This window comes from Helianthus annuus, chromosome 6, assembly GCF_002127325.2.
Source record: "Helianthus annuus cultivar XRQ/B chromosome 6, HanXRQr2.0-SUNRISE, whole genome shotgun sequence".
NCBI lineage: Eukaryota > Viridiplantae > Streptophyta > Magnoliopsida > Asterales > Asteraceae > Helianthus > Helianthus annuus.
In genome coordinates this window covers 35,289,101-35,361,189 of record NC_035438.2, presented here as the reverse complement: position 1 = coordinate 35,361,189, position 72,089 = coordinate 35,289,101, and the positions used below count along the sequence as shown (strand labels likewise).

At 36.7% G+C, this 72,089-nt stretch overlaps 2 protein-coding genes and 1 long non-coding RNA gene across 3 annotated transcripts; 1 reads left to right on the top strand and 2 right to left on the bottom strand.

The window, feature by feature from the left end:
* Positions 1-15,492: 15,492 nt before the first annotated feature.
* LOC110873935 (tetrahydrocannabinolic acid synthase) lies at positions 15,493-15,942 on the bottom strand. The gene has a single exon (XM_022122968.1). The coding sequence runs from the start codon at positions 15,940-15,942 to the stop codon at positions 15,493-15,495; it is 450 nt and encodes a 149-aa protein (XP_021978660.1).
* Positions 15,943-18,270: 2,328 nt separating this feature from the next.
* On the bottom strand, positions 18,271-19,987 carry LOC110871734 (berberine bridge enzyme-like 4). Its single transcript, XM_022120458.2, has one exon. The coding sequence runs from the start codon at positions 19,985-19,987 to the stop codon at positions 18,377-18,379; it is 1,611 nt and encodes a 536-aa protein (XP_021976150.1). The 3' UTR covers positions 18,271-18,376.
* Positions 19,988-42,234: 22,247 nt separating this feature from the next.
* LOC110870733 lies at positions 42,235-42,819 on the top strand. The gene is made up of 2 exons (XR_002553208.1): positions 42,235-42,288; positions 42,514-42,819. It is a non-coding gene; the product is annotated as an uncharacterized LOC110870733 (long non-coding RNA).
* Positions 42,820-72,089: the final 29,270 nt, after the last annotated feature.

Genomic DNA, 72,089 nt, shown 5'->3' with positions numbered 1-72,089 from the left:
GTTGATGAACTGCTTATACAAGATTGCAGTGGGTTCCGAGTGGGGTGGGGCTTTCTTTGCTCTGTGTTGTGGTTGTTTTATGAGTGTAGATGAGGGTAAAGTGTAGGGAAGGTGTGAGTCTTGAAGGGTTAGGGTTTACACAAAGAAGATGGGGAAGATGAGGGAGCAGGGAGGTGAAAGATTTAGTTGTTTGTGTGTGATGACTGCACATATACACTAGAGAGAATTAGGGTTCTCACATTTCATTTTTAGGAAAAAAAAAATAAGAGAACTATATAGTCCCTAATCTTTGAAAGATTTAAATTAATTAGTTGGATTAACTGGGTTTAAGTTATATCACAGGGTTGACCAAACTAACTAGGTTAACTTGTATTTTCTAACTTTAAAATTCTAACGAGACTAGTTAGGTTATTAAAAATGGAACCTTTAAATTGTAAAAAAAAATAATCAATTAATTTAATTAACTAAATAATGGTTAAATAACCATATTTATAACGGATCGAATTAAGGATAAAAGATTTCTCGACGATTAACCATTTCGAAAGGGACAAGTTTCCAAAAAAAGGATTTCCAAGACTCGTTTTCTAAATTAGGAAGGTTGTGAAAAAGCGGAGCGTTACAGAACAAATGTTGAAGGCTCTTGTGATCGGAATAGATCACGCACTTGGTTCCATACAAATAATGCCTCCATAGTTTTAGGGCAAATACAACGACACCCAACTCCAAGTCATGGGTGGTGTAGTTCTTCTCGTGTACCTTTAACTGTCGAGAAGCATAGGCAATAACTTTGCCTTTCTGCATAAGCACACATCCCATACCGGTGTGTGATGCATCACAATATACCACAAATTCTTCGATTCCATCAGGCAATGTCAATACAGGAGCATTGCTCAACTTCTGCTTGAGAATATCAAAAGATTCTTGCTGCTTAGGACCCCAGTCAAACTTGCTATTCTTGCGAGTTAGTAAAGTCAGGGGTGCTGCAATTCTTGAGAAGTTTTCAATAAATCGCCTATAGTATCCTGCTAGGCCTAGAAAGCTGTGAATCTCCGTGGGCGTCTTTGGCTCTTGCCAACTCATGATGGCTTCAATTTTAGCGGGATCCACTTGAATACCACGCTCACTAACAACATATCCAAGAAATTGGACTTCACGAAGCCAGAATTCACATTTCGAAAACTTAGCATAGAGCTTTTCCCGTTGAAGTAATTTAAGAATGCAACGGAGATGCTTGTCATGGTCAGCTTGACTCTTTGAGTAAATGAGAATGTCATTGATGAAGACGATGACAAATTTATCTAGGTAGGGCTTGCAGATGCGGTTCATGAGATCCATGAACGCTACAGGTGCATTAGTGAGCCCAAAAGGCATCACTAAGAACTCGTAATGACCATAACAAGTCCTAAATGTAGTCTTGTGTACATCTTCATCTTTAACCTTCAGTTGATGATAGCCTGACCTCAAATCGATCTTAGAAAAGTAACTTGCCCCTTGCAATTGATCGAACAAATTGTCGATCCTGGGTAATGGATACCTATTCTTGATAGTGACTTTGTTAAGCTCGCGATAATCGATGCATAGACGCATCTATCCATTCTTCTTCTTTACTAACAGGATTGGTGCTCCCCAAGGAGACGAACTAGGTCTAATAAAACCTTTGGCCAATAAATCATCTAGTTGGGTCCTCAATTCTTTCATTTCTGTTGGTGCCAACCTGTAAGGCGCTCTTGCGACAGGCGCTGCTCCAGGGATGATGTCAATTCTGAATTCTACTTGCCTATCTGGTGGTAAACCAGGTAGTTCTTCAGGGAAAACTTCTGGGTACTCAGAAATGACAGGGATATCTTCAATCTTGGGCTTCTGTTCATCAATAGTTACCTGTGCCATATAAATGACACAACCCTTCTTCAAACACCTAGATGCCTTAAGCATAGACACTTGTTCAGGCAGTCCATACTGGGTATCACCTTGTATGGTAAGTGGTTCACCAGACGGAGTCTTGATCACCACTTGCTTCTTGTTGCAAACGATCTGGGCTTGGTTATGAGATAACCAGTCCATTCCTATAACTATGTCGAAACCGACTAACTTTAAAGGAAGCAAGGATAACGGGAAGGAGTGGTTCCTAATGGATATAAAGCATCCATCTAACACAGTTGAGGCTGTCTCTAAAGTACCATCAGCCAATTCTACCTCATATTTCACGCTTAGGGTTTTAACAGGTAAATTCAACAACTTACAAAACTTATTATCTACGAATGACTTATCAGCACCTGAATCAAATAACACCCTTGCGTAAATATCATTTATAAGGAAGGTACCTGTTATTACATTATCGTCCTGAACAGCTTCTCGTGCATCCATTCGGAAGACCCTTGCATTGGTCTTCTTGACCTCCTCAGGCTTGTTAGCATACTTAGGGCAGTTCGACTTGATGTACCCCTTCTTGTTGCAGTTATAGCAGGTCGCATCCTTTATGTTTTTGCAGTCTATTGTCTTGTGCTCAGAAGACTTACAAATCCCACAAGCCCTCGGCTGTGATTGGGATTTCGATTCGTATCTGCACCTCCTAAATGGCGCTTCTTACAAACTTTACACTTGGGCTTTTCACCCGATTGCTGATCATCCTTCCTAAATCCGGAACTCTTTTTGTGCTCGGAGTTCCCCTTGTGCTTCTTATCTGAGAGTCGTGAGTCCTCGTCCTCACGCTTCCTCTTCCCTTCATCTGAATTCTTGAGCGATCTTAGCCTGACCGCGTCCAAGGTAAGAGACAGAGATAGATCAGCTGCTGACCTAAAAGTAGCAGGTCTAGATGCCTTGACACTGGCCTTGATCTCTGGGGCTAAACCACCAATGAAACGAGCAATTCGTTTGGGTTCCGGTGTTACCAGATACGGAACCAGTCGAGACAGGGTATTGAAACTGGTGAGGTAAGCTTGACAATCTAAGTTTTTCATCACCAACGATAAAAAGTCTGACTCAATCCTCTCAACCTCATGTTGAGGGCAATAATTCTCTTTAATAAGAGCAACAAACTGATCCCATGTCAGATTGTAGAGTGGGACCTTTCCAGCAGCTTGAATGAGAGACTTCCACCATGCTAGTGCCTCTCCTTTGAAGGATTGAGATACGTACTTTACCACATCCCTATCAGCACAACCGCTGATATCAACCACTGTATCCATTTCATCCAACCATGTCATACTGTCAATCGCTCCTTTCTCCCCAGTGAAATCCCGGGGTTTGCAGGAGATAAAATATTTATATGTACAGGACTTGGTACGTGGTTCATTATCAAATACTATCCTTTTGGATGGAACACTGTGTTGATTCGAGGAATGTTGAACATCCTCTTTCTTGGGCTTATGTTGTGTAGAGGGTGGCTTGCTATGAGCCTCAGATTGTGTCTTAGGGTGAGATCTAGAGTGGGGTACTGATGAGGTCTTATTGTGCGTCCCACTAGATTACCTGAATTGCCTATCCACAGCTTTAGATACAGCTGTGTCAATCAGTGTTCGGAGCTCTTCCATGGTGATAATAATCCTAGTATTCTCTTGATTTTCCAAGGGATGGCTGTTAACTTCTTCTGACCCAGCCATGTAGCTTAATTGCTGCATAAAATAATGACAAGGTTTATTTAGAAGTTTATATCAGTACTATCGTTCTTGACGATTTATTAACCATGGTTCTTAATAACCATTTTGGTTAATTTGTTAGGTGTATTTATTCAGGATCTTTATCATAATAATCCTTTAATTATAATTAAATAATAGCACACAAGGCCAAGTCACAGGGACAGAGTTAATTTATAAGCCAGGATTTTATAGAATCGAGGCATTAAGTCTTGAAACAAAGTTTATTACCTTTTCTTGACAGGGAGTCGTAGACCACCACTGTCTTTAGTCTCAAAGGACATTAATTATGGCCCGTAGGCACTTCATCCCTAATGGATGATTATATAAATAAGAAGGGAATTGGAATAACCTAATTTAAGGATGACTTATGTGATTTTATCGAATCACATTTTGCCAAGAGTGTTAACATGTTTTCAGATGTTAACAAGGATTTGAATCTTTTGAATAGGTTTTACCATCTTGGCCATGTCTGAAATGACATATAGGCTAGGTTTTACCTTTAAGATTCTTTTTAATATTTAACGCAGAACAATCCTAAATTGAGATATTTTAGGACATATTATATATATGTTTATGCTTAGTGCCAAATAAAATTAAAAGGAACTTCTCATGAAAGTCAAAAAATTACAATAATGCCCTAGACGGGTCTTTAAAGAAACAGCATTGTCCACGCAGGGACTACAAGATAAATTTCTCCATATAAGGACTATTAGGGAAAAGAAATATAACAAAAGAAGTTTCTTCTTCATCTTAGTCCTGAAAGTCTCCTCCTTGGTCACTGGGTGCGGTATAGTACTGAAGGTTTTGGCGGTTAGTCGATATCTTCCACGCTAGGAACCTTAACAGAAGTGGTATCCAAGGATTCTATGGTTAGCAAATAATATGGATCAAGGATAGGGTCAGGACAAGTATAATCCAAGTTTAGGATTCCAAGACTTGGAGGTAAGAAATATGGATCACTCGGGTCTGTCACACCCCCAAATTCCACTAGCGGAGTATCACCGCAGGAGGCGTGACATGACCAGGATCAAGCCACCAATCATATTGAACAATATATAATAATAAAGATAAAACCCACCACAATATAATTGGTGTCCAAAACAATTTAACCGAATTCAAGTTATCAGCGGAAGCATAAAGTGTAAAACCAAATCATAAGTTTAAAAGTTCAAATGTTTAACATGGAACTCAACAGTCCATGTCCCACAACGACCTCTCCTTCTCGTGCAAGCTCCAGCTAAGCACCTAACGACCTGCAAGGCATGTAGCAACGAATCAACAACAAAGTTGAGCGAGTTCACAGTTGGTTATCCATTTTAAAGTTGTTCCAAAACCATAAGTTCATTTGTAATCCATGAGTTAACAAATTTCCTTGTTTTCCCAAACCTTAACCAGTGGGGGCTTCCCCATGTTAACCACTAGACCCGTTACCATATCGACAACTGACTGAGAAAGTTGTGCCCTACGTCAATGTCCATCATCATTGACTAAGTGCCTAGATCCATTAGTACACGCCCGTCCTACCGGCACGGTGTGAGGCTTGTCAACCCTAATAGCGCTATTAACTAATGACCCGCTTGCCATTGGCCCGGAGATTAAGTCGATATAAAAATGAGGGACTTCATGATAGAGTTTTGGTCTAGCATGTTAAATGTTGTCGTCCTTCCTATGGAGGACGGAGGTACGTAATCTACCCAAGGAGAATACGCAGGTTTAATGTTGTCATCCTTCCCATGGAGGATGGAGGTACATATTCTACCCAAGGAGAATATGCAGGTTCCGTTTAGTTTCTTAACCAATTCCCAAACCACCGGGAATCTCATGCCTTATAGAAAGTGTGAACTCACCTTCGGTTAGCTCGGCAGATACACGAAAAGGTCACTTGAGCTATATGTGGTCAACCACGTCCTAACATGGTTACCATACGATTCAGGTCTAAGTTCAAGTAGTGCACATAAGTTTTACACATAAACTAACAGGTTATAACACGTAATGATCATGGCAAACATACTCTACACATTAACAGTCAAGTACATAACGTATCCTAACTTGTGCGACTCAAATGATTGGGCTCGCACAAGTCTATGGCCCAACAGCCTTGTGCGGTTCACTAATTGAAGCCCAATAGTGTCCGGCCCAACCTGTTGTGCGTCCAGCACAACTTGTGCGACTCACAACGGGTTGTGCGACTGAAACAACCCGACCCAATAACATAACAACCCAACATGTACCCGACCCAAACGAATAACAGAAATCATCTTGTGCGGTCCATATAATCTTGTGCGACTGGGTTTGGGCTTTAAGGCCCAACAACATAGTGAAGTCCAAACAGTGTGTGTGGCCCAAGACTTGTGCGATCAGCACTGCCTTGTGCGATCCACACGTCTTGTTCGATCATGCAGTTCTGAGTTGTACCGTGGGCTTTAAACAGTTGCACCACGCTTGTGCGACCGCCTTGTGCGACCAGTCCCTTGTGCGATCCGATTGGGTCTTGTGCGATCAAGGGTGGCCTTGTGCGATTAGTTGTCTAATCCCCTAATTTCATGCAATCGGTTTCAATCACCCAACAGTTTCCTATTTCTTATCCATTCGATCAATCAACACTAACAGTTTCCAAACATGCAATAATCGATCAAACAAGGGTTTTAACATCAAATTCCTATGAACCCTAATCATAATCAAAACATAAACAACATCCATATCATTTAGACGTATTAATACGGCTCGTGCTCTTGCTTCCTAACATGCATCCTAACATAACAACACATCAAATCATCCGAACATAAACATATCACATCCGATTAACATGCATTCGGTTCCTGATTAATATCAACATCATTCCATCATCAACTCCTAAAATACTACATATATGAGCCGATTATATGAACATAAAACCATAACAATTTTATTATAATCAACCATATTCCATTTGTAAATCATTATGTAGAAACATATAAGTCACAGTATCATCTAACAAAACAATTATCATGAAACACTAACCGGTTAGAAGATAGGACAACGATGATCCGAGTACAAGAAAGTCTTCGAGAAAGAGGGGTGTGGCCGTCGGCTTCGAGAGGAGAGGAAGAGAGAGTAGGATTTGTGTGTGTTGTGTGATTTGCAAATAATGAGGAGTATACACCTTCCTCATGGGTTATGCGTGTAAAGGGAGTGGGTTGAACCCATCATGGGCTGCCCTTTTGGTTTCAAGTACAAGAAGTGTAGGCCGAGAAGGGTGCGAGGCCAAAGCCCAAAGGCTTGTGCGATCGAATTCGTGTTATGCGACTACATTATATACATGCATTACATTACACATATAATCATATAACAAACATTCCATTAAAATCACGTATCACGTAAGCACATATTGTTCAAACAAGTTACATCAATGTACAATGAAAGGTTTGAAATACGAGTTGTCACAGGGTCCATAGGTATCATCTTCGGGATGGGAGCCTCAGGGACTGCTAGTATGGGCTCCTCTGACGTCGGCTTCTCAATTGAAGTTTCAAAAGTCTCAGGTAAGGAGTTTGGAACCTGGTTAATGGTTTCAATTGGTTTGTTTTTGGGAATGGGTCCAAAAATATCCTTCCTCCATACTGGGCGTACGCTTATTCGAGTTGTGGTACGAAGCTTACCACTCTTAAACTTCTGGTTTGGCGAACTTCCACAAATGGCAGCTTTACTTGGCGATATGTTCCTGAAATGTACAAATATTGAAAACAACGCATACTTATTAAGGATGAGATTATTCATAATTCAAGTCTAGACTCGGAAGTTGAGGAATGTGCAACTGTGTAACTGAGATTAAACACAAAAGGCTAGTGTTTAATTCACTCAGTGTTGGCTCTGATACCAACCTGTCACACCCCGATATTTCCACGTATTACCGGTGGGCCCGGTGGGGAGTATCGTGATGTAGTTGATATCATCATAGTCAAACAACACAATTTAAATGCACAGCGGAAGCAAAAAGATGAATCACATTAAAAACCGAATAAAAAGTAATATCAAATATCACAGCGGACTGTAATGGATCCACAGGCGGATCGAAAGATAAAAAGGAAAATTGTTCAACAGACTTTAACATCTAAAGCTTGCAACACTTGATTAATGATGCCAGGAGTAGCCAGCCTATTTGGTCTAGTACCTGCACTTAGCCTCTTTGGAAAATACGCCAGTTTACACTGGTAAATACAATTAACCGACTCATTTTGAAAAGAGTTTAAGAAAATTGATTTGAATGCACATGGCACAAAAGTTCTTTTATAACTTGGGATAATTATTTATATATAAACTTGTAAAAGAATTACATGTTCGTTATGCGTTCAGTAGTCCGGGCTGAATACTGGGTTAAAGATTAATAGACACACCAAATGATATAGTCCCGCGGCGAGTTATTCTCGAATCCGGCGGTTATACCTTTTTATATACACATGCACTGGCAGGTGTATGCCTACACCCCGTGCTTAAGACGTGGCCATTTTATTATAATGATGCCAAGGATATCCGGGACATGGTCATTAACTCCCCAAAGCCTTTAAGCAAACAAAACAGATTAAACGGGTCATCTCAATGAATAAACCTTCATACGATTAACAATTCAATGCCCGACCAAGTGGTATTTTATATACCGTAGCCCAAGCCCGTATAAGGGAAAATAAGTTAAAGTATTTACCTGAGCAAGTATAAATCACAAACAGCAAGTGCAAGTAGCTTTTACCAGGCTCCTAATCTGGAATGAAGGTTTTTAATAACCTATTAGATTCCTAACGGGTCTTTAATTAAGCCTAGACTTAGACCGGTTAGTTTTAAGAGAAGATACGGTTCAAAACGCAAGATTAAGTGAAGACCGGATTAGAATGTGGTTTAGACCCGACAAGCTTGTATACTTGTTTAATATGGGTAAGCTAAACACATTCTGGATTTTGAGATAAAAATGATAAGGTTTGACCCGTTTCGGCTAATTTATGCAAACTAGTTACATAAACCATACCGAACGCGAAAAGTGCGTAACGGGTAACCAAATGAATCATGAACAGCTTTCCTAAGTTAATATGCCTTAAATATGTTGTGATATCAGTAGGATACCTTCCATTATGCCCAAAATGAATTTAAACTCAAATTATGCCCTGTAGGGGTATTTTGGTCATTTTAAAGCTTTAAAAGAGTTTAAATATAAATCTGAGTTTCAGGTCTGATATAATCAGTAAAAATACTTACTTTAATAAATTGTATCAGTATGGTATTGCATATATGTGAAATTTATTAATCATAACCAAACTATGCACCGAAGGGGCATTTTGGTAATTTAACACAAGCTTTAAAGGTCAAAATTAGAATTCTGAGTTAAAAACTTTTGCCTACTGTTTAATTATGAAAATTTACTTAAATATCAGTAGGTATCAAACCTTATATGTTAAAAATAGTTTTAACTTATACTATGCGTTAAAAACGCGTAAAAAGACGATTTTAAGCGATTTCCGGGCTTTATAAGAAAAGCTGATATTTTTATCATTCCAGAAAGCTTAAAATGTTTTATTTATCATATATAATCAGTAGCAAAAGGTTTGGTATCAAAATGTTATGTAAAACTCATTTTATAGGCCAAAAGGGCAAAACCGACAATTACCGAATTAAAGCTATAACCCTATGTTATGCTCAGCCTAAAAATAAATAAAAATCTTCAAAAATCCCATAATATTATTTTACATTAGTAGGTAAAAAGTTTGATATCAAAAATTGGGTTTAGATAGGCTTTATGCTAATTAGGCCGTTTATTTAATAAAAAGCTTTCTAATTACGCTATTGAGCATAACTCCTAATCTAGGCCTCAAACTGATGTGAAAATTTTTGGGACATGTTTATATTTGAGTAATAAAGGTTTCTATTCTTTAACATTTTCAAAAATATCACTTTAAGGTCAAAAGGGCATATTAGTCAACATTTAGGCATATAACGGAAACATGTATATGAATCGGATAACTAAGGAACCAAGTTGTATAATCACAGAGGGTTATACTAACATGTAATCTGGTCGTAATAAAGCTCTAAGGTATTTCTAAACTATGCTCTAATGGGTCAAAACTGAAAGTCAAAGCAAAAGTCTACTTTTGCGACTTTCGGTTCCGAACCGAGCATAAACTGAAAATTGTCGGGTTGAACATGTTTAGACATGTTCTTACATTAATTACCAAGTTATATGAATGATAAAAAAGGTTACATGGCTTCTACATTGTTAATTATGTGTTTATTTGCAAAATTGTTTTCTGTTGACTTTTTATAATCAAGTTTGACCCGATAATTGACCTACTTAGAGTGGGAATCAGAGAGTACCCTTTTAAGGGTTTATTACCCACATAATTACCAACTTATAGGTACTTTCAATTCGAGAATTGACTGGGCCATTAGTGATTAATCACTTAGTCAAACCTTAATTACGACGGTTTGACTTTTTGGTTTATAATCTAATTAAAAGGACTAAACAGAGATTAAAGCTCTTACTTAAGGTCCTTGCTATCTTTTCTACACTTCTCAATCTTCTCCCAAGGCCAGCTACTTCCAGAAATGAGTGCTTGAGTTGTTACAAGTGAATGAGCACTTGAACAATTTAACTCATGGCCTTTATATAGGATTTCTAGAGCTCTAAGATCATTCCAAATGTACCTAGGAGGTGATTCAGATGATCCCAAGTGTCCCTAGGCCAACATAAACCATCAAACAAGCCCCTAGAATCAAAAACCAGGCTTTAAAGTCGGTGGAACTGGCTGGAACAGGCAGCTGTGCTTATTTTCTGCACCTGCAGATCTCACGCGGCCCGCGTAAGACATAAGGAAGTCTTACACGGCCGGTATGTCTCTCCCATCATGTTACCAAGTTTGACAGAATTGCAATTTAGGTCCCTGGTCCTTCCAAACTTGATTTTAACATGATTTTATTACATTTTAACCCCCAAACTTGACGTTTAAGGACCCTAAGTTATAAACCAACTTCATTAAGTCCCCGGTTATTCATATGATCACCGAAAAGTCTTAAATTTCAACGTTGATGCTTTTAACCCTTCAAATACGAATGATAGCATAACTTTCTCATACGTTATCAAAACCTTGTGAAATTTTTATCACTTATTCTAGTGAGCATAATTAATCGTTACAAAGCTTCGAGTTTGCTATAAGGTCACTCAGAGGTATAATTTAAACATGCTGACACATTTAACCCCTGTAGTTTGTAATCCCTCACTTTCTTTCACAATTGGCTTCGTATGATTCATAATTCATTCGTTTAAGGGTATAATCCAAGGTTGGCAAGATCTAATATGCATGGGGATTGTCGGAATTATGCGACTATTGGGAGTCAGAAAAAACCCGGGTTAGTATGCTGATTTATTTACAAATCATAATTTATATTCACTAATTATGTTCTTATTTATTCGGGTTCTGACATGTATGTTGAGTTTTAATTTTGTAGAAATATAGTGATCAAATGGAACTTAACAGAAGAAAACAAGTAAATATAAGCGGGGGGGCTCTCGGTCGATAGCCAATCATGCATTGAAAATTGTAAGTTTACGCTTTTCGACCCGTAATTTAATAAGTTATTGTTATGTAGTAGTAGAATGCTATAGAAAATTTCACTTGTTTGAATAAGCAACTAGTAGGTTTATATATGTTATAAAAAGATTGATTTCACTCTTTTTAGAATATATTTATTCTTCATTATATAAGTTTTATGATGGCAGAGAAATCCCGAGACTCAGTTGCCACCTAGCCCATTAGAAGTTTACTACAAGCTACACTATAATGACAAGAAAAACGGATGGCTAAATGAAGATTCACGTATTATATATGTAAGCATCTCCCTATTAAAAGCTTTTGAATTAGATTTTTTTGTCAAATATTTATTTGGGTCTCAAAAAGTTTTAAATTTATTCTTCTACCTTCTATTATGTTAGGATAATATTTGTAAACATAAAGAGGCGGCCATGGCTAGATTGAATACCGAAGGAACCATCGTTACTACTGCTATGGAACACGACGTGGAGAGAAAAGCCATCAAAAGTGTATGTGGCAGGGCTAAAACAATACAATCAGCATGGGAGGTAGGTGTTGGTCCTGTGTTAAGGAAAAAAGATAAATGGATGAAATCGGCAGTTGAATCTTCTCAACGAGATTCCACTGAGAACGAAGATTTGAGAAATGAGATTACTGAACTCAAGGAGGAATTGAAACAGAGTAACGAAAAATACGAAAGAGTGACAGAGTTCTTGAGCCGAAAATATCCAGATTTCGAGAGCACGATATCTACAAATGATGCTGGTGAAGATGATGGTTTGAATGGACTACACAACGAAAGTGACAACACTATCTAGGCAGTTAGTTAAGACGTTTATTACTTTTTATTCTCTAATACTCTTCTAAATTTCAGAATTGTTGAAGTGGTGTTATTTTGATTTTCATTGGCTATTGTTATGACATTAATGCTTGAGTTTATTGTGAATTTAAGAAAGCTAGAATTATTTTGACGAATAATATTAATGTTGTGTGAATGAGAATGGTTTAATATATAAAACTATAAATTCTACCGGGGACTACTTTTTAGTCCTAGAATATAGTTGTTAGGAATTGTAAATACATGTTAGGGACTCAACTAAAATTGTATTTGCAACTATTTTTCAGTATGTAAAAATCCATATTTAAAGTGACACATAGTATTAGAGACTAAAAGATAGTCACTAAAAAAGATATTTGGGACTAACTTAAGCGACTAATTTTCAGACCCTAAATAAACATATTAGAGACTAAAAATATTTGTTATCTTAAACTGATTATCAGTCCCTAAAAGTACATATTAAGTATTAAAATAACATAGTATGTGAGACTAATTTTTAGTACTTAATAGAAGCATATTAAGGACCGAAATCATGTGGTACTTGACACTAATTTTTAGTCTCTAAAACATCTTATTGGATACTGATTTGACATGGAATCACGAACTTAACAAAACTTATTAGGGACAATACAGACATGTTTATAGGACCGATTTTCAGTCCTTAAAGAAATACGCCTGGGACTAAACTATCGTAGTATCCGAGACTAATTTTTTAGTCATCGAAGAAATGCATCGGGGACTGAAATGACATGGTACCGGGAGGTAAGTTTAGGACTGAATTTTTATGTATCTGAGACCGACTATTAGTCCTGTTTAGTGTTGTACAATAGGGACTGATTCTTAGTTGTTAAAACTAGTATCTTGTACTAGGTATCCAGGACTGGCTGGGGACTGGCAAATCAGTCCCTGATAACCATTAGGGACTGATTCTAACGCATCAGATACTGATTTTTCAGTCCCCAAAAGTCATTTTTTTGTAGTGTCCATTGTTGACACTTTGAATCCTTTTACGCACGTAGATTCTTTGTTTGTCAACTTTAGTCCCTCATAAGTAATCTTTTACACGTTTAAAGTCCATGACACGTGTCGATATAATATTGGACATGAATTTTCGAGGTGTTACATTGTACTTGGGCATTGGGTGTTTACAATTGAGGTTAATGGGTGATAGGTTGTTGAACGTCTTAGCTTTTCAAGTTTAGATTTGCTAATTTATTTAAATTTGAGTTCTTTAATGCACTACTTTGATACGGTTTGTGTTTTGCAGGCTTTGATAGGTTTGAGTTGCAATTTGGAAGCTTAACAGGGTTTTGAAATGGAGCTAAGGGGACCTGAATCGAAGAAATGGAGAAATGGACATTTGAGGATGTTATCTGTGTTGGCGACGTGCCTCGATGAGGTTACCGACGACTTGTGAGCACGTAGCTGGGCTGTAGACATCACACAAGGCCATCGGCCAGCTTAAGCCATCTCCGACAGGCCATAACCCCCGTCGGCGACGACGTTATCTGTTATACACTTCTGAATTTGGGTGGGATATTCAATGAACAAGTTGAACAAGCTGAACTTGATCTACTAGTGATTTGTGTGGGCTATTGAAGGGTGCGTGTCAGAGCGTTCACTGGTATATTACTCTATTGAATGGCAGGTTAATATATTACCTTAAAAATATTGGGATTAACAAGTATTTACTTCCGGTTTTTCGGGTTATCCGAATAGACCCCTCGGGTTATCCGTTTATTATGATTCGGGTTTGGGTATGGGTTATTTCGGGTACGAGTCCTTCGTGTTAGCTCTAGTTTGGGTTCGGATATAGGTTATTTCAGGTTGGGTTTCGGTTTTTGGTTGAAAAGCATAGCCCTATTTATAAATAGCTAACACTCAATTTTTAAAAATAAGTTCGAAAAACACATTATGTGTACAAGCCAATTTCCGGATCTCACATTTTATTTTGGAGTTAATTACACAAATGGGTCCTATGGTTTATATATAATTTCGCCTTTGGGTACTAACTTCTTTTTTTAACAGGTTTAGGTTCTATGGTTTCAATTTTGTAACACCTTTGGGTACTAACACCAAAATTAGTTAATTAATGACTAAAATACCCTTGCATTTTTTTAAGTTTATCAATGTAACACATTTGGGTACTAACACCTAATTTTATTTAAGTTTAAATCAATTTTACAAAATCTATTTATTTTTTTATTTTCATTATTTTATTTTATTTTATTTTATCTCTTAATTAACATAAACTCTATTTATTTTTTTATTTACATATTTTTATTAAATTTATTATTTAACATAAAATCTACTTGTTACACCAGTATTTTTTTAAATAGATTTTTTTAAATAAAATCTACTAGCTATATAGTTTTATGTAAATTAAATTTTCGTTTTCAATTTTGGATTGAAATGATTGATAATACTAAATATCTTTTATGTAAAAAAAAATTAAGCCTTTTTTTAATTCGTTTTTTGTTCATTTACATTTTACTATTTTAGAAAGATATTTAATTTACATAAAACTATATAGCTATGTATTTTAGATAAAACTAAATAGCTAGGTATTTTAGATAAAACTAAAAAAATTTAAGCCTTTTTTTAACTCGTTTTTTTTTTTTTTTTGTAAAATAGATATTTAATTTACATAAAACTATATAGCTAGTAGATTTTACTGGTGCAACTAGTAGATTTTATGTAAATTAAATATCTTTCTAAAATAGTAAAATGTAAATGAACAAAAAACAAGTTAAAAATGGCTTAATTTTTTTTTACGTGAAAGATATTTATTATTATTATTATTATTATTATTATTATTATTATTATTATTATTATTATTATTATTATCAATCATATATATCCAAAATTCAAAACGAGTAAAGTTTACATTATTTAAAACTAGTAAGAAATTTAATTTACATAAAACTATATAGCTAGTAGATTTTATTTAAAAAAATCTATTTTAAAAAATACTGGTGTAACAAGTAGATTTTATGTTAAATAAGAAATTTAATAAAAATATGAAAATGAAAAAAATAAAAAGACTTTATGTTAATTAAAAGATATAATAAAAAGATGAAAATAAAAAAATAAATAGATTTTGTAAAATTGATTTAAACTTAAATAAAATTAGGTGTTAGTACCCAAATGTGTTACATTGATAAACTTAAAAAAAAAAAAGCAAGGGTATTTTAGTCATTAATTAACTAATTTTGGTGTTAGTACCCAAAGGTGTTACAAAATTGAAACCATAGAACCTAAATCTGTTAAAATAAAAAGTTAGTACCCAAAGGCGAAATTAGGTATAAACCACAGGACCCATTTGTGTAATTAACTCTTTTATTTTGTTAAATCAAAGGAGTTATTGTATATATTATATAATAAGGCTCCAAAAGTAAAAGATATCCATAGAAACACCTTTAACTTCTGATTATTACCAGTTTTTAATTGAAAGAAAAATAACAAAAGCTTAAGTGAAACTGAACTTTCTTCTACATATCTCAAGATGTGTAGAGAAAACGGGTATACTTTGTGGGTGTTTAAAGAAATTATGAGGATCAACTTTAGCCTTGATTCGAATCAACTTCTTAAAATTCTCTCCTTTCCAGTATCTCTCTCCCCAAACACTTGCTTCTTCATACGTAGCACTTCCAACGCCCAAATCAAGATCATTGTAGTTCGAATACGCCTCCCTCGGGTTCTTGGATACGCATGGTTCCAAAGTCTTGTCAAAGCTTCGGAGCCATGCTACCCGTCTGCGCGATATCGCAGTCTTGTCCGAAGGCTGATCCATAAAGTCCACCCTCTTGAACACCTGGTACAACACCCCAGCTCTATGCGGATACGGAAGTGCTGTATCTGAGTACTCCTCCATCTTCCCACCAAATGTGTACATGAAGAGAGTCTGTGAGTTGTCCATATTTAACTCTATATTTCCCTTTATAATCATGAATATGTAAACGGGTCGTACCCATGTTTCTTGGCGCAGGAAAGAGCAGCTTGGATCTGCGTTTTAATGGTGGGAGTCACAATGAACGGTTTACGAATTAGATAAGATCACATGTTTAGAAATTTTTAGAAATTAAATTTTATAAATTAGTAGAGTAACAAAATTATATGGTAGATAAAATTAAAAAAAAATAATAGTTTGCATAAATGAACATGACTCCATTTTAATTCCCTTTTCATGTCAGATTGTGTAAAAATAACATAGTGAGTTCGCTTTACAAATAGCCAACACTCAATTTTTAACATAAGTTTGAAAAATACATTACAAGGGTCAGAATATACTAGAAAAATTTTTTGGGTATGAAAGTTAGGAAGTAATCTTATCATCCACTAAGTAATTAATGGCTTAGATTAAATGGGTTGAATTGGTCAAAATGGGAGGCGTATGAGTTTTCATTAAGGGTATCCTAGTTCTTCCAAGTCAATAGTTTCTCCCTCCTTCAATTCCCTGTCGTTTTTAAAACATTAGTAACTCTTTCATACGACATTATTTTTTTATAAAAATTGCACCATAAAAACATGAGCGTTTTTTATCTTTAAAACGAGTATACTATTCTATACTTTTGATTTTTTATCGAAAACGCAGATGCGTAAACGTAAGGGATAGAACAACACACTATAACCCAGGTTCTAAAATGCAAGGGGTTTCACATGGTTGATGGTTGTGTTTATGTTTTAACATGGTCATGCCTCTGTTTTAACGTGATCATGTTTCGGTTTTAGCATGATCATGTTCTTTGCACTCAAGTTCTAAAACGTACACTTCAGGTCTAAATGGTTTCACATGGTCATGTTTCTATTTTAACATGGCTATGCCTTTGTTTTAACATGGCCATGCCTCTGTTCTGACATGATCATGCTTGAAGAATGGGTTTTAACATGGTCTTGTTTATGTTTTAATATGGTCATGCCTTTATTCCAACATGATCATGCTTTTATTTTAACATGCTCATGTTCTTTTACACTCCATCTAAAATGCAATGAAACACAGAATCAACATTTTGCACTGCAAATTCTAAAAAGCAATTGAGTTAATTTTAACATGGTCATGTTTGTGTTTATGCTTTAATATGGTCATGGTCATGCTTTTGTTCCAACATGATCATGCTTCTATTTTAGCATGATTATGTTCTTTGCACTTCAGGTTGTAGTAAAACGAAACCCAAAATCAAATATTTTGCACTCCAGGTTCTAAAAAGCAATGGAGTTTTAACATGGGCATGCCTTGGTTCCAACATGGTAATGCCTTTGTCTTAGCATGATCATGTTCATTGCACTGCAAGTTCTAAAATGCAATGGGTTTTAACGTGATCATGCCTTTATTCCAACATGATCATGTTTCTATTTTAGCATGATCATGTTTTTTGCAATCCAGGTTTTAAAACGTAATGAAACCCAAAATAAAAAAATTTCACTACAGGTTCTAAAATGCAAATGATTTTAACATGGTCATGTATATGTTTTAACATGGTCATGCCTTTATTCCAACATGATTATGCTTCTGTCTTAGCATGATCGTGTTCTTTGCACTCGGTTCTAAAATGTAAACTCAATGTCTAAAACGCAACGGGTTTCACATGGTCATGTTTCTATTTTTAACACGGTCATGCCTCGGTTTTAGCATCAAGAATAACAAAAATGAAAAGGAGGACTTTAACTAAAACATAATGAGGTAAAAAACACAATTGAAGTTTGATAACCTAAAACACAATGAAAATAAAAAATACAACTTACAAAAGAACTCCGATTAACGACGGTGGATGGAGAAAGAACTCTGACACACTGTGGAGAAACTAGTTGCGGTGGCGGTGAATGGTGGAATGGTGGTTTCAGATATGAAAAATGCAACAAGTGGTTAAAGGTGGTGGTGGATTCAGATCTTGTTTCCGGCAAGATGGTGGCGATCATAGTGGTGATGTTGGTTGTCATGTGGTAGTTTGTGGTTTTGAAAATGGTAGATTTTGGTATACGGAAAAGCGAAATAAATTGCGGATGTTGTGTTTTTTTTTTGAAGACGATGGGTTTTGACTAAAATGTCACTCCTTATGTTTTTCAACTTTGCCACATATCTTCTTATTATTGTTTCCTACCTTTCCTACCCTAACGATACTTCCTATTTGATCATCTCCCATCTCTACAAACCAACTTCAGGATCTCACATTTTATTTTGTTAAATCAATGGAGATAAGAGCTTCATTTCAATTGTTGGTATATAACAAGGCTCCAAAAATAAAAGAGATTGACAGAATAAACACCTTTAACTTCTGATTATTACCAGTTTATTACATTTAAATGAAAGAAATATAACAAAAGCTTAAGTGAAACTGAACTTTCTTCTACATGTCTTAGAGATGTATAGAGAAAACTGGTATACTTTGTGGGTGCTTAAAGAAATTATGAGGATCAACTTTAGCCTTGATTCCAATCAACTTCTTAAAATTCTCTTTTTTCCAGTACCGCTCTCCCCAAACACTTGCTTCTTCATAAGTAGCACTTCCAACGCCCAAATCAAGATCATTGTAGTTCGAATACGCCTCCCTCGGGTTCTTGGATACGTACGGTTCCAAAGTCTTGTCAAAGCTTCGGAGCCATGCTACCCGTCTGCGCGATATCGCAGTCTTGTCCGAAGGCTGATCCATAAAGTCCACCCTCTTGAACACCTGGTACAACACCCCAGCTCTATGCGGATACGGAAGTGCTGTATCTGAGTACTCCTCCATCTTCCCACCAAATGTGTACATGAAGAGAGTCTGTGAGTTGTCGTTTTCAAACATCTTTCTCCAGAGTTTTCTGAGCCCGCTTTTGGGGATCGGAGTCCGCACATAGTCTGATTTTCCTTTGTAGCTCACCTTGGGGATGGCTGATCGGTTCGCAAGAATCTCGGTTGGGGTCGAGGTGGTAAAGCCTCCAAACTGAAGGGTGGTCTGGACCATTCGTACTTCTTCGCAAATTTCTCGTGTCACATTGAGCTCTGGGAAACCATGGTCCAACAATGGAAGCAGTGTGTCGATACGACCCTGATAAATACCATTAAACAACATTCGAACGGTTTTCTTGGCGGTGTTGCCTACATTTTCGGTGTTAAGTTGAACTCTCATTTGTAAATCACGATTAAATTTTGGTAACACGTATTGATATTTATAGAATATATCCGTTGCACCTTGCTCCAGAGTTATATTCACCGTGAAAAGAGTAACTCTTTCCGGGACTGGAACCAACCTCAGCTTCCATGCAAGAACAATTCCGAAACTGGAAGCACCGCCGCCACGAATCGCCCAAAACAAATCTTCGCCCATCGATTTTCTATCAAGAATATTTCCATTGACATCCATGAAACGAACATCCAAAACATTATCAGCACCGAGCCCGTATTTCCTCAACAGGTTTCCATACCCACCACCGCTCAAGAACCCGCTAACACCCACGCCAGCCCAAATACCAGCCGGAAAATACAAGGTGTCGGTTTTCTGAGAAATAGTGTAGTAGAGTTCACCAAGCAAAGCGCCACCCTGGACCCATGCAGTCCTGTTTGCAACGTTGACGTCTATAGCCCTCATGTTGACGAGATCAAGCATGACAAACGGAACATCCGCGGTGTAAGAGAGGCCCTCGAAGTCATGCCCCCCATCCCGGATCCGCATTTCGTACCCGTGTTTCTTGGCGCAGAAAAGAGCAGCTTGGATCTGCGTTTCGATGGTGGGAGTAACAATGACTGAGGGTTTACGAATGTTGGGGTTGTCGAACCGAATGCTGTCGGCTGCAGCTTGCCAAACCGGTAAGTAAGTAGAGTTAACCGGGGTGAAGATGAGTTGAGAAAAGGTGGTGACATTGTTGGTTTTGGATTGAAGACAGGTTATGAAATCTTCGGAAATGTAGGGTGATGCTCCAAATGAAACACAAAAGGAAAGAGAGAGAACTAAGAGGAACACTGAACAAGTTAGTCGAGAGCTCATCATGTTTTATGTTTTGGTGAGTTTATGGCAATACATAGACCTATTTATATAGAATGAAGAAACAACCGGTTTGACCAAACCATTACAATATGGCCTAGTGGCAAGACCCCTGAAAACTCTACAAACATTCTCCATGAGGTTCAACCTCTCCTAGATAAACATCTTCATTCAAAGAGAATAAGTCTTTTCAACCAGAAAATTAATTATCATTCTAACTTTTGACATTGGATGTGGTCAGATGTCGTTTACCAACACACAATGCGGAAATAACTTGTATATTTTCTTAAAAAACAATAGTTTAAAACATAATTTTCCAAACAAATTCTGTAATTTCTGTATAGAATGAAGAAACAACCTGTTTGACCAAACCATTACAATATGGCCATTCTAGCTTTTGACAATGGATAACGCGGAAATAATATTGAATATTTTTTTAATATATATGCAATTTTTTTTTTCTTTGTAACGCAGCGGTTCAAGGATTAAGTTTGAAAACCAATCACTTTCAGCCTTAAATATTATCTGCATCGCTGATTAACATCTTCCCAATGGAGAATGTTTGTAAATTATTAATTAATCAAATATTTTTTTAAACTACGATTGGAGCCGCGCTTCGTGGCAGGGTTCTAGGAGAGGATGCTGACAAGTATGTATTTGTTACATGATATATTAATGAGTTATTATAGACCATGCAGTCTTTAATTTGAACGACGGTAGAAATAAGAATCAATATGGTTAAGTAAGCACGTCTAGAGTTTAAAGTTAGATTTTACTATGATAAGGGAAATAAAAGAAAATTAAATTTGCTACCTGGTATGTTAAAGAGTTAATATAGACCATGTAGACTTTATTCTAAATGATGATAGAGTTAATATAGACCATGTAGACTTTATTCTAAATGATGGTGAAAATTGGCAAACAACACAATTAAGTAAAAATGTCTAGAGTTAAAAGTTAGTTTTTTACTTATAATAAGTTAAATAACAAAAGAATTAAACTTCTAAAAACCATAAAAGAACAAATATTTATATAAAACAAAAAAAAATACATTTTTTTAAAACTTTAATTAAAGACCATATGATAACTCTATTAAAGTTATGGGGTCGAAACGTAAATCATTTATAGAAAAATAATTACTATTAAACTTTCGTATGATAAATCTATTAAAGATCAGAGGTATAAGCGTAAATCGTTTAAAAAATGAATTATTAGAGTTCGGGAGTCCTATAATAACTCTACTAAAATTTGTAAAAAATACATAAATAATATTATAACATAGATTAAGTAATGAATATCATTATTCACAATTCATTTTGTTATTGTACAGAATAATTTTTTGTTTGAAGATTTATATTTAATAATTAAGTAATTAATCGTTACAATTACGTGAGTTCAAGATTCTTGTTTTCACTCTGATTTTTAACCCTTTGTCTTCTAATTTTTAATTTAAGAAAGTTGATTAAAAAAAACAATAGGTTAAAACATAATATATTACGTTACTAGTTAGTTATTAACGCTTTGTCTTGTTTTAACGCATGTAATACACAAGTTTCTAATCTAGTTATTATCAATGACTACAATAATTTTCCACACAAATTCTGTAATTTCCATCGAATTTTAATAATAAGAATAATTAAGATTACAAATATTGATAATTCAGTTAGTTTTGGATTGTGCTAATCGCAGGGCCGGACCTAGAGGCTTTCAAATCTAGGCAACGGTCTAAGCCCTCCAAAAAATAGGGTCTCAGTATTTTTTTAAAAAAAAAAATTTATATAGTATATGTGTATTACTATATTAGGCCCAAATGAACAAAACAAAAATTATATTTATTGCAATGCTCAATAGAAAAACCGAATTTAAAATAAAAGAGGCCCAATTCTAACTCCAAGCAATATGTAATTCGTAATTAATTTAGGCCGACATCGTCATTCTAGCTAACTGTAACGTCGCATATGATAATTCCGCTCAATTATGTCGCTGACTAGGGAGAAATTTGAGGTGAAATTAGGAGAGATTATTATTGTCGCAATGGTCAACGGCTACTTTTTATAATAATATCTATATATAATTTGAGGTGAAATTAGGAGAAATGATTGGGGAGAAATCACTGTTTTCCCTAAAATCCTAATTGACACCTTGAATCTTTGAGTTATGAATTGTGCTTGCAATTGAGACTTTCGATGTTTTCTTTATACCAATTCAAAGGACCCCCGCCTTTGTAATTTCTTAGGGCCTCCAGAAACGTTGAAACGGCCTTGAATAATCGACTTAACCCCTATTTATTTTTAGTGAATGTGCCCCTTATCAAATAAGTCGTTATAGTGGTTCTATAAAAGCTCATCGTTCGTATGCTACATCTTATATGAGGTGTATAGAAGGACGACTTTCGTATGTTACATATTATATATGAGCCACATGGAATTCTTTAAAATAAAAATAATAACTAAAATAACTGAAAGCAATAGGGAGTGCACTAGTAATATATGTTTTTTAAATGGTTACTTTCATAAAACACAAACAAACAACTCCAGCCCAAAAAAGGCAAGGCGCAAAATAATCCAAACTTACATCAGATCAAAAGAGCACCAATCCGTCAATAGGACTGACCTACAATTCGACCTATGCTTAAATCAAAGAAAATCAAACGGCCTAATATTTACAATAATGTCTTAAATCTTTACCTATTTTTGTCTAAATTTCAATTCATTCCTAGCCTTCCGTATCCATATGCACCAACAAGCCACGACGATAATCCTCTAAAACTTGCTCTTCTTTAGCACAGTAGTAATATATGCGTGATACGTTTTGTCAACACCTTTTTGTTATTGATCATAAATTAAATAATGAAAGTATCATAGTTATCTATTTAAATTATATAATTAAAGAGTACGAAAATACAATGTGAATTATTTTATTTCACATCCTTCATATTATATTATACATATTAACACAAAGTTCGCATGAACAATACACAAAATATTTTTATAATATTATTTATATTTTTGATTATTTTATTATTTTATTATTTAATTGATTTCATTAACTCTATAACATTTATGTAATTTGGTTAAGAGTAGTTCACCTACTTTAGGCCAAATTAAATTACAATTTTGTCCCCGCTTTAAAATTACGATTTTGACATCAGTTTAAAATTACGTTTTTACATCCAGTTAAAAATAAAATTATGTTTTTGCCCCAGTTAAAAATTAAAATTTCGCCCTCGGTTCAAAATTACGATTTTCTCCCGTTTAAATTTACAGTATCGCCATTAGTTTTGTTTTGTTCCTCCCAACTAAATTACCATTTTGCCCTCAATTTAAATTTACATTTTGTAATCGTTTTTGTTTGCTTTCCCAGTAAAATTACGATTTTGCTCCCAGTGTATACCTACAGACACAAGATGGGGGAATAGTGTCAGGAAGCTGCCTGTCACTCCCCCATTGGCCCAACCAATTTACGATTTATCCCTGCTTTAAAATTACGATTTTGCCATCAGTTCAAAATTACGTTTTTACCCCCAGTTCAAAATAAAATTATGCTTTCGCTCCCAACTAAAAATTACCATTTTGCCCTCGATTCAAAATTACGATTTTCACCCGTTTAAATTTACAGTTTTGCCATTAGTTTTGTTTTTCCCCACTCAGCCAAATTACAATTTTGCCCTCAATCTAAATTTACATTCTGTCGTCGTTTTCCTTTGTTTTCCCAGTCAAATTACGATTTTGACCCCAATGTAAAATTACAGTCATGCCATCGTTTTATTTTTTTTTTTTTTGTTTTTTACAAAACTATAGTAGTGCTTTGTTTTAATTGTTTGACTCGGTGTAATTTATATTTTTCCCCCAGTTTAAAATTATTGTTTTTCTATCGTTTTTGTTTTTCTTAAGCAAAAGTATGATAGTGTTTTAATTTAATTGGTTTACTCAATGTAATTTTTTTCAGATCATGTTATGAGTAGTATGTACAAGTAATCGAAACACAGACGAACATATTATGAGAGATAAATATTCGGCTTAGTGCCCCGCAACGTGGACGGGCAAAATCTAGTTATACATATTAAAACAAACTTTTCATGAATAGTACACAAAGATTTTTATAATATTTTTGATTATTTTATTACTTAATTGATTTCATTAATTAACTCTATAACATTTATGAAACTTAGTGAACAGTAGTTCACCTGCTTTATGCCAAATCAAATTACAAGTTTGTCCCCGCTTTAAAATTACGATTTTGTCACCAGTTTAAAGTTACGTTTTTACCTCTAGTTCAAAATAAAATTATGCTTTTGAGTTTTGCCTCAGTTAAAAATTACAATTTCGCCCTCAGTACAAAATTACGATTTTGCTCCGTTTAAATTTACAGTTTCGCCATTAGTTTTGTTTTGTTCCTCCCAACTAAATTACCATTTTGTCCTCAATTTAAATTTACATTTTTTTCATCGTTTTTTGTTTGCTTTCCCAGTAAAATTACGATTTTGTCCCCAGTGTATAACTATAGACACAAGATGGGGGAATAGTGTCAGGAAGCTGCCTGGCACTCCCCCATTGGCCCAACCAATTCACGATTTTATCCCCGCTTTAAAATCACGATTTTGCTAACATTTCAAAATTGCGTTTTTATCCTCAATTCAAAATAAAATTATGCTTTTACCCCCAACTAAAAATTACCATTTTCCCCCGATTCAAAATTACGATTTTGAGCCGTTTAACTTTACAGTTTTGCCATTAGTTTTGTTTTTTCCCCACCCAGCCAAATTACAATTTTGCCCTCAATCTAAATTTACATTTTTGCCATTGTTTTCCTTTGCTTTCCCAGTCAAATTACGATTTTGACCCCAGTGTAAAATTACTGTCATGCCATCGTTTTAGTTTTTTTTTTTTTTTTTTTTTTGACAAAACTATTGTAGTGCTTTGTTTTAATTGTTTGACTAGGTATAATTTTTATTTTTCCCTAGTTTGAAATTATTGTTTTTCTATCGTTTTTGTTTTTCTTAAGCAAAAGTATCATAGTGTTTTAATTTAATTGGTTGACTAGATTAGGGCGCATATCGTGTATACCCGTACACGATAAGACACGACACGACTCGATAAGACACGATACATGAAATCCCATACACAACACTCCCATACACAACACGATAACTTATCGTGTCTTTTTTTTCAAACACGAACACGACACGATATACACAAAAATTACCTGTTAATACCTGTTAACACGACTATTCGACTGTTATGTATGAAAATTACCTGTTAATACCTGTTAACACGAAAAAAACACGAACACGACATGCTAACTGAGAGTTACAGAGGGAGTTTAGGGTTTTATTTTTTTTTTTTTTTTTTGAACTGAATGAGGAATGAAAATAGAAAGGAATTAAGGAACCCACACGCACATGGCTAATGAGTTTTATTTAATTTAATTTAATTTCTTATCGTGTACTAACGGGTATTAACAAGTAAATAGGTATTTAACCTGTTTATACACGAAAATTAACAGGTAATCTCGTGTCTACCTGTTTAGTACACGATACCTGTTAAGGCCATACACGATACATGTTAACTTCGTGTAGGTTCGTGTCGTGTATTCGTGTAAAATTGCCAGCCCTAGACTAGATGTAATTTTTTTTTTGAGATCGTGTTATGAGTAGTATGTAATAGTAATCGAATTATGAGAGAAATATTCGGCTTAGTGCCCCGCAACGCGGGCGGGGCAAAATCTAGTTAATATTATGGTGAAGAGACATCTTCGGGGTGGGGGATTCGGGTTCATCGAGTGGTTGACGGGGTGGCATCGCAAATGGCACGGGATGGGATTTGAGATGAAAATTCTTGATGTTGCCTAAGATGGATGCAAAGTGATTATTGTTGCCCAACAATTTTAGAATTCTAGATGGGATTCGGGTTCATTCTTAAAGTATCCTTTCAATTTTGGTTCATCCTATTTAATTTAGAGAGATATAAAATGACACTCCCTTATTAGGCCACCCATAGTGGAGCCTTATATGGCGCTATATACCACCATCTAGCTGTAACACCTCGTAAAAATCACGTCCAATGATGTATTGACACGTGTAATAAACCCTAATAAAGTCGAACAGTGAAATTTAGGGACTAATTTTTCGAAAAATCGAAAACTTTGATTTTGAAAGGACTGGAAGTGTTAGCATACCTAAAATAAGTTTCTAAATAACCTCTCACGATGGGGATGTTCACAAATGTGCCACTTGATGATAAAGTGTGGCCGTTTGCGTAATTAATTGAAAGTTTGCGCAATGAAGGGTTAAAAGAGTCAACATGTTAATTCTTACCTCTGAGTGACCTTTTAACAAACCGGGAGCTTCATGATATTTAATTATACTCTCGGGAATGCCAAGTAATGGCCAACAAGGGTTTTTATGCCTATAAGTAAAGTTACGCGCAACTTTGCAACTTAGAGGGACTAAAAGCGTCAATATGTTTAATTATACCTCTGAATGGCCTTTTAGCAAACTTGAAGCGTCGTGATGTTTAATAATACTATCAAGGATGTCTAATATGGATTAAATGAGGCTTCAATGCTAATAAATGATGAAATACGCAAGTTGCGCAATAGAGGGGCCTAAAGCGTCAACTTTTGAATCTATGCCATTCGGTGACCATTTAAGCGAACGAGAGCATAGTAATATTTAAGTATATGCTTGGGAATGATTAATATGGGCCATGGAAGGCTTAGATGTCATTAAACGGCATTTCGTGCTACTTTGCGCAATTAAGGGACTAATTGCGTCAAACTGCAAAAGGAGGTCGAATAGTATGGTAACAGACCTTCCGGAATATGTTCATAAGTTAAACATACCCTATTTATCCTTTATATAGCTTAGGTATAGGATTAGAGGTGTTTGGTGCGCAAAAATAAACTTTATGTCATGCAGGGACTAAAAGTGTCAAAAAGTGCACAAGTTTGCACTTTTGCGCATATCTAGCATTCTGAATATCCCCGGACACCCAAAAATTTATGTAAGCACTAAAATATTTTATTTTAGTGATCGCCATGATAAAATTCCATTCGTCGCGTCGTTTGAATCGTTTTTCGCGTCCGTCCGTGTTCCGTCGTAATTAGCCGAACAACGTGACCGTACGACCAAACGAACCGACATCCGGCATATTTTTGAGCATGTTTCATATTCCCTATGCTTAGACATCATTTTATAGCCTTAAAAATGGTTTAACGGGCCTCAAACGCATCAGAAAGGGGCTAGAAGCATGCAGGGACCAAAACTGCCATTTTAGAAACTTGATTTCCAGCTGTTACCAGCTGTTACTAGCTGTTACAACTGTTTTAATCAATTGCAAATGGTTTTCTTCAGTCCTTGGGCAGCCCATAGATTGCTAAAACAAGGGGTAAAGGTGTACGGTCCAGATGTGATCACGTTTATCAAGAAACGATCCTAACGGTCCTCAAAAACCTATATATACCCATTGAATTTGGCTCCCATTTGCACCATTTCCTTCAAATCTGCTATGATCTCTAATTTGTGAGGGTCTTGAACTCTTTTTGAGAACCTCCTTCAGTTCATAGGACCTCTTGTAAGTACCCTTTCGTGCCTAGTTTAAATTTCTAGCGGTTATAGCCGAAAGGTCAAACGTTTCGATAAACGCTTTGACTTTTAATCGGTTGAGCCATGCTTCGGAACGAACATGGCTACGTGACCGTAATTAGGTAGGTGATTAACCCTCAAAAGGGCGCCTTCTAATTACCACGTTTACTTAGTTTAATTGTCGGGTCAAATTAAAGTCAAACGGGTTAGTTTTAAATAAAATGCATAACTATTAAATTAGAAGTCATAAAATCAGTTTGGCCACATTAATAACTTGGTAAATATTAGTTGAACATGTCTAAGCATGATTCAACCCGACAATTCTAAGTATAGGCCCGGTTCGGAGCCGAAAGTCGTGAAAGTTGACTTTTGCTTTGACTTTCAGTTCTGACCCGAATTAGACTTCTTTAGATATGCCTTAGGATTCCTTTAGGATCATGTTATGGGTTAGTGTAACCCCCTGAGGTTATACAACCTGAATCCTTAGTTATCCTATTCATTTGCAAGTTTCCGTTATATGCCGAATTGTTGACCGTTATGCCCTTTTGACCTTAAAACAATATTTTTGAAAATGTGAGAGGATAGAAACCTTCACTACTGAATTATAAACTTGTCCATAAAATCTGACATCAGTTTGAGGTCCAGATTAGGAGTTATGCTCAATAGCGTAATTAGAAGCTTCTTTAGTAATTAAATAGCGTAAATTGCATATAACCTATCTAAACCCAAATTTTTGTATAAAACTTTATACCTACTGTATTAAAATAATATTTTGTGATTTTTAAAGATTTTTATTCAATTTTAGGCTAAGCATAACTTAGTGTTCTAAGCTTAATTCGGCTAATGCCGGTTTTGCCCTTTTAAGCCATAAAATGAGTTTTATAAATCCGATTGACCCCAAACCTTTTTCTACTGATCTAATATATTAAATATATTATTTTGAGCCTTCTGGAATTTTGAAAATATCAGCTTTCTTTATAAAACCCGGAAATGGCTCCAAATCGCCTTTTTTAAGCGTTTTTAGCACATAAATATGCACTAGAACCTATTTAAGCATATGGGATTGAAACCTACTGATGTAAAATTTTATATTTTAACTGTAGGAGGATAACTTAAACTAAGAATTTCTGTTTTGACCTTTTAGGCATTTGTGAAATTACCAAAACGCCCCTACGGTGTCTAGAATGATTAAGATTGATAAATTTCACATAAGGATTTATACCCTACTGTTATAACTTAGTAAATTAAGTTTATTTACTGATTTAATCAGACCTGTAACTTAGGTTATTATTTAAACCCTTTTACACCCTTTAAAATGACCAAAATGCCCTTATGAGGCATAAATTGGGTTTAAAACCATTTGGGGCATGATGGAAGGTATCATTCCGATATCACAACATGTTTAAGGCATATTAACTTAGGAAACTTGTATATGACTCTTATGGTTACTCGTTACGCATTTTATGCGTTCGGATCGGCGTAGGTAACTTGTTTACCCATTATAGCCGAAACGGGTCAAACCATATCATTTCGGTCTCAAAATCCAGAATGTGATTAAGTTACCCATATTAAACAAGTATCCAAGCTTGTTGGGTCAAAACCACATTCTAAAAACGGTCTTCGCCTTATCGTGCGTTTAAACCGTAATCTTCATTTAAGAACTAACCGGTCTAGGCTTGGGCCAAATTAAAGACCCGTTAGAAATCTAATAGGTTATTAAAAACCTTCGTTCCATATTTAGGAGCCCAGTAAAGCTATCTGTACTTGCTTGGTGGTATACGGCTGGGATTAAATTTATATTTAGCTCAGGTAAATACTTTTAACTTATTTTCCCTTATACGGGCTTGGGGTACGGTATATAAAATACCGCTTGGTCGGGCAATTGACCCTAACTCATTAGTAGTTGGGTATTATCAATGTGACCCGTTTGAAAATGTTGTTTTGTTTGTATAACGCCTTTGGGGGCTTAATGACCATGTCCCGGATATCCTTGGCATCATTCAAAGAATGGCCACGACCTTAGCATACGGGTGTAGGCGTACACCCGTAGTGCATTAAACAAAGTATAACAGTCGGTACGAGAAGAAATCTCGCGGCGGAACTATACTATGTGGTGTGTCTATTAAACTTTAATCCGGCACGACCCGGATACTGAATGCTAACAAACATGTAATTCTTTTACAAGATTATAGGCAAATAATTGTCCCAAGTTATAAAATGTTTTGTGCCACGGGCATTCAAATCAATTTTTAAAACATTTTCAAAATGAGTCAGTTAAATTGTATTTACCAGTGAAAACTGACGTATTTTCCCAAAAAGACTAAGTGCAGGTACTACGCGTAATAGGCTGGTTTCTCCTAGCATCAAATAGAAGTCTCGCAAGCTTAGATGCATGAAGTCTGTTGAACAATATTTTATGTTATCTTGCGATCTGCCTGTGGATCTTTTACTTTCCGTTTGTAATACTTGGATATTACTTCATATCGGATTGTAATATATTTTGCTTCCGCTGTGCATTTAAATTGTGTGGTTTGACTATGATGATATCAACTACGTCACGGAACCCCCACCGGGCCCACCGGTGACACGTGGTAAAATCGGGGTGTGACAGGTTGGTATCAGAGCCAACGTTGAGTGAATTAAACACTAGCCTTTTGTGTTTAATCTCAATGACACAATAGCACATTCCTTGACCTTCTGAGTCTAGACTTAACATAGGAATATTTTCATCTGTATTCGAAGAATTGTTGCTTTAAATTCTATATCCGTCGCCAAGCAAAGAAGCCGTAATGGAATTTCTCCCCATTAGAAGCCTAGGGAAGGCCGAGCTTCGTGCTGCGACTGGGGTTAACGTGAAGCCAAGGAGAAGCATTCAGAAATAAAATGAAAAAGAAACTCCTTTTTATTAAAGCTCGTTTTCCTTAGTAATCCTTTTAAAGGCATATTTATCCTTCTGTCCCTTCAAGGACAGCATCACTCCTTAGAAGTCCCGTTTAGGGCAACCATGTGCCTGTATGAATTCTAGTGGGACGGTTAGATTTAAAATAACGTTCCTATTATAGGATCTGCCATTATTATAAGATGGCAAAATCTAAAAAGGACAAGACCTAGCTCAGGTGTCATATAAGACAGGGCCAAGATGGTATCTCCATAATTAGATTCAGATCCATAATTAACATCTCAACTTAGGATTGTTCTGCGTTTAATATTAAAAGAGAATCTTCGGGGTAAAACCTAGCCACGAGTCATTATAGACATGGCCAAGATGGTAGAACCTGTCCAAAAGATTCCAAAAGTTTGGTTAACATCTGAAAGTATGTTAACATGCTGGGCAAATTGTGATGCAGTATAAATCACACAGGCCATCTTTGAAAATTGGGATTTATTTAAAATTCCCTGTAAGTAAAATAGCCATCCCTTAAGGATGAAGTGTCTGCGGGTAATAAATAACGTCCTCTGGGACTAAGAGACAGTAGAAGTCTGCAACTCACTGTCAAGAAAGGGTAATGAACTGTGATTCAGACACAAATACCTCGATTCTGTGAAAATCCTGGTTATAAATTAAACTTGTCTACGTGACTAGGCTTTTTGTGCCATAGTTATATTTTAAATAAATTTAGGATAATTATAATGAAAATCCTGAATAAAATAAATATCATTCCTTTCCTGCCAGTATTTATATTAAAAAGAGTCTCAAAGGGTATAACCTAGCTTGAATGTCGTTAGGGACCTGGCTACGATGGTAAGACCTGTTTAAAGAGATTCAGATCCTTGTTAAACACCTGAAAACGTGTTAACACTCCTGACAATGGGTGATGCGATGAAATCACACTTGTCATCCTTGTATTAGAAATCTTCCAACCCTTCTTTTAGCCTAAATGGTCAATAGGAATCATGGCTAATAATCATCGAACATGATGTATATGTCAAAACATCCTTTTTAGATGTATGCCTACGGGCAAAGATGCATTCATGATAAAGATAGTTATTCATAACTTCCTGTCAAAAGGTAATGAGTTATGAAATTTTCCGATCCAAAGGAATCATTGATTATGTTTTAGATTGTCCTTGTGACAAGGCTTTGTGCCATCTAAAGAATCCTTTAAAAAAAAAGCCTTTGTGCTGTATAAAGTGTCTGTACGACATTGACAGTTGTGACTTATATCCCCTGTCTAATAAGAAGGATTAGATTCTGTGTGAACGCCAAAGATGGTTTATTTAAAAACCTAGGCAAAACATAATCAAATAAATCTTATACTATCTATTGGCCTATATGGTTTGTTCTCACCATGGCTATTTAATTATCAAGTTCGACAATTCCCTATATGATTAAATAAATTATTACCACTTAGTTTGTAGCCTTCGAAGCATCATCATGGCCGACCCCTCCGAAACTCCCAATCATCCAGTTAATCAGAATGATGATGCAAGACTGAATTTAACGGGCACCGAGTTACAGGCTATGATAGATGTAGCCGTAAACAACGCCGTGGACCGTGCGTTGAAGGATCATAAGCGAAAGTCCGATGACACCCCAAATAAAGGTTGCAAAAAGGGTAAGGCCGGTTCAAACCAGTCCAAGCCAAAGAAGGCAAAACCCAAATGCAGTAACTGAAGAAAGCAACATTTTGGAAAATGCACGATAGACCCACGTGCTAAATTGTGTGGAATTTGCAAGACCAAAGGCCACAAGACGTTGGATTACAAGAAGCTGGAAGATGCAACCTGTTATGGTTGCAACGAGAAGGGGCATATCAGGACTAATTGCCCAAATAAAACCAAGAAGCCTGGGGAGGCTAAGAAGACCAACGCTGAAAACTCTCAAATGGATGCTCAAGAAGCTAATCAGGATGACGACATCGCAACATGTACTTTCTTTATCAATAACGCTAATGCTAGAGTATCACTTAATTCAGGTTCAGATAAGTCTTTTGTAGACAATGGATTTTGTAAATATTTAAATCTGCCTGTTAAAAACTCTAAGCGTTAAGTATAAAGTAGGATTGGCCAATGGTACCCTGGAAATTGCTTCAGCAATATTAGATGGATGTTATTAGGAACCATTCTTTTCCACTGTCCTTGTTTCCATTGAAATAGAGGGATTCGATATAGTGATAGGAATGGATTGGTCATCTTATAGCTAAACCCATATTGTGGGTAATAAGAAGCAAGTGGTTATCAAGACTTTTTATGTTAAGCCCTTGGCAATTCAAGGAAGAAACATGATAAGGACTGCCTGAGCACTTGTTGAAATTGGTATTTAATACCAAAGCTTCGAGTATGGAAAACTCGGAAAGGACAAACAACAGTCGCGATGCTAGAGATGCGACAAGTGTTAATGGCGCAACAAATGTGAGCCTCAACGTTAATGAAGTTAGTCTCCAAAACTGAAATTAACACAGCTGCTTGAAAGGATATAAGAAAAGTCATGAAAAGATCTCAAAACCTGCTCATCGTAAGTCCAGTAAGGATCTACCTCAGCTACTCATGTTATATAGATTAAGAAATAGCCAGTCAAAGCTAAGACTGCCTCGAAATTGTTAAAGATTCTGCAGCTGAGTTTAAAAGGATTAAGAATAGAGGCGTTTAACCCTCCTGATGAATGATTAGAGGCAGTTCGCATTAATAATGATATTAGATAAACCCCCCTATTGTGATTTTAGTACTAAGAATTTCGTTTGGTTTCGGGTACTAATAAGTTTCTCATAAAACCATAAGCTTAGCAAACTTTTAGAAAATATTCCGTAAGAACCCCAAATATTAAGTGTAAGGTAAAACTTACAAGCGAAATCATAAGAACCGTTTCTTCTGTTCCCATCAGAAACCTTCAGCCGTAAATTTTTGAAGTATCTTCTCTATAGAGGAAGTGCGTCGGCATATACAGTTGATATCTCCTTGATCTCAATCGATTGCGAATACCAGACAATATGATAAAAGCATCGTATGAGGATTGATGTATCTTAATATGTTCCATAGATTGCTTCCATGCCTGATCAGTATGGAGGTTTAATGCATGGGACCACAAAGATATCCCGATGGTCATATGGTACTAAAGTCAACTAATGGTATTCAAAGAAGATATCCAGAATGGAAGTTTTCATGCAAATGTTCCCGATTAAGGAATTCGTGGACTTATAACATGAGTGTGTCATTTATTTGACACGATAAATAATGGGTAAACTGGAGCCTGAAATTTGGAAAATCTCTACAACCCCTTGTATCTTGAATTTTCTTCTCCTAAGATTACCCAGTTACCTCCTGAGAGGCAAGTAGAGTTAAGATTTATATCCCATTTAGGGCTGTATTAATATGAAATCTCCAAGACGGCTAGTACCATCATTGGATGAATCGAAACCCTGATTAAGTAAGTTTTGAAATAGAGGATTCTTATAGCCTAACTTAATATTCTGAGGATTCAATGTAGTTAATTAAGAAAGACGGTTCATTTTGCTTATGCATTGATTACCGCAACCCTAATTAGACAACAATTAAGAATTTCCATCAGCCGCCCAGGATCGTCGATTTATTCGACTGACTTAAAGGATTAGCTATCCCTTAAGGTTAGTTGTAAGCAGTGATTGGAATAACCATCTCACCTTAAGATTAGCTTTTCTATAGTAGTTGTTATATAAGTATCAAGGCTGCTCCTTGGGAGACCTTGTATAGATGAGATGTTAAACATCTATTGTTAGACAAAAAATTGGTAAGTCCAATTATCAGGATCTGAAAGTTGCCTTGGAAACAACGAATAAGATCATGCAAATCCATAATCATTTATAAGTTGCTAGTATTCGGCAGAGAATCAAGGATTCATGGAAATAGCAAACCTCCTAAGTTCTTGTTAAGAAATAAAGTTCAACAAAAGATATCACCCTGGAAAGGTGTGCCAATCTGTTAATTGTTAGGCTAGTTAAGCTCTGAATATATGAAATCATTTGAAGGAATCGAATGTATCAAGATCAAATAGCTTATAAGCTAAAACCTATTGAAGGAGCTTGGCGGATCTCGCAATACGTTACACATTAAGGATTTAAGGATATGTTTCACCAATAAGTCAAGAAGCATTAACTCATATGATAGGCAGATCTATGATATGATGAGAAACCTGTATCGATTAAGGACCGGTAGGTTAAGAATACTCGAAAGGGATACATGTACCTAAGATAGAGGTCAACTTGGGAGCTTGGAAAGACTCCAGACATGCTATGAAAGATTAAGTCCGTTACGCGACAAAAGAAACTTCCAGCATTTTAGCAAATCTCGAGGTTGAGATTTCTTTTAAGGGGGTGAGGATGTAACACCTCGTAAAAATCACGTCCAATGATGTATTGACATGTGTAATAAACCCTAATAAAGTCGAACAGTGAAATTTAGGGACTAATTTTTCGAAAAATCGAAAACTTTGATTTTGAAAGGACTGGAAGTGTTAGCATACCTAAAATAAGTTTCTAAATAACCTCTCACAATGGGGATGTTCACAAATGTGCCACTTGATGATAAAGTGTGGCCGTTTGCGTAATTAATTGAAAGTTTGCGCAATGAAGGGTTAAAAGAGTCAACATGTTAATTCTTACCTCTGAGTGACCTTTTAACAAACCGGGAGCTTCATGATATTTAATTATACTGTCGGGAATGCCAAGTAATGGCCAACAAGGGTTTTTATGCCTATAAGTAAAGTTACGCGCAACTTTGCAAGTTAGAGGGACTAAAAGCGTCAATATGTTTAATTATACCTCTGAATGGCCTTTTAGCGAACCCGAAGCATCGTGATGTTTAATAAAACTATCAAGGATGTCTAATATGGATTAAATGAGGCTTCAATGCAAATAAATGATGAAATGCGCAAGTTGCGCAATAGAGGGGCCTAAAGCGTCAACTTTTGAATCTACGCCATTCGGTGACCATTTAAGCGAATGAGAGCATAGTAATATTTAAGTATATGCTTGGGAATGATTAATATGGGCCATGGAAGGCTTAGATGTCATTAAACGGCATTTCGCGCTACTTTGCGCAATTAAGGGACTAATTGCATCAAACTGCAAAAGGAGGTCGAATCGTATGGTAACAGACCTTCCGGAATATGTTCATAAGTTAAACATACCCTATTTATCCTTTATATAGCTTAGGTATAGGATTAGAGGTGTTTGGTGCGCAAAAATAAACTTTATGTCATGCAGGGACTAAAAGTGTCAAAAAGTGCACAAGTTTGCACTTTTGCACATATCTCGCATTCTGAATATCCCCGGACACCCAAAAATTTATGTAAGCACTAAAATATTTTATTTTAGTGATCGCCATGATAAAATTCCATTCGTCGCGTCGTTTGAATCGTTTTTCGCGTCCGTCCGTGTTCCGTCGTAATTAGCCGAACAACGTGACCGTACGACCAAACGAACCGACATCCGGCATATTTTTGAGCATGTTTCATATTCCCTATGCTTAGGCATCATTTTATAGCCTTAAAAATGGTTTAACGGGCCTCAAACGCATCAGAAAGGGGCTATTTTTGAGCATGTTTCATATTCCCTATGCTTAGGCATCATTTTATAGCCTTAAAAATGGTTTAACGGGCCTCAAACGCATCAGAAAGGGGCTAGAAGCATGCAGGGACCAAAACTGCCATTTTAGAAACTTGATTTCCAGCTGTTACCAGCTGTTACCAGCTGTTACAGCTGTTTTAATCAATTGCAAATGGTTTTCTTCAGTCCTTGGGCAGCCCATAGATTGCTAAAACAAGGGGTAAAGGTGTACGGTCCAGGTGTGATCACGTTTATCAAGAAACGATCCTAACGGTCCTCAAAAACCTATATATACCCATTGAATTTGGCTCTCATTTGCACCATTTCCTTCAAATCTGCTATGATCTCTAATTTGTGAAGGTCTTGAACTCTTTTTGAGAACCTCCTTCAGTTCATAGGACCTCTTGTAAGTACCCTTTCGTGCCTAGTTTAAATTTCTAGCGGTTATAGCCGAAAGGTCAAACGTTTCGATAAACGCTTTGACTTTTAATCGGTTGAGCCATGGTTCGGAACGAACATGGCTACGTGACCGTAATTAGGTAGGTGATTAACCCTCAAAAGGGCGCCTTCTAATTACCACGTTTACTTAGTTTAATTGTCGGGTCAAATTAAAGTCAAACGGGTTAGTTTTAAATAAAATGCATAACAATTAAATTAGAAGTCATAAAATCAGTTTGGCCACATTAATAACTTGGTAAATATTAGTTGAACATGTCTAAGCATGATTCAACCCGACAATTCTAAGTATAGGCCCGGTTCGGAGCCGAAAGTCGTGAAAGTTGACTTTTGCTTTGACTTTCAGTTCTGACCCGAATTAGACTTCTTTAGATATGCCTTAGGATTCCTTTAGGATCATGTTATGGGTTAGTGTAACCCCCTGAGGTTATACAACCTGAATCCTTAATTATCCTATTCATTTGCAAGTTTCCGTTATATGCCGAATTGTTGACCGTTATGCCCTTTTGACCTTAAAACAATATTTTTGAAAATGTGAGAGGATAGAAACCTTCACTACTGAATTATAAACTTGTCCATAAAATCTGACATCAGTTTGAGGTCCAGATTAGGAGTTATGCTCAATAGCGTAATTAGAAGCTTCTTTAGTAATTAAATAGCGTAAATTGCATATAGCCTATCTAAACCCAAATTTTTGTATAAAACTTTATACCTACTGTATTAAAATAATATTTTGGGATTTTTAAAGATTTTTATTCAATTTTAGGCTGAGCATAACTTAGTGTTCTAAGCTTAATTCGGCTAATGCCGGTTTTGCCCTTTTAAGCCATAAAATGAGTTTTATAAATCCGATTGACCCCAAACCTTTTTCTACTGATCTAATATATTAAATATATTATTTTGAGCCTTCTGGAATTTTAAAAATATCAGCTTTCTTTATAAAACCCGGAAATGGCTCTAAATCGCCTTTTTTAAGCGTTTTTCACATAAATATGCACTAGAACCTATTTAAGCATATGGGATTGAAACCTACTGATGTATTCAGTAAAATTTTATATTTTAACCGTAGGAGGATAACTTAAACTCAGAATTTCTGTTTTGACCTTTTAGGCATTTGTGAAATTACCAAAACGCCCCTACGGTGTCTAGAATGATTAAGATTGATAAATTTCACATAAGGATTTATACCCTACTGTTATAACTTAGTAAATTAAGTTTGTTACTGATTTAATCAGACCTGTAACTCAGGTTATTATTTAAACCCTTTTACACCCTTTAAAATGACCAAAATGCCCTTATGAGGCATAAATTGGGTTTAAAACCATTTGGGGCATGATGGAAGGTATCATTCCGATATCACAACATGTTTAAGGCATATTAACTTAGGAAACTTGTATATGACTCTTATGGTTACTCGTTACGCACTTTATGCGTTCGGATCGGCGTAGGTAACTTGTTTACCCATTATAGCCGAAACGGGTCAAACCATATCATTTCGGTCTCAAAATTCAGAATGTGATTAAGTTACCCATATTAAACAAGTATGCAAGCTTGTTGGGTCAAAACCACATTCTAAAAACGGTCTTCGCTTTATCGTGCGTTTAAATCGTAATCTTCATTTAAGAACTAACCGGTCTAGGCTTAGGCCAAATTAAAGACCCGTTAGAAATCTAATAGGTTATTAAAAACCTTCGTTCCAGATTTAGGAGCCCAGTAAAAGCTATCTGTAATTGCTTGGTGGTATACGGCTGGGATTAAATTTATATTTAGCTCAGGTAAATACTTTTAACTTATTTTCCCTTATACGGGCTTGGGGTACGGTATATAAAATACCGCTTGGTCGGGCAATTGACCCTAACTCATTAGTAGTTGGGTATTATCAATGTGACCCGTTTGAAAATGATGTTTTGTTTGTATAACGCCTTTGGGAGCTTAATGACCATGTCCCGGATATCCTTGGCATCATTCAAAGAATGGCCACGACCTTAGCATACGGGTGTAGGCGTACACCCGTAGTGCATTAAACAAAGTATAACAGTCGGTACGAGAAGAAATCTCGCGGCGGAACTATACTATGTGGTGTGTCTATTAAACTTTAATCCGGCACGACCCGGATACTGAATGCTAACAAACATGTAATTCTTTTACAAGATTATAGGCAAATAATTGTCCCAAGTTATAAAATGTTTTGTGCCACGGGCATTCAAATCAATTTTTAAAACCTTTTCAAAATGAGTCAGTTAAATTGTATTTACCAGTGAAAACTGACGTATTTTCCCAAAAAGACTAAGTGCAGGTACTACGCGTAATAGGCTGGTTTCTCCTAGCATCAAATAGAAGTCTCGCAAGCTTAGATGCATGAAGTCTGTTGAACAATATTTTATGTTATCTTGCGATCTGCCTGTGGATCTTTTACTTTCCGTTTGTAATACTTGGATATTACTTCATATCGGATTGTAATATATTTTGCTTCCGCTGTGCATTTAAATTGTGTGGTTTGACTATGATGATATCAACTACGTCACGGAACCCCCACCGGGCCCACCGGTGACACGTGGTAAAATCGGGGTGTGACACTAGCCCCATAGCGCCTGGTACAACCCCGCCCTCCCTGGGCGATATGGGCAAAAAAATTTTCCCTCCGTGATATGCAAAGCGGCGTATCATGGTGGTTTCTCTCTCTCTCACACATACACATATATATAGGGTAAGGTTCATGCGAGAACCACCCTTATTGCGAGAACCAATGTGAACACAAAATAAAATCTAAAAAAATCAAAAAAGCACTCAAAAAATTTTTTTTAATATTTTTTTAAAAAATCGCTATATTTCGTTACCATAAAAAAACTTTTTTTTTCGAGTAACAGTTATCCATACACATGTGGATATGTATCATTACTTCGACAAATTCGGTAATACGTTATCAGGAATAGACAATTGCACTTTAATTTACAATACCATTCGTAATACACTACTTTTTACATTACCAATATTCAAAATGCACATGTCCATCATTAGGTATAACCATGATATAACGTGTTTTGGTACAAAAAGTTTGTGATTTTGAATGGAGACATAGGCCCATATACATGTTTTTTGGTTAGTTTTATCTAATGGTTGATGGTTTGGTTATAGTTGTCAATTTATGATGTAATATGTTGATTGGATGGTATAAATGGTGTTTACATACATGTAATAAAGTGAAAATATTGGTAATGGTATTGTATTATGGATGGTAGGAGGTAATGGTAGTGTATTATGGATGGTATGATAGATGACAGGGAAAGTGTATTCAAAGTAGTGTACCAAAACACCTTATTTCATGTTGATACATATAGATGCACATGTGCATTTCAAATATTGGTAATGTAAAAAGTATTGTATTACACATTGTAGTGTAAATGAAAGTGCAATTGTCTAATAGTTGTAATGAATTACGGAATTTGTCAAAGAAATGACAAAAATGCACATGTGCATGTTTGTGTATTATGGATGGAATGATAGATGAAAGAGAAAGTAGTGTACCAACACACTTTATTTCATGTTGATACATATAGATGCACAAGTGCATTTCTAATATTGTTTACGTAAAAAGTAGTGTATTACACGTGGTAGTGTAAATGAAAGTGCAATTGTCTGATATTTGTAATAAATTACGGAATTTGTCAAAGAAATGATACAAATGCACATGTGCATGGATAACTGTGACTCGAATTTTTTTTTTTGAATTTTTTTTTATTATTATAAATGAAATATAGCGATTTTTACAAAAAAATAGTAAAAAAAAAATTTTTGGGTGTTCTTTAGATTTTTTTAGGTATTACTGTTTGTGTTCACACTAGTTCTCGCGGTTCTCGCAGTTCTCGCAATAAAGGGTGGTTCCTAACGGATCCTTCTCCTATATATATATATATATATATATATATATATATATATATAATTGGGGTGTGATTCAGCTACAAAATCCATTTTTTCTACAAAGTATACAAAGTCATAAAACACACTCAAAACCCAAAAATAATATAGCAAAGATCACTAAAACACAATATCCAAACCCTAACAGTCCTTAAATTTTTCAAACACACCATCATACAACTATGAATATAAAACAGGACATGATAATCAACATAAAACACACTAATGTTAGTCATTCGATAATCAAAGCCGTATCATCCAAAACACAACACAAAACCCACAAATATGGTGTTTTAGTAATCTCCACTATGTTATTTGTGGGTTTTAAGTGTGTTTTATAGCTGAAATTATAGTGTTTTATAACTTTTTACACTTTGTACGAAAAATAAACTTTGTAACCAACTCCCATCCACATAATTGAAGTAGTATAACCCCGCTACATATCTAACCCCCATAAACCTCATTTCTTACACATTTATCGCGTATCATATAACCCCACATCTATGAGGATTATGAGACTTTACCACTATACATGGTGTTAGTGGGTTCATTAAATTTATTTTGGAGTGCTAACAAAGTGATTTGGTCCACAATTTGAAACGGTAAACAAAATAAATGGTAAATACATCAAAGTCAAAATTCTAAGTTTCCTAATAATAAACATGTGTGGACTTTTATTTTTAAAATTATCTAAAAAAGCAAAGTCAATTTGAGAATCAATCACTTTCAATCTCATTTATTGAACATATTGACCTAACTCCCAAATGCCCTTTGTGTTTAGGCTCCATGATATGACCCGTTCGTTGATGACAATTTTTTCGTATGTTACCATTTTTGTTTTAACTAAAATTTAATTAGAAGGATAAACCAAGTAACCAACCATACCAATGGAGTGGTGGTCTATTGGTCAAAGCAAAACTTTTAAACACGTGGGTTTAAGAGAGAGAGGTCTTGGGTTCAAGTCCCACAATCGACAATGATTTAAAGAAATTCACCGTTCAAAAAAAAGGATAAACCAAACATTAGTCAATTAGTCACACACAGTAGCGGAACTAGAAGAAGAATTCAGGGGCATCCCAATTTTTTTTACTGTACATTCATTCAGTGTTAAAAATTAGCGTGCATTCATACAACCAAATACACAACTAAAATTAGTAACTAAACCTTAACCTAAAATCCAATTTGGTCCCTTTTATGCTAGAATACCTTTGCTCTAGCGGAACCAGACATTTATGACTGGGTTCGCAATGTAACCTTTATATACACAAAATTATATTCATTTGTTATTTTTAAGATGTACTACGACCACTAAAGTTATTCTAAGGTGTTGTTTAAGCTAGATATTTACCAATCAAGGTGCTGTATAAGCTAGATATTTACCAATCAATATTTGTTTTTGAGGTTTTTATAAAAGTTTATTAAATATTAACGGTAATAGAGTAAATAAATAAAATGAAAAAGATAACAAAACAAAATAAATGCATATTTTTATAATACTAAATCAGAGAAAATATTACATAAATTAAAGTTGAGATTTGTTATATATTCTTTATTAAGTTTGCAATATATACCTAAAAAAAAAATGAATGTCGATTATAGTAGTGATGTTGTTAAATGTTAAGTGTTTGAACGTTCAAGTCCAGCCCAAACAATATTTAACAAATAGCTGATTTATTATAATTTGATATGGGCCACAAACATGACTTTGAAAAAGCCCATGTAATAACAAAATAGGGTGCAGTCTTTTGTTTTTGTGCCATCTTCATCATCTAAACCTAATCACTTCTAAACTACCGTCACTGAGTCACAATCCATCCGAGAAAAAAATTCTGGTAATGTAATCACATTCTTCTTCTTATCTTTGTAGTTAGGGGTATCCAAACTTATGCTTAGGGTATTCAATACATAAAACGAATAATTTTTTATGTTTTTTACAATTCGTCAAGAAAGTTGAGGCGTATCCCGGGCAACCCCTGGGATACCCATAGATCCGCCCCTGGTCACACATATTATTTGATCTTAAGTTCTTAAGATGAATCCTTAATTAACATCTACAGATAAAACAGTCCATTGGGGAGATGAGGGGAAACTGGAAGGTTGGCATCATGTGGAATACATGAAAATTTAATATTACTGTTAACATTCAATCCAATATGCTATTCGAATATGGGCTGTGAACATTTTGTTTTATATTTGTGATTTATTTTGATATGGGTCAAAACTTATAGTTATTAAATAGACCTGGCATGGGCCTAATACGTTAAGCCCATGCATAATGATGTATTAACAGGTCATAGGTTAAACGTTGTGTCGTACCAATAATCATCGATCAGTTTAGTCTAAAAATCTCGTTTGTATCTTCACCATTAATCTTTCAGTTTATTTCGATTGTTTGTTTTGTTTTTCTGCTTCGATATGAAACCAATGCATCAACGCAAAAGTGGAATCAGAGCCAAACGGCTCTCATCGATCTGAACTCCATGGAATAGTGACAACAGGAGGAACAACTCAACGGTAGGAGACTAGAAATTTCTCCGGAACCCCCTGGAAGTATAGGGCAGTGAAGAGGATATCCAACAACGTGAAAGTTCGGGGTCTACGTCCCAAGTGTGTTTTCATCTAAAAAGAAAAGGTTGGCTAGAAGTCATGTTTCATGGCAGATATAGGACTGAACCGAGGGGCTCACACAATACTCTCTGATGTCGTACGGTCACTATGCTTATGCATGCACAAGTAAGTCATAGAAAACTATTATTCCTCATGAATCTGATATCGAAGACATAGATTATGTTGTTAGAGGAACCGAAACCGATGATTACGATGCAATTTGGTATGTAAGCCTTAGTTTTATAAAACATCAGACAAGTAAAAAAGCCCTATTCCACGATTTTAAAAATATATATAGGGTGGAAAGGGATACCAAGAATGCGTGTTTATCTATGGGTTAGGAACAAAAAGGTTTTTTTTTTTTTTTTTTTTTTTTTTTTTTTTTTTTTTTTTTTAAAGGCGCAAAGCTTTCAAATTATTTATATTAAATCTCACAAAAACCCGTGTTATGAATTTACATCGAGATAGTTGGTAAACGGACAACAAACTACGCCGCTACCCCTTTTTGAATATCAAAACTAAACCTTTTAAAAACTGCGTTCATAGATCTCGGGGTTATAACATTACTATGAATGACCCTTTGAACTCGACTAAGTAGGTCCACAACCTCTGGCGCCAGAAAACCAAAAGTATCAAAAGAAAATGGGATAAACACATGCTGGTTGTCAAGGCACACTCTCATGTTTGGTCACTTTACCCGAAGCAGCCTTTAAAGCAGCCTGACCAACCGTGAAAGCACTACCCCCTAAGCCCACAAGCGGAGAAACCCCTGTTAGATCCACACAGGCATGTTTTCCTCCTACCCATCCAAAGACCAGAATGTCGGCTGGTCGAAGGGTAGATCTCCTTTCCAACGGGTCTGTTAAGAAATTAACGGCTGCCTCTTTCTTAGCAGAAATACCAGCGCACCTGAATATGTCAAAAAGGACATCTCTAACCAAATCATGTCGGTATTTGAACACCGGAAGCTCTCTACAATGAACTACATGCTCTCCAAAAGAATCCAAACACGCCTTATGACAAACAGGGCATACCTCATCAACTGGGAATAAAGGAATCATAAGGCGATACTTAAGGATAGTACGATACTCCACCGGCGAATTTAGAAAGATACCATGTGACATGTGTGCAATTTATTCCAAAGATGACAAAGAACGTATTTAGCAAAGAACAATTGTACATACAAGGATGAAGTCAAGTTTGAGGGTCATTCTTGTGTTATCTTTAAAATGTTCAAAGAAAGCATGATTAAGGATCAAATTGGGAATTTTGAAAACCCAAATTTTGTTGAGAATATCAATGGGGTTGCAAAGCCTCACACATCGAATTCTCTAGAATTTAAGCAACATAGAACTAATTTGATGTTTGACCATTTTGATGAATCAACAGGAGTGGACACGAAACTAAGAGGAATTGGGACATATGTGTTATGTTCTTAAACATAATACAAATTTACATGTGTACTAAGCATTTAGATGTCCTTAGGAATGAATTCCTTGATATTGTCAGGTGCTTCATTAAGATTTTCACAATTCAGATGGTAAGGTTGTTGATATCATATATTTGTATGTTGAGGTCCAAAAGTTTGTGGTTTCAAGAAAGTTACAAAATAGCAAAAATGGACCGAACTAGCCTTCACATAGGGTTTTGACATTGACAAGGGAAGCAATCTTCAAATGTTTTATTATAGGTATTGACAAGGGAAGCAATCTTCAAATGTTTTATTATAGGTATCTAAATACCATGGAATGGTATATTGATACCATCACCAAAAGAGGATGCTTCGAAGATACAGATTTGGAAGAATTTGTGGATAATATTTGTGAAACTAGTGAAGATGAAGAAGAAAACAAACGAAGGACATGTAGACATGCAACACTATCCTGCGGGTTCTATTCCTATACTCGACAACTATGCTCAAAAGTATGAACCAAACAGTTGTGGACCAAGTCTAACAAAGAATCCAAATGGATGGATCATAACAAGTGATGATGAAGAAGACCCGATTGAAGTTACAAGTCGGGTCATCATCCAAAGCGGCACCGGGAAACGTACCCAGATATTAGACGATTGAGGAAGAAGTCGCTTTAGCTCGAGCATGGGTGCACGTCTCAAAGGATAAACGGATAGGTAATATCTGTATTTTTTAACTAATCTTTAGTTTTGTTTTCTTAATGTTTTTACTAATCTTTAGTTTTGTTTTCTTAATGATTTCAGCGATGCAGGTGACGGGGAGGAAACACAGATCACCATTGAGGGTCAAGTGGTTTCTCAGACCACCAAGTTCAAGTATCTAGGATCTTTTGTTCAAAGGATGGGGAGATAGATAATGACATAGCCCACCACTTACAGGCTGGTTGGAATAAATAGGGAGCAACCACTAGGGTATTGCGTGACAAGAGGTTCCTAGCTAAATTAAAGGGAAAATTTTATAGAGTTGCTATAAGACTGGCTATATTATATGGGATAGACTGTTGGGACATCAAGAAAACACAAGCGTGAAAGATAGACAAAATAAGAAATGAGGGTTTTAGGTAAAGGTTTGGAGTTGCTAGTATTTCGAATAAGATGAAAGAGGGGAAATTAAGGTGGTTTGAGCATGTGAACAAGAGACAGCCGACAACGTTAATTAGAGCAGTGGAATCCATCACTTTGGAAGGGAGGAGGGGTAGAGATAGGCCTAAATTGACTTGGGATGATAAAATTAGGCAAGATTTGCTAGAATTGCACCTCTCATTGGGCATGGTCGATGATAGGAGTTCATAAAGAGGTAGGGACAAAGTTAACAACTTTTAGAGGGCGGGGAGTATTGAGTGACGGGTCTTACCTATAATTAAGGTAAGATATTTTCCTACACTTTTAGATGGACTTTGTATGTGATGACTATCTTCATGTATCTAAGTTTATATATTGTATTAGGATGCTTTACATGAATCTATTTTACTATGCTACCTCTTTTGTCACCTTATTTGTTTCCTTGGTAACATCTTCTTTTTATTTATTTATTTATTTATTTATTTATTATTATTATTATTTTATTATTATTATTATTATGGGTAGAGTTATGGTAAAAAGTGTCTAAAATGTAAGAAGGGTAAGAAGTGTTTTAAACCATTGGATATTTGATCTAATGGTTGAGATCAATAGGGTATAAAAATGTAAATTGTGTTTTAATTAGAGGGACCTTATGTAAAATTGAAGGGCAATAGTGTCTTTTTCAATATTTCAAATATGGTAACCGTATCCTACACAACCAAAAACACCTACATTCACTCATTTTCCTTAAAAATCGGAATTAATAATCAATATCTAAATCGGAAGCCGCTGTGTTTTATATAAGATTCAAGGCGTGGTGTTTTACATTTAGAAGAACTGTAATCAGATTCATGGTGTGGTGTTTTAAAACATCTGGATAAATTGACTATGATTCAAGTCATGGTGTTTTATCTGGAATCCAGAAAACACCATGACTTGAATCATAGTGTTTTATCTAGAGACATTGTTCAATACAAAACATGACTATGATTCAATACAAAACATTCCCAGATTTTAAAACACCATGACTATGATTCAAGTCATGGTGTTTTATCTGGACAATCAATACAAAACATTCCCAGATTTTAAAACACCATGACTATGATTCAAGTCATGGTGTTTTATCTGGAGACATTGTTCATGGCGTGGTGTTTTAAACATCTGGAGACATTGACTATGCTTCAAGTCATGGTGTTTTATCTGGAATTCAAGTCAGATAAAACACCATGACTTGAATCATAGTCAATGTCTCCAGATGTTTAAAACACCACGCTATGAAACACCCATGACTTGAATCATAGTCAATGTCTCCAGATTTTTAAAACACCACGCCATGAACAATGTATCCAGATGTTTAAAAGACCACGCCATGAACAATGTATCCAGATGTTTAAAAGACCACGCCATGAACAATGTATGATTAAAAGATGTTGCGATTAAAAGATGATGAAGAATATAAAACAATCAGATGTATAATGTTTCCTAAAATTTCTCCTAATTCAAAATTCAATTCAAACCCTAAAAAAACTCATCGCCAGTTTTTTTTTTTTTTTTTTTTTTTGCAGTTATTCTTGGAAATCAATTAAATGATAAAAATGTCAAATTACTAATATACCCTTTTGAATTAATTAGGATAAAGGACACTTGTCATTCCCAAATTATTTCTCACACTTCTCACAAAAGTCCCACTTTTTACAGGATCCTCTACCTTATTATTATTATTATTATTATTATTATTATTATTATTATTATTATTATTATTATTATTATTATTATTATTATTATTATTATTATTATTATTACTATTATTATTATTATTTATCTATGTTTTTTATTGGCTTGTTGCCCTTCACTGGAGCCGGGGTCTCTCTGAAAGCAGTCTATCTCCTTAGGGGTAGAAGTAAGGTCTGTCTACATCCCACCCTCTCCAAACTCTAATAGTAGCTTTGCTATGTTTGTGAGATTTACCGGGTACAGTTCTTGTTGTTGTGTTTGTGGGATTTACCGGGTACAGTTCTTGTTGTTGTATCGTAGAGAATGGCAAAAAAAATTGAGTTTTGCGTATACATTCGACAACAAATTATACTACTATGGGGGTGTACCAATTCAGAACATGATATCAGGTCATTGGTCCGGGATTCGAAAAAAGGTTGGGCCTTTTGAAAGTCTATATTATAAAAACCGGAACAATCAGCCAAGGTACAGATGACCTTACGACTTACAACAACATTTGCGACGAATATTTCTAAGAAATGAATGTTGCATCTTCTCACAGGCTCGTTTAGGAGGTTTTGAGAAAGTAAACCAAGTGGCACTTTGTACCGTCGATGGGTCAAGGTTCATAATCAAATGAACAAAAACATCTTCGTCTAACAATTATAGTTTGTCCCAAGGTAACTCCGATGATTGTTCACATTTCGATCTTAACAACATGGATGATGAATTTGATGCCGCCTGCCTAGGAGGAACTATAGAGGGAAAACACTAGAAAAGGTAACAACCGAAGCGGTGGCCATGTTCAAGGAAAGCCTGGAAAGATTAGCGTAGGGTATGGCAAAGCTCATCGACATGAAGAGACGAAGAAAAAGAAATTCGGTTCGAATGGGTTGGGTTTTTCGACCCTAAAATCGGTTTATAACCCAAACCGATTTGGACCAAACCGGTTTAAACCCAAAGTAAAAAACCAGATTGATTTAGAACTTGAACCGGGTTTGTACACTTTGGTGGCTTTATCCACCACCAAAGTGACCCCCTCTAGTGTCCATCACAACGCAGACCCAATCTATAAACTAATTTAGCCCTCAAAGTTGTGTTGCTCCAGGCCACGGCCCACGGCCACGTGATACTTTTGATGTCATCTCTTTGTTTCTTGTTTTCTTTTCCTCTCGTGAGCCTTGAACTAATTCCATATATTGTACTGCTAATTAGAGTACATGAGTTAATTAAACCAAACTATGTATAACATTTTTAGGGCTGTAAACGAATTGAATGTTTAGCAAATGTTTGGTGGAAAGTTCGTTTATGTTCGTTCGTTTAGTTGATGAATGAACACGAACAACATATTCCGTTCGATCAACTAAATGAACGCACACGAGCAAATGACTCGTTTGTTCAATAGCGTTCGTAAACATTCGGTAATATGTTCATTTATGTTTATTCGTTTACGTTCATTTGTTTAGTTGATTTATTAAATGTTTTTTTAATATTTCACTTTTCTTCTTAGGTTTTACTTTCTCCCCTTTTTTTACTTTCCCCATAAACATTAGTAAATAATTATATTAAAAAAAATAGGGAAATGTAAACCCTTATCAAAACATATGAAAACATTGAACACTAAAGATATATTTTGGGATATGTCTAAGTACCTAGATAATTATGTTTTAAGCTAACTAAACTTGATTTATCGTATAGCGTTTGTAGTACACTTCTTGTGTCTTAAATTCTTGATTTATCACTTAATGCTTGTAATTGACTACTTATATCGGATGTTTAAGGTTAATGTTGCTTTTTTTATTTCAAATTTAATGCCCGTCTATGTTTGTTTACATGTTTGTTTGCGTTCGTTTGTGTTCGTGACTTGTAGTAACCCATAAATAAATTTAACACCCATTTAAGTTTGTTGTATAGTTTAAAATTCAAATTAAATAATGAAACAATGTATGACACTTATTAAATAATAACACTGATAAGAAATAATTATAATATTTAGTGTTAATTATCACATTAAACTTCGTTGTATAATTTAATCGAATAAACCACTTATATAACCATGCATATGTTTGTATTATATGCTTTCTAGCTAAAGGTTATTTAGTATTTAACTATACATTTATAAGTTTAAGGAAAAATTACACTTTTTGTCCTTTATGTATGTAGCGGGTTGCAGTGGATAGCCTTTAACTTTGATAATTACAATCACAGTCCTTTATTTGGAAAACATGTTGTACGTTTCATCCTTTGCCCCTAACCTGGTTAAAATTTTCAGTCAAATATGTCATGTGCATTGCACATGAGGGTAAGGTGGTAATTTTACACAATTTATTTGAAATATATTTAATAAATAAAATAAAAAATCTGAAATTAAATTAAAAATATATATGTATATAAAAGTGATATCTCTCTCTCTCTCTTAACTCTCTTCTCTCTCTCTCTTGGTTCTATCTCTCTCTAGGTTTCCCCACAACCACCACCACCATCATCATCCGGCATCATCGCCGTCGCCGGGAACCACCATCATCATCCGGCATCATCGCCGTCGCCGGGAACCACCATTATCTTCGCGGTAACCCGAGAGCCATCACCATCTTCGCAACCACCACCACCACCACCTCCCCAACCTCCGAAAACCACCATCATCTTCGCATATAACCCCCCTAATCCTGCCTGTATTTACTCTTCTTCCTCAAATTCGTACCCAGATATGTAAAATCGCAACTACGGTAACTGTTAGTGGGTTTCAAATCAAGTAGATCGTGGATGATGTGACAAGATTCAGAGGAAGACGATGATGATAGAACGAGATGTCCATTCCGATTCAATCTAGGGTTCCGGTAAGTGATGGGAATAGTTCTGAGATCTTGGGAATTTGTTACAGTGGTGTTAAATTGTGTTTTCAGATTGGTTGGGGATTGTTGTGGTTTGCTTATTGTGGGTTCAGATCGGGTGGGGTATTTGTGGTTTGCTGGTGATGGTTGAATTTGGTGCTGTGACTGTCACAGTGGTGGTGGCGGATTTGGTGGTGGTGATGGTAGGAGGATAAAGAGAACTGGTAATAATCAATAAAACCCTTTTTTGTTCTCGTTTGATCTTGTTGTTTTGGGAGAAGAAGGTGGCACTGAGTCATGGTTGCTGGAGGCTAGCAGAGATGAATATTTGGTGGTGGCTGCACATGGTTTTTTAATTTCTTGAATTTGATTATGATGTGCAGAAGAAGCAAAAGGTTGCAGGTCACCTGTGATGGATGAATAGATCCGATGGCGGCGACGGGGTATCCGGAAGACAGGGGTGGTGGTGATGGATGAATAGATCTGATGGAGGCGGTGGTGATGGATCTGAATCGGAAGACAGGGGTGGTGTCTGTGTTGTTTGTTTAGAGAGAGAGAGAAAGTGAGAGAGAGAGTGTGTGTGTGTGTGTTTAAAGTGAGAGAGAGTGAGTGAAAGGGAAAAAATGGTATTTATATTTGATTTTATTTTTTTATTTATACTATAAATAATTAAGTAGAAAGACTAAATTGCCCTTAGTTAAATAAATTTAACTGAAAATTTTAACCAAGTTAGTGCTAAAGGACGAAAGACGTACTAAGTTTTCCAAATAAAGGACTGTGGCTATAATTATTAAAGGTAAAGGTCATCCATTGCAACTAGCTATAAACATAAAGGACGAAAAGTGTAATTTTTCCTAAGTTCAAAAAACTACGATACATTTTGCTGGATATTACGTACCTTTATCTATATTAGTTTTGGAGTTTTATTAAAATTAAAAGAGAACAAATTTGGCATGAGTTGGTTTTCTAAAACCCATGAGGGCCTGAAATGATGACTAATGGAAGAAGTGGGGACTTAAAAGTTGCACCCTTTCGTGCGCATTTTGAATGATGATCATATTGATTATTGAACAACAAGATTTCAAAATAGGACAAAAAGAAAGTTTGTAAACCTATTAAATCATTGTATTGTCTTTAAGGTCCTCTCAAACAACGGCATCCAAAGTTAATCAAGTTGTCTTATATAATGTTTTATTAAAAGTAACCAAATGGATATTGGTGTATGCAATTGATTTGTTAGTAAAAGAATAAGTTATAATTTGCTTATATGCAGGTGCTAATATATAGAATTGATTTCGAACAGTAGCAAATAACGAATACTCTTTTATCGAAAAACTTAATTTGATTTTAAAGACTTGGGAGAAACTGGTGTCATAATTGACATCAAAAATTTTATAAATGAAAAGAATTATATTATCTCAGTCTCAGTACACTGAAATTATTGGAACGTTTTAATAAACATGACGTTCACTTATTATTATTGCGTTCGTAGTAGGTTAGAAACTAAAAAGAAAAAAAATTAATGCCATTATGTTCTTCCTCAAAATGAGTATGCTAAAGTCACTAGTAGTATTATACATGTCATTACATGTATAAAAGGGACATATCTAAAAGGAACATTAGATATGTCGTAGTAGGATTAAGTAGCCTTACTAGTACTATTACTATTGGAATACAACACTAGAAAGTTGTAAAGCAATAATGAAAATAGTAAAATAAAACCATGGATTACAATGGTATTCGTTTAGTAAGATATATATAGCTTCCGGTTAAAAAACTGTTCAATATGACTTTGCATTCACAAATTGGTTAAAACTTCAAACTCGGGGATATGTAATGTCTTGGTGACCAAAGAAACGGAGTTGTCTAAATGTCTATGTAATAGAGGTTGGCTTTCTAACCTTAGTTTCTTGTTGTAAAGAATCATAGTTATTAAGTGACTTGTTAATCAACATGTCGTCATGGCCACAACCAATTTTCGTACATCCATATACATTGTGATATTCAATGGACACTACTAAACCATACACCAATGTATACAAATGGTAGCTTAAAAAGTATTGTAATGAGGCAGGAACATACAAGTTAATCAAATGATTAGTTATGAAGTGATCACTATCAGCTTACTATTGTAGAGTAGGAACATAAAAGGTCATTTTACATAATTTCTATTGAGAAAACCAACTGAAAGTACCTCAAAAGATACAAGTATATGGTCACACATGACGAAACCTTGCAATGACACTTGGCACTAGGTCGCAAGATCTTGTGAAAGTATATCACCATCCAAGGGTTGACAACACTTGGAACCGTGGTGATAGATAAGGTTGAATGCAATTCGCAATGTACTTATAACAAACGTTATACTTGAGTGTTTTGGTTACGAGAACGCTCTTCATAATGTCAGACTATATTGATATGGAAGTGATCAATGTCGTTTCATACAACCAAAATTTATAGTATTGCGAGAAACCAAGATAAAGAGACCCATGGTCGGTTAACAGGTTAGACTTAAAAATGGACTAAATGAATGAGTGAAAGGATACGATAAAAGTTCAAGATTTCACCTTTACTTATACACAACACCCACAAAATATTTTAAATTATTGTTAGGTCTTAGTTTGTATGATTTTTTCAAACCGGATCTATTTAAAAATTGATGAGGAATTGTTTTCTTTTTCTAAAAAGAAGTTTAAATCTATTATTGTGCATTATGAATATTAAAACCTGATATAGTTGAATTGTTCAATTTTTCTAAAAAGAAGTTTAAATCTATTATTGTGCATTATGAATATTAACAGGAAAGGCATATGACCTAAGGTGGTTATCCCACATAGAAGAGTCCTAAAACCCAACATTGTTTATTTGTATATACATAAAAAGGTAATTACTCCCTTAACCACAAAAAAAGGAAACGAAGGCTGAAGAGGGTGCGTACACACACATCAACATCACTTGAGAGTCAAGTTTACTATATTTGAATTATGTATTATAAATGTTATGAACCAACAACGACACAACTGTTCGGATTCCCTAAGACATAATGAGCAATCATGATGGTTCAAAACACACCTCTCGAAAGGTTGCTACGGTGCACTGCATAGCATAAGTTCCATGCATAAACCAAACAATTTGAATTGTTCGCTATAGTAGTTGCATACAATGCATGTTTGAAGAGGGTATTGAAGAAAAATGGCATTAGTATGAGCATGTCCTTCCATGCCTATAAATACGATCCCTTCTTAATTTTTATACAAATTCACATGGAAGCAATCTCCAAATATAGTCATTTTGTACCATAAATACATGATATTATGTTGTTATTTAAGCAAGGTTATCCTATATTGAAGTCCTTGTAACACTATATGATTTGTGTGGCCCACCGTCCCTACATGTAAAGTTGGTTAACAATACAAACATTGCTTCATTGTATCCTATGAGGCAATTCACATGTGTTTGAGAAATACTAAAGGAATACTTGTTTTAAATTGAAGAAACAAGTGGTAACAATATGTTAGTGCGTGCATAATCACATATCGTGAAATACATACAATAAAAATATAAAATTGTGATACAATTGCTAAATATAATTACTCAAGATTCATATCACAGATAATTTTAATCTGACAACTAGAAAAGATGTTTTAATAATCACTAAATTCAAGCAAACTACCAATCAACGAGATATATTAGTTTGGGATTCCATGGTAGATGTTACGACCGTCAAATGCATCTTCGATGTGCATGTTAAAACAATGCCAAGAGTTGAACATATTTATAAACCACCAGAAATATGAAACCACGATCGATGGCACAATTTGATCATGGACTGACTTTGTAACACCCCAAAATCCTAATTCTAACCATTATGTTTGTTTTGGTGACCTTGCATGAAATATAGTAACTAGGAATAATTAACCTAGTTAGTTATGGTTGTCTCTTAATAAGAAGTAAATAAGTTATGACCAAACAAAATAAATAACAAAACTAAAGGGCTGAAATTTAACAATTTAGAAAGTGTTTATAATAAAACATGGAGGAAATAGAAAACCCAATGTTTTGGGTTTGATGTGTGTCGACACACACATAAGATGAGAAAAGGGAAGAACTTCAATTCAACCCATTTTGTCTAAATTGAAGTTGGATTCAACCTTAATTTTATGCATAAACTCCATTTCTTGATCATCTAGACTTGCAATTCCTAAAATGAGTTAGAATTTCATTTAGTGGCAATTTTTGTGGAAATTAAAAAAAGTAGACGTCTTGCATGAAATCTAGCAAATATTTAGGTATACATGTAGGAATAATGTTTAGAATCACTATTTGAACTAGTTTATGTATAAAAGTTATGTAATTTTGAGATTTGAATGAAGACTCATGTGTGGATTGAAGTGGGTTTTCGATATGGGGTTTGAACCCACAGTTGTTCATGGATTAGATTGATGTATTGGCTTAAAGAACTTGAAATTACGATAACATGATGATATTTGTAATGTTGCAGACCAAGTGTTTGATAAATGTCTTGAGTGTGAAAATGTGTGATCTTGTGTTAAACACATTATGGTCATGTATAGAATGTAAGAATTTACATGTGTGATGACTGAATTTCAACTTAGTAGTATAGAAGGCCAACGGATGAATTCATGGGATCTAAATCTTGAAGTGTAGGTGTGAAGGAAGAAGGAACAAGCCATACAAGGAAACAAGAAACTGAAGATCGCGGTAAGTTCTTCTAGCTTACACTTAATTTAAATTGTAGTTTTGAAGGTATCATAATGTGTCTTGAGCAGAAAGACAAATCGTGTGTTATGTCATGTGTGGAAGGCATGTAGTTGATCCGTTGAAATGGGTCAATTTGGGTAATTGTTGGAATAGTTGAAAACAATGATGAAAACTTGGGTTTTTGGTTGTATTACATTGATGGGAAATCATGTATGTCTAGAATGTTACATAGTATGGAAAGGATGAATTGGATGAAAATAAAGAAAGAAAGTATGTTAAGAATGGACTAGTAGTGTAAAGGATGTGTAGTTGGATGAATATCCAATTGCCACTAGTATGATTAAGTAGTATGAAACTTATTTATTGTGGAAATGGTTGTTACTAACTTATGGTAGACTTCTTGTACTTAGGGTCAAGTAAAGCTTATGGACGAATACACATGTGCTTCCTTTTGATGTATAGTTTTCCAAACGGGTCAAATTATGGTTTTGAATATGTATGGATCTAAATAGTTAGTGGGTGTCATGGTTTTAAATCTATAACTTTATATTTTGCAAACAAGTTATGGTATGTATAAGTGTGTATGCTACAAATCTATGGTTGGTAAAGAAAGCCTTTTTAGTTGTTTATATAAACTAGTATCTAGGACCCGCGTTTTGTGGCGGGACCCTTAAGTTGAATAAAAAGTAACGTAAAATGATTAAACATGCACACATGTTACGGCGTGTTAACTAGCAAAAATTTGACCAAAAAAGTAAAACATAGAAAAGAATAACTAAATCGGCTTAGAACCTGCGAGTTTCGACTGAGCTGTTAAACCGTAAAAAATAGACGTAAAAATGTTGAACAACACGTGCACGTTGCAGCATGTTAACTCGCAAAATATAGAACGAATCGTAAAATGACAAATTTGTAAAAGATGTAAAACACAGAGACCAAAGTTGAAAGTGGAAAAGTGTTGGGGTTAAAAATAGAAAATGTTTGTGAAAAATATGTAAAAGATGAAAACTAAGGGGTTGAAAGTCTAAAAGATGAAAACTATGAGGGTTGTGTTAAAGATGAAAACTATTGGGAGTAAAAGTGTAAAAGATAAAAACTATTGGGTTAAAAGTAAAAGAAAATTGAACAGTAAAAAAAAAGTCAAAGAGTTAAAAGAAAAAATGAATAGCGAACATGTGAGGGGGAGAGCTTTTGCAAATTCATATAGGGTAAATGTATTTTGAAAATGTGAGTCAGGACCTATTTTGTAAAGTATAAAATGGGATTTGATCATTTTAAAAATTTGGGCATCATAAATTCGTATCAGAGCTAAAGTTTGAGGGATTCGAACATGAATGGGAATGCTTGAACTCAAGCCCGTTGCTCGTGTAAAGTGTGTATTCGGTTCTAAGACTTCATCAAAGTAAGATTCTATCTCCCCACGTGATTACATGCACAAATAGAAAGAACTCAATTAAACTATTTTAGCTTTGAATTTCAAAGTCCCTAATTAGTTTCCAACTAAATCATTTCTTTTGAACTTTACTTGTTGTGATTAGAGAAAATGCTTTAGGTTTTAAGAACGCTCTTTTAATTGCCTTGTTATTAAACCTCGTTTAATTATCTATCTAATCTTCAATGTATTCATTTAATTTTCAAGCTTTGACCCTTTAATGTTGTAGTTGATTTTCCATGCTTGAACTTTGTAGACTTGAATCTTCACTTGAATTCTTTCATCCACATTTAGTGATACTTATACTTAGTGAGTCATTAAGTGTTAATTGACATGTATGTGGTATATGAACATCCTTAATTAGCAATTAATAACATAAGTTATGAATTTCAAACATTGTCAAAACAAGGAATCATTAGGTTTTATCAACCCATAATCTTTTCCTTAAATCTTGTTTTCCTAACAGAATGTTTGAAAATACTTCCTAATAACTAGTCACATTTTACGCATTATAGGATGTCACATTTGACCTAACCTTTTACATACTTAAACTGTAGACTTTGAGTAGGGTTGGCCTGGGGGTGGGCGAGCCGTACCCTCGACCGAGACCCCTTTTTTTCCGAGGGCCTAAATTTTTATATATACATTTAAAAAATATGAAAATGAAAAACTTATTGCCTTATTTGGGACCCCTCTAAAAATTTAGAACTTTAAAACTTATTAGGTCATCTATGATCTAACTAAAATCTTATAACTTATTTGGGCCCAAAAAAAACTTATTTTGATCCATAATTGATAATCCAAACTTATTGGGTCATCTATAATCCATAATTATCTAAATAATAATAAAACAATAAAAAAAAAGAAACAAAACACAACATGACACAGTCAACACCACTAACTCCTTCAAGTTTTTTTTTCCCACTTCCTTGATTCATACACTATAACTAGCCTTATTTGATAATTTTGAATTTTGCCTTAAATTGGCTATTTTGTTAAATGTTGAGTCCTAAATTGGGTGTGTGGTTGAATGTTGAGTCCTAAATTGGGTGTGTGGTTGAATGTTGAGCCCTAAATTGAGTGTGTTTTGTTGATTGTTAAACTTGAAATTGAGTAATTATTAATTGTTAGAGTTAGAATGAGTAATTGTTAATTGTTAGACATAGAATTGGGTAATTTGATTGTTAGATAATAATATAAAACTGAGTAATGGTTTTAACTTTTGAATTTGGATTTGTTTTTAACAAATTATGCCTCCTAAACAACTATTTGGTACTCAAAAACGTAAAAAGAGAAAACTAGATGAAGTAATGAAAAAGTCTTAAGTCGGTGCTTTGTTGAAGTTTATGCATAAATTGCCATTTATTGTAATAACGTTAGGAGAGCTTCAAAAATGATAAGAGAGCTTCACGAATTATCGGTTAGTTATTACGGTATGCCATTCTATCATTCCAACATTGTATTTTTGTTATGTTTATCGCTATAACGTTAATTATCGTTTAAAAAATAGTTTATATAATTCGTTAGGTCTGAGGGGTTTTTTTTTAACTTGTACTGAGACACTTCTTAAATTCTCATAATTTGAGTCATTTTATTATAGATCTTCTATTCTTTGAACACATTTTACATTAAGAATATGATTTAAGATTAACAAGTAAACATATGTCTTTGAGGCTTATTGTTATATTCATATTCAAACATTTGTCTATTTCCTACATCTACATTTACCATGGCAGGGAATAGTGTTTCCCTGTTATTGGTCGAAATGGGCGGCCGGAAATACACCATTGGATCAACAAATTTATTATTTTTTATCCACTTTTAATTTATGTTTTTGGCCCCAGTTTAAAATTACGTTTTCACCCCAAGTTAAAAAAGTAATTACCCTGTTGCTTCCAGCTAAAAATTACGAATATGCCCTAGGTTCAAATATTACGATTTTACCCTCCGCCTCAAAATTACGCTTTTACATCAGTTTATTATTTTACACTCACTTTAAAATTACATTTTTGCCCCCCATTTTAAATTTACGTTTTTGCCCCCAGTTCAAACTAAAAATATGCTCTTGCCCCCAGCTAAAAATTACGATTTTCCACTCGGTTCAAAATTACGCTTGCACCCTCAATTCAAAATTATGCTTGTACCCTCAATTCAAAATTACGTTTTTTCCCCAGTTAAAAATAAAATTATGGTTTTCTCCTAGCTAAAAATTACGAATTTACCCCCGCTAATTACGATCTTTTCGTCGTTTTACTTTTCCTTTCTAACAGAACTATAGTATTGTTTTTCTAATTGGTTGAGAATTATTTGGCCATCGCCCCACAACGCGGGCGGGTCATCAACTAGTTTGATACATGTGATTCTCACTAAGATTGGAGAATTTAGAGTAAACTGTAATTTTACCCCCTGAGGTTAGGGGTCATTGGCATGTCTACCCCCTAAGGAAATAATTGCAATTTTATCCCCCACTGTTTGGGGTTATGTCGCACTTTTACCCCCGGACCAAGTTTCCGTTATTGTTACCGTTAGTTTGTAGTGAAAAGTCCAAACTACTCTTCATCTTCCCCATTAATAGGTTGTATCCTACCCTAAATCGCTAACGTTCTTCAATCTACCCCCAATCACTAATCACTGCCCTCAATCCCTCAATTCACTGCCCTCAATCTGTAACACCCCGTGTTTTCCCAAAAGTCAAAGTCAAGAGTTGACTGTTATTGGAATTAAAGATCAGTAAAGATTAATTTCATTTTAGTTTCATTTTGATTTTCATATTATGTGGAGTAAGTGTTGTATAATCAAACTAATCGGCCGATAATCGAACTGTGAATCAACGACCGACTGTGAATGATAGGAAGTAACAATGCAATAAAGCTAGTCAATCAATAATCAAGCTAATCAAATCAATCATCGAACTCAAGTGTGGATAATTTTAATGCTTTTATACGTGTGTGTGTGCCTTACGTGTTACTTGTGCATGTTACTTCTATGTTAAAAGGTGTGGTGAACCAATCAAATCAATCGAGACTCGAAGGATAATCAAACACAATCGAAACCGACTTTGAAAATAGGTTGTAAGGATGCTTGTATGTCAGATATAGTAGTTGGGACTGAAAGTAATTTGAATAGAAACTCTATCCTACCCTACTCCTCAATCTATCGAAATCGAAATATCAAAAATCGTCGCGAAACACTCAAAACCAGGCAAGCCGATCGAACAGGGCAATCAGATCGAACAGGTTAGCCGATCGAACAGGCTGTTCGATCGGGCAGCCGCTCGATCAGGGATGCTGTTCGATCAGTTAACCCTTTCCACTTTTGGAAGCCTATAAATAGGGCTGTCCTTGTCAAGCCTTCCACTTTTGGAAAAGCTCTGACCGACCAGCCTTCTATTCTCGCCATTTCTCAGATTTCTCTCAAACCTGTAAGTATTTTTACTCCAATCTTTGTACGTTTTTGATCCTTGATCGATTCTCCATCTTTCTATCTTTCAAAATCTGAATTCCAACCGTGAAATCACAAAGATCTAAGCATTCTTGGGTGATGTCATCATGGTGTTCTTGAAGAACACTAAGACTGACATCAATCCGACATGAATAGCTTGAATCTAACCGATTTCCACATAAACAACCTAAAATCTTCCAAAGATCTTAACATTTCACGGTGGAAAAGGATTGAAAGACGGTTTTCACCAATCTTTCAACTCTTTTACACTCAAACCGGCGAAAACGAAGCTTGAACCGACCTATAAATCATTCTAAACAAACACATGGTTCAAGATTCGGACTTCACCACGAGATTACCGATTACGAGTTAAACGTGAAACTTAGGTCCTTGAACGCTCCCTGACCGAGCTTGGGTGATTCCAGCCGAGTCAGTGAGTAAAGTAAAGGCTGAGGTTTTTGTGGTTCAACTTGTGGTCAAACTATCTTTAAAACATCGATAAAATAACGAGAAATGACCAAGTGCTAGGTGATGGACTAACCAGGTCAGGGGCTGGCCGAACGGTTAGGCTATTCGAACGAACAGCCCAAACCGAACGACTACGCCAGCCGATCGACTAGGCTACTCGATCGACTAGCATCTGGCCCACAAACTCATGAGGTGTAATATTGACAGGGTTCTGTTCGATCGATCGAGCCACTCGATTGTAAACATTACTCATCGAATCATGAGATACTACACTTCAACGCTAAACCTCTTCGAAACATTGGAATGTCACCCGATCGAGCATGCTACCCGATCGAGTGACAATTTGCCAAGTGTGCAATGCTAACCGATCGGTTGGACCAACCGATCGAACGGACTGTTCGATCGGCCAACTTGAAAGGTAATGCTGCAAAAACTTCAAAAATACAAACCATCATACACAAACACATCCTTCACATCAAAGGGAGAAACAATCCACTTGAAAGAACCAGCCGATCGAGCCAGCCGGCCGATCGAACGGGACGTTCGAACGGACCTTAACCCAATCGAACAGCCCACTCGATCGAACAGCCGTCCGATCGAATGGTCTATCCGATCCAGTTTCCACTGTTTACTTTTTCCGCATTACTCATTGTATTGTTATCGAACTATTCAGGCTAACCTATTCTCAGTGCTCCTTTCAATCCACAACCAACCACTGTGAGTATACTCGATCCCTTTTTGCTTTCAGCACTTTTGGGTGTTACATACGTAATCTATCAAATTCACAAACGACACAAACTATTTGAACGCTAACCTACTTGCATGTATTACTTGACTAAATGATTGCTGTTTATTATGTTTACACGTGGAGTGCTATCTGCCTGCTTTAGCAACGTAGTACTATAGTTTGGACTCAGCACCCGTTCACACGGGGGTTGCTAAGGACAATTACTTGCATGGATTACAGTGGTAATCATGTATTGCGAACTGTCTCGGACAGTCAACTCGAAGTCGTTGGTATCGATGGTCCCATGTTGATAATTTACATGCATCGTTTGCCCTTGTGTACGTGCTTGGTTATGCGTAAACTTTTCGAACTTTATATGCTATATCAAACTTGTGTACTCACCTTTACATTATATGTATTGACTTTTATTTTAACGTATGTGACAGGTGTTTAAGCTACTAGCGTGCTAGGGAAGCGAGGCAATAATAAGCTTCTAGGAGCCTGTGACCTTAGGACAGTGTCCACATACCTGCTCCAGGGCCATAGTTCTCTGTAGATCTTGTACTGGCACCTGTAGTCAGTAAGATCTACCGTTAGCCGTCTAGAAGTCTTAAAACAATATTTAAATTCGGTCTGTAATAATTAAGAATCTGAGTTGTCGGAACAGTTCCCATATTGTTTAGTTGATTTCTATGATAACTTGTTATTATTTGGGACACGGTATGGGACGTGTTATATAACTGAATTGTATGATAGTTGTTGTGGAAACTTCTGAACAATCTGTTTCGCTCAGTGCCGCGCCCCGATGATTCCGCCATCGGTTGGGGTGTGACAGATTGGTATCAGAGCCATAACTATAGGGAATTAGGTTAGACACGATCTAGTCCGGATCGCTGTCTTAGAGACCTAGACTGTAGCTAGGAACCAAGAGACCAAGTTTATGTGCTTATTTTATGTTGTTTCCTTCTATTCTATCATTACATCCGAACTCCGAGCCAAATTTCGTAATTTGGACGGGATTAGGAGTGAAACCCGCGAATTCCTGCCTAAATTACAAATTTTTGCCAATTATTTTGTGCGATTTTCTATCAACAAACGAGGGAGAATTATACCAAATCAGGGCTGAAACCCGTAATTTGATGAAAACTTTCCTCTAAATTTTCTTAAAACAAGGAAGAAATTTCTGAGCTAGGGGTGAAACCCTAACCTTGGCAGTTATTCCGACTTTATTTTATCTCGCCAAGGCAATTGACGGACTCCAACGACCTGAACTCACGAGTATGGCCTAGAATGCGCATGCATAATGCCCAAGAATCGAGGCAGAAACATGTCCCCTAGAGTCGAAAGTGACGACAAGTCAACTGTGAATAGTTAAATTGCCATGGTTAGTCGAAGTCTAGTAGCCGCAGACAATCCATTTCCCGATTTTGAGTGTTGCTTCGTTGATTTTATATGATTTACCTGTTTACATGTTTTAAGATTCGTTGATTGCTCCATTTATTATCAATCTGCGTGACTTTTGTTGCTATCCTATCTCGATTCAAATCCCTGTTGATGTGATCTAAACAAAACCAGTGTGCTATGCTACGCTATACGACTAAGTTAGACGATACCATGAGATGCTATCCGATATGCAAAACGAAACGACACTCGACTTGTGGTTATAGGTTTCTGTTTTCTGACAGCCTCTGTGATAAAATTGCGTACGTGTTTAGGAAATTAAGTGCTCTATTTGCTTAATTGCTTATGTGCTCTAATTGCTTCTGTGCTTATGTGCCTCTATGATTGTGAGCTTATGTGTTTATATGTGTTACGTGACGTGAGATGCGACGTGATTCTAAGCTTTAGTAAACTAAGACGTGCGAGATTCGAATTCGTTGTGTTGAGCCCTATGGCGATGTCTATTGCAGACCATGTCGTCATCATCAAGAACTCGCCAAAACCTTTCCCGTCAGGAAAAGAGAGACCGACGTCTCGCCAAGCTCATCTCAAGGTCTGTAGCGAAAGCTGTCAGTGAGGTGTACGAAAACACAAGCAAGTCGTCGGAAGAATCCCGAACCCTCACTGAATCCAGCAAAGCTCCGTTTAGTTTCAAGCAATTTAAGGCGTGTGGACCAAAGGAGTTCACCGGTGAAGAGGGCCCTACAGGCTTATTTCACTGGTTTGACTCTGTGGAAGTTACCCTTCGTCAAAGCGGATGCCCGGATCATCTTCGAACTCTCAATGCTACCGGTGTCTTCCAGTCGCGGGCATTGGACTGGTGGACAGCCGAAAGGAATAAGCGCGGGAACGACGCTGCCTACGAGCTGACGTGGGAGGAACTGAAGGCTATCATGCTGGACGAGTTCTGTCCTCCCCACGAACGCCAAAAGTTGGAGGATGAGTTCTGGACCATCAAGCAGAAGGAGGGCGACAACGCTGGTCTCACCGCCCGTTTCAAACAACTGAGCATTATCTGTCCAGACCAGGTCAAGACTCCCGAGATGACCATCAAGAAATACATCCGTGCTCTTCCGGATTGTGTTGCAGATTTTGTGTTCGCCGCCAAACCCGCATCAATCGAGGAAACTTACCTACTCGCTGCCGAGATTAACGACAAGCGAGTTAAGGCTGGTGTCTGGGATAAGCCATCCAAGTCGTTGCATCAAGTTACTGCCGCATCAACCGACAACCCTACTGCTCAAGCCTCCAAGTCCTCGAGAAGAAGAAAGAAGAACAAGAGTTGCGCCGCCGCAACCAATGCTGCTCCTCTTCAGTCAGTACCGCCACAACAGCAACAACCACAGCGCACTGCGCCAGTGATCAATGCGCCGCCGGCTAAGCGTGCGTACACCGCCCCCACCCACTCTGTGCTACATGTTCTTATCATCACCCGGTGGGTGTGGCCTGCCGTTACTATGCCCACTGCAACGTTCACGGACATTTCACTGCGAATTGCCGCTATGGTCCTCGTCAAACGCAAGCTCAAGCCGCTGTTAACCAAGCCCTGCTACCTGCTCCTCAAGCTCCTCAAGCTGCACAGGCCCCGGCAAACAATGTTCGGACCTGCTTTGCATGTGGTGACCCTAACCACTTCGCAAACCGGTGCCCGAACAGAGTGGTGAAACAAGAAGCCCAACAACCCCAGCAACAACAACAACAGCCTCAACAACAAGCCGCTCACGCCAGAACTTTCAACATCAACGCACGCCAGGCTCAAGCTGATAACAACGTGGTCAATGGTACGTTCCCTGTGAATGGTATATATGCATCATGTTTGTTTGATACTGGAGCCGATAACTGCTTTGTGTCATTTGAATTTGAGAAGCTTCTTAGACGTAAGCGCTCTTATCTTTCGTCACCCTTCGAAGTAGAAGTCGCTACCGGAAGAACCATTGCTGTCAATTCTGTGCTCCGTGATTGTACTCTCGAGCTCAACAATCATATATTCCCGATAATCTCATTCCAATGCAGCTCGGAAGTTTCGATGTCATAGTAGGCATGGACTTTCTTCGTGAAAACCGTGCTGAAGTTGTGTGTTCCGATAAGATGATTCGTTTTGTGCTAGCTAGTGGTGATATTCTATGTGTTTATGGTGAAACTACTGCAAAAGATCTCAAGCTCATGTCATGTCTTCAAGCTCGCAAATATCTCCGCAAGGAATATCGAGCCTTCTTGGCCAACATTGTTGTAGCAGAGACGGACAAGAAAAGGAAAGTTGAAGTCAAGGATGTTCCCGTTGTCCGAGAATTTCCTCAGGTGTTCCCTGATGATCTTCCTGGATTACCTCCAAGTCGTGATATCGACTTTCGAATTGACCTTATTCCAGGAGCCAACCCAGTGGCCAAAGCTCCGTATCGACTCGCTCCATCTGAGATGCGAGAACTCTCAAACCAACTCCAAGAGTTACTTGAAAAAGGCTTCATTCGCCCGAGCACTTCTCCATGGGGCGCACCAGTCCTTTTCGTCAAAAAGAAGGACGGGTCGTTCCGAATGTGCATCGATTACCGGGAATTAAACAAGCTGACCATCAAGAACCGATACCCCTTACCAAGAATCGATGATCTGTTTGACCAGTTACAAGGTGCTCAGTGTTTCTCCAAGATTGATCTACGTTCAGGCTACCATCAGTTGCGGATTCAAGAGGAAGACATACCCAAAACCGCTTTTCGAACCCGGTACGGCCACTACGAATTTGTTGTCATGCCTTTTGGTTTGACCAACGCACCCGCGGTCTTTATGGATCTGATGAATCGCGTGTGTAAACCGTTCTTAGACCGTTTCGTCATTGTATTTATCGACGATGTCCTGATTTATTCCAGATCGAGGGCCGAACATGCGCAGCATTTGCGATTGGTTCTCGAGTTGCTTCAGGGAAACCAACTCTACGCCAAGTTCTCCAAGTGTGAGTTCTGGTTGGAGGAGGTTCAATTTCTGGGTCACATTGTGAATAGTCGGGGTATACACGTTGATCCTGCAAAGATTGAGGCAGTCAAGGGATGGGTTACGCCAAAGAATCCGTCAGAAGTTCGCTCTTTTCTCGGATTAGCAGGTTACTACCGGCGATTCATCGAAGGGTTCTCAAAGATTGCTGTACCGCTTACCTCCCTTACTCATAAAGACAAGCCTTTTGTGTGGGGAACCGCGCAGGAGACTGCCTTCCAAACCCTCAAACGCATGCTGTGCCATGCACCAGTTCTTACACTGCCGAACGGAAGCGATGACTTCGTTGTCTATTGTGATGCTTCAAACCTTGGACTTGGCTGTGTTCTCATGCAACGAGACAAGGTTATAGCGTACGCATCTCGACAGCTCAAAATCCACGAGAAGAACTATACAACCCATGACCTTGAGCTAGGCGCAGTTGTCTTTGCCTTAAAGATTTGGCGACACTACCTGTATGGTACAAAGTGTACGATCTTCACCGATCACAAGAGCCTACAACATATCTTTAACCAGAGAGAACTCAATATGCGTCAACGCCGATGGGTAGAACTTCTCAACGATTACGACTGTGAGATCCGTTATCACCCAGGCAAGGCGAATGTAGTTGCTGACGCCCTCAGCAGAAAGAATTACGTGATAGGTGTTCGAAACATCCAGGCTCAGTATAACCTCGAAGCTCTCATCCGCGAAGCACAACACGCTTGCCTTAACGAGCGTACGTTGAAGAAAGAACGAATCTATCACGATGGAACTCAGCTCGTGAGCAAAGCCAACGGGATATTCTATTATCTGGACCGAATCTGGGTTCCGAGGAGGACAGATTTGCGAAAGATCATCATGAACGAAGCCCACAAATCCCGATATTCCATTCATCCAGGTGCGGACAAAATGTACCAGGACCTTCGCTACAAGTACTGGTGGCCTGGGATGAAAAGGGATATTGCTCTATATGTTGGTAGCTGTTTAACTTGTGCAAGAGTCAAGGCTGAACACCAAAGACCTTCAGGCTTACTCGAACAACCGCCGATACCCGTATGGAAGTGGGAAAGCATAGCTATGGATTTCATAACTAAGCTTCCGACCACGCCATCAGGTCACGACAGTATTTGGGTTATAGTCGACCGTCTAACCAAATCAGCCCACTTTCTGCCAATACGAGAAGACTATAAGGTGGCCAAGTTAGCCCAAATCTACACCGACGAGATCATTAAGAATCATGGTACGCCTCGAGACATCATTTCTGATCGCGATGCTCGGTTTACATCAAGATTGTGGGAAACTTTTCAAGCAGCTCTTGGTACGACGCTGAATTTGAGTACCGCATTCCACCCGCAAACCGACGGGCAGACTGAAAGAACGATTCGTACTATTGAAGACATGCTCCGTGCGTGTGTTATCGATTTTGGTGGTAGTTGGAGCAAACACCTACCGTTGGTCGAATTTTCGTACAATAATAGCTATCACTCCAGCATCGAAATGGCACCTTTCGAAGCCTTGTATGGTAGGAGATGTCGCTCGCCTATTGTATGGCACGAGGTCGGTCATTCACAATTGACTGGGCCCGAGATTCTGCAAGAAACGACTGACAAGATCTACCAGATAAGGGAAAACTTGGTGAAGGCCCGGGACAGACAAAAGATGTACGCCGATAAACGACGCAAGCCCCGCGAATTTGCAGTTGGCGACTACGTACTCCTAAAGGTATCACCTTGGAAGGGAGTAGTCCGATTCGGCAAAAGAGGGAAACTTGCGCCTCGATTTGTTGGACCTTTTAAGGTTCTGGAAAGGATCGGTAAAGTTGCCTACAAACTCGAATTACCGGAGGAACTCAGCAATGTCCACCCGACTTTCCATATTTCAAACCTTCGAAAATGCGTAGCCGACCACGACGCAATAATACCACTCGACGATCTTCAGGTCAATGAGACGCTACACTTCGTGGAAAAGCCTGTCGAAATCATGGACCGACAGACCAAGCAACTCAGACGCTCTCGCATTCCTATTGTAAAAGTACGATGGGAAGGCAAGCGAGGCGCGGAGTTCACTTGGGAACTCGAAAGTGACATGAAGGCCAAGTACCCGCAGTTGTTCAGATAGATCTGAAGCATCAAATTGGTAAAATCACACGGCGATGTACGGTTCTCGGCCTAATTTCGGGACGAAATTCCCTAAAGGAGGGGAGACTGTAACACCCCGTGTTTTCCCAAAAGTCAAAGTCAAGAGTTGACTGTTATTGGAATTAAAGATCAGTAAAGATTAATTTCATTTTAGTTTCATTTTGATTTTCATATTATGTGGAGTAAGTGTTGTATAATCAAACTAATCGGCCGATAATCGAACTGTGAATCAACGACCGACTGTGAATGATAGGAAGTAACAATGCAATAAAGCTAGTCAATCAATAATCAAGCTAATCAAATCAATCATCGAACTCAAGTGTGGATAATTTTAATGCTTTTATACGTGTGTGTGTGCCTTACGTGTTACTTGTGCATGTTACTTCTATGTTAAAAGGTGTGGTGAACCAATCAAATCAATCGAGACTCGAAGGATAATCAAACACAATCGAAACCGACTTTGAAAATAGGTTGTAAGGATGCTTGTATGTCAGATATAGTAGTTGGGACTGAAAGTAATTTGAATAGAAACTCTATCCTACCCTACTCCTCAATCTATCGAAATCGAAATATCAAAAATCGTCGCGAAACACTCAAAACCAGGCAAGCCGATCGAACAGGGCAATCAGATCGAACAGGCTAGCCGATCGAACAGGCTGTTCGATCGGGCAGCCGCTCGATCAGGGATGCTGTTCGATCAGTTAACCCTTTCCACTTTTGGAAGCCTATAAATAGGGCTGTCCTTGTCAAGCCTTCCACTTTTGGAAAAGCTCTGACCGACCAGCCTTCTATTCTCGCCATTTCTCAGATTTCTCTCAAACCTGTAAGTATTTTTACTCCAATCTTTGTACGTTTTTGATCCTTGATCGATTCTCCATCTTTCTATCTTTCAAAATCTGAATTCCAACCGTGAAATCACAAAGATCTAAGCATTCTTGGGTGATGTCATCATGGTGTTCTTGAAGAACACTAAGACTGACATCAATCCGACATGAATAGCTTGAATCTAACCGATTTCCACATAAACAACCTAAAATCTTCCAAAGATCTTAACATTTCACGGTGGAAAAGGATTGAAAGACGGTTTTCACCAATCTTTCAACTCTTTTACACTCAAACCGGCGAAAACGAAGCTTGAACCGACCTATAAATCATTCTAAACAAACACATGGTTCAAGATTCGGACTTCACCACGAGATTACCGATTACGAGTTAAACGTGAAACTTAGGTCCTTGAACGCTCCCTGACCGAGCTTGGGTGATTCCAGCCGAGTCAGTGAGTAAAGTAAAGGCTGAGGTTTTTGTGGTTCAACTTGTGGTCAAACTATCTTTAAAACATCGATAAAATAACGAGAAATGACCAAGTGCTAGGTGATGGACTAACCAGGTCAGGGGCTGGCCGAACGGTTAGGCTATTCGAACGAACAGCCCAAACCGAACGACTACGCCAGCCGATCGACTAGGCTACTCGATCGACTAGCATCTGGCCCACAAACTCATGAGGTGTAATATTGACAGGGTTCTGTTCGATCGATCGAGCCACTCGATTGTAAACATTACTCATCGAATCATGAGATACTACACTTCAACGCTAAACCTCTTCGAAACATTGGAATGTCACCCGATCGAGCATGCTACCCGATCGAGTGACAATTTGCCAAGTGTGCAATGCTAACCGATCGGTTGGACCAACCGATCGAACGGACTGTTCGATCGGCCAACTTGAAAGGTAATGCTGCAAAAACTTCAAAAATACAAACCATCATACACAAACACATCCTTCACATCAAAGGGAGAAACAATCCACTTGAAAGAACCAGCCGATCGAGCCAGCCGGCCGATCGAACGGGATGTTCGAACGGACCTTAACCCAATCGAACAGCCCACTCGATCGAACAGCCGTCTGATCGAATGGTCTATCCGATCCAGTTTCCACTGTTTACTTTTTCCGCATTACTCATTGTATTGTTATCGAACTATTCAGGCTAACCTATTCTCAGTGCTCCTTTCAATCCACAACCAACCACTGTGAGTATACTCGATCCCTTTTTGCTTTCAGCACTTTTGGGTGTTACATACGTAATCTATCAAATTCACAAACGACACAAACTATTTGAACGCTAACCTACTTGCATGTATTACTTGACTAAATGATTGCTGTTTATTATGTTTACACGTGGAGTGCTATCTGCCTGCTTTAGCAACGTAGTACTATAGTTTGGACTCAGCACCCGTTCACACGGGGGTTGCTAAGGACAATTACTTGCATGGATTACAGTGGTAATCATGTATTGCGAACTGTCTCGGACAGTCAACTCGAAGTCGTTGGTATCGATGGTCCCATGTTGATAATTTACATGCATCGTTTGCCCTTGTGTACGTGCTTGGTTATGCGTAAACTTTTCGAACTTTATATGCTATATCAAACTTGTGTACTCACCTTTACATTATATGTATTGACTTTTATTTTAACGTATGTGACAGGTGTTTAAGCTACTAGCGTGCTAGGGAAGCGAGGCAATAATAAGCTTCTAGGAGCCTGTGACCTTAGGACAGTGTCCACATACCTGCTCCAGGGCCATAGTTCTCTGTAGATCTTGTACTGGCACCTGTAGTCAGTAAGATCTACCGTTAGCCGTCTAGAAGTCTTAAAACAATATTTAAATTCGGTCTGTAATAATTAAGAATCTGAGTTGTCGGAACAGTTCCCATATTGTTTAGTTGATTTCTATGATAACTTGTTATTATTTGGGACACGGTATGGGACGTGTTATATAACTGAATTGTATGATAGTTGTTGTGGAAACTTCTGAACAATCTGTTTTGCTCAGTGCCGCGCCCCGATGATTCCGCCATCGGTTGGGGTGTGACACAATCCCTCAATTCACTGCCCTCAATTCTTTGCCCTCTAATCAGTGCCCTGAACATGTCTTCATCTTCGTCATCTGTGCTTCGATTGAAGGGCAAAACTCAACATTCAGACATCATATGTTCATGTGGTGCGAAAACAGTGATGAAACAATCAGAATCGACAGCTAATCCTGGTCGTTGGTATATTCGATGTGTAAGTTTCTTCTGTTTTATGCTTATTGAATCTTAACTTTGTTGGAAAGTCTTGCTTATGATGTCCGATAATAGGTTGGAGGATGTGGATTCCTAAGATGGGCTGACAAAGGTGAAGAACAGGGATGTCTGGTTTGCGGAGAGGTAATGCCTGGTTTAATTGATGAGTTGGCTAAGTGCAAAGAACAGCTGGGTCGGTACAAGAATGGAGATGTGTTGAAACTGAAGATGTACTTTGTGATTACTTGGGTGTTCATTGTTCTACTGTTTTTGGTTAAGTAGTTTAATGTGGACAAGAGTCTGAATTGATGTACTTTAAGAGACGATTGTTCTATTGTTTTTGGTTAATTATACTTTGTGATGCAATGGTCTTGTTCAAGTTCTTATTATATGTTTGTTTGGTAGACTGGTTGTAATTCTGTAGGTAAGGATGTTGACAATGAGAAAGATGTTGGTAAGGATGAAGACGTCGTTGCAGCCGAAGAACCAGACAGTTATGTCTACTTTGAGGATCAAGAGTCTGAGATACTCAGACCTTACATGGAGCAAGAAACTGATTATGAAAAGATATTCGGAGATCCGACAAAGGATTATGACCCTGAAGTGCTGGAACATGCATGGGATTACACATATTGGGATGAAGATGATGATTGGTACTTTGACCCATATGAAGGGGAGCATGGTTCTGATTCGGATTGGTCTTGTTTGGATGATTGTCACTGGAAATAGGCTAGATTTTGTTTGGTTTTAAGTTTGTATGTTGGACCTCTTATTTGTACTAAATGTTGCAATGTAATGTAATCGATTCACTTTCTGCCTCTTATTTGTACTAAAGCAGCCAAACATAAAGATTGTAAACCAACATGCAGCCATATTTGTATAGAACCCAAAATACAAACTTGACAAACCATACATAAAGGTACAAACCAAAGTTGACAAACCTAACATTGTCTTGAACAAACCATGCATAAAGGTAGAAACCTAACATTGTCTTGAACAAACCAAACATAAAGGTGCAAACCAAACATTGTCTTAAACGAACTTGACAAACAAACAAACATAGTCTAAACTTACAAACCATCCATCACTCATCAAGATTGTAAACTGGTGCACCTTGAGTGGCAGTTTGTGATTCCTGTGAAGCAATGGATTGTTCAGCCCCTTGTCCTTTGCAGCTCCTGACATTGTGACCCATATTCCCACATTTACCACACTTGATGCTACTACCCTTTCTGGTCATTTTACCTCCTTTGTCGAACTCCTGCTCAAGCTCTTTTTCACCATATGCCTTCTTTCTTTTCTTCTTTGGCCTTCCAACTTGTGTATGATGCTTTGGTGGGATGAGTGTTGTTGGACACTCTGAAGGAGTCCACATCTCCGGCCCGTTGATTGGCTCTATGACATTGTAATAAACTTTCTTCCATGTTGACAGCCAATACACTTCATCCACTCACTCTTCTGGTATGCCAGCATCAATGCTATTCCTTGACATATCCCATATGGCTGCAACTGCATGTTTGCAAGGCATCCTTGTCAAATCCCACTTCCTGCA

Coding starts and splice junctions, on each gene's coding strand:
- LOC110873935 (XM_022122968.1), bottom strand. CDS start 15,942: ATGGACAACTCACAGACTCTCTTCATGTACACATTTGGTGGGAAGATG.
- LOC110871734 (XM_022120458.2), bottom strand. CDS start 19,987: ATGATGAGCTCTCGACTAACTTGTTCAGTGTTCCTCTTAGTTCTCTCT.